We start from the raw sequence: 70843 nt of genomic DNA, 5'->3' as shown, positions 1-70843 counted from the left end.
TCACTGTAGACATAATAGTATGAACAGACTATATAATCCCTGCAGACATATGTCTGAGAACGTGACAGTTTTGGTACCAGAAAGCTGTTATGTTACTTTAGTAACAATATATAGATCGTATATGGGCCTCAAGATGGGCTTCGAATTGGGCCTAACCGAGATGGCTAGGTTCATGGACCGGAATAGTTCAACTGGACTTATCATTGTATAACTGTGTGGGGCCATATCATTTTTGGCACCTACAATTGTGCCCCACTCTCCAAGCATGAAAACTAATTCATCTTAGAGAGTAGTACGTGATGTATCCCTGCAATGAACCAGAAATGATGGAGTAAGTGTAATTAGGGATGAAATATATAGCACAGATTAACCGAGGTGTCGGGTATCCCAAATGCATCCTGATAAAGCGTATCCGGAAGAGGCGTGTGTAGCCAAGTACAACGATAACTGTTGATGCTAGTGAAATACAACTTCTTTTGTTCGAAGCTGTATGGTAGACAACCTCGTTTGTTTGAGGTTGAAATTGTATACATCCTCGTTTGTTTGAGGTTGTACGTAGCCAACATGGGCGTTAGCGTAAAAGCTATTTTGGAGTCACAGCTGTGGCCTGAGTTGGCGCTAGCATGATGACTGAAATGGAGCTGTTGCTGTGGCTTGAATTGGCGCTAGCATGTTAGCTCTTTGATGAAACCGAATGGTATTTGAAGGCGATTGTACACATTGTATAAGTGAAACTGTAGGTAAGCATAATGCCCAGTACCTGTAAAAGAATTCTCAATGGCAATTACATAAGTAACGGCATAATCAGTGAGATAAGAATGCTATAGAGACACAAATGATTCAACAATTTGTCTTTATCTAAAGAGGTGCATTCCAATTGATTAGTAGTTTTTTGTAACTAGCTTCAAAGGTCAAAAAAGGTATTCTCAAGAATAACGTGTAGACGCCATCTCACTAAAGTAACAATGAAAGTTAGGCAGGGATATTAACGAAAATACACCATGGCACGGGGCAGTGTGATATGACAGGTATTTAATGTACCTGACGTGCACAGTAAAATTTTGAATAACTACGGCTACCTTTCCTTGGGGAGCACGTTTCGGAGATCGCGTATCCTGATGATCGTAAGGGTATTTTAGGCAATCGTACAACTATGAAATTCAAGAATCGTCTTCTCAGTTTGTAAGAAACTAACTCTTAACCAAAATTCACAGAAATTGCTTGGATTCATTGAAGACGCAAGGAAAGGGAAAAATCAATCTACATTCGTATCTGTCAACAGAAGGTAACTCTCATTCTCTCTTACCTTGAGTCTGTATTTGGGTAGAATGGCTCAATCTAATGAGGAAGAAACCGAGAACGACGGAGTTTCTGGCAGTGGTAGGCCTCTCGCTGGTCAGAACATAAATGACCAGGAAATCAGTGTTAATTATTCGTGGTTTGAGTCGGGGAGTCAAGAATCTGGTGGTGACAGAGTCGAGACCAATAACCCTGTTGACCAAGGTGAAGAATCGGGAAGAAATGGTCATATCAAAGGACTTTTGATACCGAAAGAGTTGAACCCTAAATCAACCTTGGCAGCAAGTGATATGGATTTTTAGTGAAAGGAATATAGAATCCATTCATCCATTGAAATCAGACCTGGAGCCGACACAGAAGGGGTTGATCATCAAGTCCTTGGATGGACACCCTTTTACCTACTGTCATTCAATATAGGATTAAGATTCCCAATACCAAAATTACTTGCAGATGCTTGTAGAGTATGACAAATATGCCCAAGCCAATGGATGTCAAACAGTCTCAGAATTTTATTGAGTGTACAGTGTTTGGCTGAGAAAGAAAACATTGAATTCGGAATCGATGAATTAGCAGTGGTTTATTATGCCAAAGAAAGTGGTCCAGGGAGGTACTGCCTGGTACGACGGAGAAACAGAGAAGAGCTGATTCTTGATACCGTCTGTAATGACCACATTGTCCACTGGAAAGATAAACATATTTTTGCTAGGGGCGCCCTGGTATTCGGGCTTCACGGGGATTTGCATTCAAATTGGGTTAAAGCTAATAGTAAGTTTATTTCCTTTAATGTCTGTTAGTGACTGCTATTGAATCTTATGCACCATTTCCTTGCAGTGTCAAGAAATTTTCTAAGCAAGTGGAAAACCAGTCCAGAAGTGCTCAAAAGAGTGGATGATTTTTACAATCTTGGAGAACGTAAAAGATCAAGAAAGAACATCCACCCGCAATTTGAAGAGATCATCTCTCTGGAGATATATTAGTAAGTATACATGAATACGTACATAAACAGGTTATTTCTCACAGTTAACACATACCAGACACTTATTCTTTGATATCGTGTATGCAGGTGACGAGATGTTTGAGAAAGTTTTTGTCGACATCACCGATGCTGATGACCTATACGAAGCTTTAATGCAAGATGCTGAACGGAATCAGCATAATCAAGAAGCATCAGGAGGAGGTTTTGATGCAGCCAAACGTGCTGCAGATGCATCCAAGACAAAAAAGGTGGGAGAAAAAAGAAAAGTAAGTGAAGAGACGCCTGAAAGGAGGTCGAACCAAAAGGAGGACCCTACTGGTAAAGGAAAATTGAAAGTTATTGAAACCGGTGGGAAAACAAAAACTGAAGTGGCGGTTGCCAACATCGGAGATGGGACAGAGATTCCTAGAAAACTGCTCCACGACGCCATTGCCTCAGGACCTAGAGGTAAGGGTGGCGCTCCCATTGTTACCACCGCGGCTGCATCGACTGCCATCGTTCTGGATGACGATTCGGACGATGATGAAGGGGACACGATGCCCTTAGTCAGGAGGTTACCCAGAATCAGGACTGCCAGAGTAGACTCTGCTGAACCAGTGGACACACTAGCCACAGAAGAACGTGGGGAGTTTGATCCAGTAACCGATGATTACATTCAAATAGCCGAAGAAACAGAGGTGGCTAGAGGTGGAATGGTGGCAAGTGGATCCAAGGACTGAGCTGCCACCAATGGGCGATCAAGAAGAGGAGGACACTGCTCAGAGAAGGGAAGATATTCAGCCTAGGCTTAGGGTGGACGTTATAGGAAGTGAAATGGAGGAAATATCTATATGGGTTCCTAAATCGTTGTCTGTCTCCTCTGCCCCTGTGCTTCCACCTGTTGGCATCAGGAAATTTGCCTTCCCTGAGGATGCCAAGAAACTAGATGCTATGCATCTTCCAAGCCAGTTCAATTACTCAGTGGCTCATTGCTTCACTGTAAGTATCTAGATACGTCTCAGTATGATTTTAGTCAGAAATGTCTCATATGATTAACTTCACATTCGATGCTCTTTTGACAGGCTCTGCAGGGAGTACTGAGGTCCGGAGAAAATGTCATTGACAGTTTAAACAAAGAGAAAACTGAAAAGGTGAAGCTAGAGGGCATGGTGAAGATGCTGGAAAACAATCTGTCCAATGTCACCTCCGCACAAAAGGATCTGGAGCTTCAACTGGTAGTGGAGAGAAATATGAATTCTGAGAAATCTGCTCAAATTACAAGGTTGGAAGAAAAATTGAAAGAAGCAGATGACCAGCTGTTACATTCAGCTGAATCATTGAGTGTATTGGAGAAGAAAATTCATGACGATGCCTACAAAGCCAACCAATTTGAGTCAAGAATCACGCAAGCAACCAGAGATGCTCAGTACTTTAAGGACTGCTGGGAGGGAGTAACCAAGCAATTGGAGAGTACAGAAAACAAAGTAAAGACAATGGAATTCTAAATGCACCACCAGTCTAACCAGCTTGGTGAGGTCGCCAAAGAAAGGGACCTGCTAAAAGAGTCGTTGGCTACACAGACTATGAAAACAGCAGAAAAAATTGAGATGGCCAGAAAAATGGAAGAAAACTACATTGTCAAGGTAGGAGCCATGGGAGGTGTTGGCCAAGCCATGGAAAGGTTCAAATTGATAACCCAATACAAGAAAAATGAGCATCATAAATGGAATGTGGACTTGATGCTCAAGAAGGCTATGGTAGTACTTGAGAACTACCAGCCTAATCAAAGATGGGTTGTTGATGAAGAAGAACCTGGCATAGACAAAGAATCGACGCCTCCAGAAAGCAACATTCCTGCTGTAGAGCAACTGCCCATAGAGGCCACTGAACCGCCAACACTTGAAAGCTCTGAAGACCCTCCAGCTGGACTTCTACTCCTTGGGATTGAAGCTTCAGTTCCTGAGCCAGAAAATGCATATGAAACTATCCCACGTGCGGATCCTACCACTACCACGGAAGCCACAGAAATTGAAGTAACAACAGGAAATATTTGAATTGTTGGTTTTAACTTTCTGTTCTTTGTAATAATTGTCCAACACTTTAGTATTTTTAATTTGGCTTTTAATTTTGCTAACATAGCAACCCTTAGTACTTAGTATTAGTTGACTGAACTAACCCTATTCTGTCCCCCAGTTTTAGTTGGATTTTTAGAACGTAACTCTAAAAGTTCGATTGAAACTTCAACGGATTACGTGTAAAGATAGTAAATATGGCAAGATGGGACGTTTTGCCTCTATTATATCCAACTTAAAGAATATGGCAGGATAAAGGTCAGAATACAGTAACGAATCTTTGACTGATAATACTCTAAGAATGGAATAGCTATGCCAAGTGGCAAGAGGAAATTTTGGCAAGGACAACAAATGTCCCCAAACACTATTGGCGGACTTAACGAAGGAATAAATCCACAAGACTGTTGCGCTCTATATAAGAAACATAGAACGAACTAATATAGAAGGGCTTGGGTGATATTGGTACCGATGATCAGGCTACACTGTCAGTTTCGGCAAAGCCCATGTGGGTTGCCTAGTACTGACGGTGAGTCTGATCATCAGTGCTTAATATTACAGTCTAACAGAAATCTGTGTTTATGGTCAAGGAACACAAAGGGTGTTATTGTATTAGCAACGTTGGTCTGGCTTCATTCCCAGTCCTGGCACATCCTATGGTGGTAGCCTAGTACTGGGATTGAGTCAGTCCAACTAGGCTTCTATAATATCTGACAGTTGATCGTTCTGGCAACGCCAAGTTTTGGCGACGTTATGCAGTAAAGATTTACTTTTCATGAAATGTTTTCAGATTTTTAATACCGAATGAACCTTTGTCCCCCAGTAATAAATACACTAAAGGCATACACTGATTAGGATAATCTGGACTAGCATTTATTATCGTTTTAACTGCAGCAACTACAGTTCGAAGAACCTTTTACAGTTCTCTAGATTAATTGAATTCGAGAATTTTGGAGTTGTAAATACGTTTAGACTTCTTTGTCTACATTAAATGAATATATAGGGATTTTATCTGTTGTAAAGTTCATCTTGACTCTTTGGTTACCGTAAAAGAATTAATTGCAGAATTAATCTTGGGTGTTTTCGAGAAAATGAAAAGGTAAGGTAAACTACTATATAAAGGGTAATCCTGTTTTGACAAAGGAATTATCAGACACACTATAACCCCTTCTAACCTTTACAGAAATGGCCGCTTCCCAGAGCTCCGTCAACTCCCCCTCGGACTCCAATGAAGACAAGGAGGTGAGCTTCCTCCTGACTACCGAAACCCTACAAGTACATCATCGACCTGAAGGAGGCGATGAAAGAGATGGAAAAGGACATGAAGGACTACGTGGAGCATATCACAGAGCTGACCAAAGCTCTGCAAACTGCAGGCTGTGCCATGCTCCAACTGGAAGAGCTCACGGAAACGCGAGCTATGGAGCAGAACATAACCAAGCTTCAAGACTCGTTCCTTAATCTTTCTGTTTTGATTAAGGATGCGAGAAACAAAATGAATGAAAGCTTAAACATTTGGTCCTAAAGACCATATGTTTTTTATGTAATAAGTTTTTGTTTACTTTTTATTTATTAATAAAATTAATATTTCCTTCAATAATGTCTTAAATATTTCGCAAATATGGTGAACTGCAAAGATTGAAGTAATGAAATAACGAAAACTGATAAAACATAAAAACTTATCTATTTCGATGGCGTCTCCATGTTTTGGCGTCCGAACAAGCGACTGAATTTAGTCTTTCCGTACTTTACAATCCCTGCGCTCAAAAGAATAATCAAAGGTAGTCGATGGGACTCCCATCGACACTCCGATGCTTAAATTAGTTCACATAATTATACACATAATGAACTACAAAAGTTTAAATATTTAAAGATACTGAGGGAAAAAACTTAAACTATAAGTATAGTAGTATAAAGACAAAAGATCCAGTGTTTAGAAATGGTACAACTTTAGATGAACGGCGTTCCAAGGATGCAAGATTGCTTCTCCACTCATCCTGCGTAGTCTATAGGCGCCATTACCTAGTACCCTGTCAATCAAATATGGACCTTCCCAGTTTGGGCCCAGCTTCCCAGCGTTCAGTTCTCTGGTATTCTCAAAGACCTTTCTAAGCACATGATCTCCCTTTTGAAATGTTCGAGTTCGAACATTTTTGTTGAAGTACTTTGAAACTCTATCATGATAGGCAGTCGTTCGTGTGAGTGCTTGGTCTCTGAGTTCATCGATAGTATCCAGCCGATCATTCAACTCCTGCCAATTCCTTTGTTCATTTGTCCACTGAAATCTAGCAGACGGAAGTCCAGCTTCAACTGGTATAACAGCTGTAGACATAAAAATTTTACAGCCCAATTAAATAAAATAGTGGGCTTTAAATGGGCTCTAAATTAAAATAATTTATGTAGCCCAAAATCAAATTAAATTAGTTAAATGGATAAAGATCTAAGATAAATTCAAATAAAATCAAATTCAAATAAAATCAAAGAGATAATCATTGATTAAGTGATTTCTCTACAATACTCTTAATGTCAAGGGTTAAGGCCAAGGGTTCATCAAGTAAATTTCACTTCTCCCTTTGCCTATAAATACCAGGCTCATTTGGGGAGAAGAGAAAAGGAAGGAGAGAGAGGAGAAAAATTATCTCAAGACTCTCTCAAATTTCCTTCAACTTCAAGTTCTCTAAATCCGAAATTCTTAGAAGTCCTTCAAATTTCAAGTCCAAGTCAAGTCCCGTAAGTGAAAGTTCAAGTTCTCTAAATCTGGAATTCTTAGAATTCCTTTAAAGTTTCAAATCCAAGTCAAATCTCAAATTCAAGTCCAGTAAATCAAGTCCCAAATTCAAGTCCAACACTCAAAACCAACTGGATTTTATTACAAATCGTAGAATTTGTTTGAAGCACTCAACTAAAAATCAGAGGATTCCGTATTCGTGTGGAATACGTCAAAAGAAGAGATCATGTCCACTTTGATTTAAATATTTATAATTTGTACCAAGTTCTAAGTGTATTTTAATTTACACTGAGAAATTTGTTGTGTACAACAGCCTCAGACCCAAATGCAAGAGAGAAAGGAGTTTCCCCCGTAGGCGTCCATGAAGTTGTCCTATAAGACCACAATACTCCAGGTAATTCATCAGCCCAAGCGCCTTTTGCCTTCTCCAGATGCTTTTCCAGGGTTTTGATCAAGGTTTTATTGGAAGCTTCAGCTTGGCCGTTGCATTGTGGATGTCTTGGCGTTGCGAAATCTATCTTGATTCCCCAATTTGCACATAACTCCTGAAATTTATGACTTGCAAACTGTGGACCATTATCTGTCACAATCTCCATGGGCACTCCAAATCTCCATATAATATTCTTCCAGACGAACTTCTTCACATCCAGGTCTTTGATTAGTGAATAGGACTCAGCCTCACTCCACCTAGTGAAATAATCAGTCATTGCCAGAGAATACTGTCGTTGTCCTGATGCCTTAGGCAAGGGCCCAACTATATCCATTCCCCACTTCATGAATGGCCAAGGTGCCATAATAGGAGTAAGTCTCTCTGGGGGCATGTGTGGAATCTGAGCAAACCTTTGACATTTGTCACATCTCCTCACATAATCAATTGCGTCTGACCTCATCGTTGGCCAATAATACCCAGTAGTCAACGCCCGATGAGTCAAACTTCTTCCTCCAGAGTGGTTACCACATTCTCCTTCATGCAACTCTGCAAGTACATACTGGGCTTGCATTGAATCTACATACCGTAGTAGAGGACCTGAATAAGATCTTTTGTACAACTGCCCACCATACACTGTGTACCGCGCAGCTTTGGTGACCAGACGTCTTGACTCATTCTTCTCTGCTGGCAAAATACCATCAACTAGATACTGGATAAATGGAGTCATCCATGTCTGGCCTGAGTTAACTGGAAAGACTTCATTGTCATCCCGGTTCTTTGATTCTTTCTAACTGTTGATCGATGGCCACTTCAAATACACCAGAGGAATCATCTGTCCTTGGGTTGTCTGGATCGATGACACGAGATTAGCTAAAGCGTCTGCATATGAATTCTCCGCACGTGGAATTTGAGTGATAGAAAACTCCACGAACGCCAGCTGCAATTCCTTTACTAACTCCAAATAGCAAGCCATTATGGGATCCTTAGCCTGGTAAGAACCAAGAAACTGATTCACTATCAGCTGCGAATCCGAGTGAACCTTCAAACTTGTGACTCCAAGTTCTTTGGCCAACATCAGACCGATGATCAAAGCTTCATATTCCGCTTCATTATTGGTTGCATGAAAACCGCATCTGACTGCTCGTTGAATCACACTCCCTTCTGGGGAAATCAGCACAATTCCAATACCACTGCCTCTGACATTACTAGAGCCATCTACATATAGAGTCCACAGCTTTGGGGCTTGATCTACCATGCAAAGCAATTCTTTGTCTGCCTCTGGCTGTATTGATGGAGCAAAGTCAGCTACGAAATCTACCAAGACTTGTGACTTCATCACTGTTCTGGGTTGGTAGGTGATATCATACTCACTAAGTTCCACTGCCCACTTGATTATTCTGCCAGAAAGCTCAGGTCTATGTAGAATACTTCTCAAGGGAAAGTTGGTCACCACAACAACTGAATGACACTGAAAATATGGTCGCAACTACCTGGCTGCAACCACCAAGGCTAAAGCCAACTTTTCCAACAAACTATACCGGGTCTCAGCATCCAGTAAACTTTTACTCACGTAGTAAATTGGCAACTGCTTCTTTTCTTCTTCCCTGATCAAAACTGCACTTACTGCTATCGCAGAGACGGCCAAGTACATATATAACTGCTCCCCAGTGCTAGGCTTGGACAATAATGGAGGGGAGGTAAGATAAGCCTTCAACTGATTCAATGCCTCTTCACACTCAGGTGTCCATTCATAGCTAACAGATTTCCTCAAGGTAGAGAAAAAATGATAGCACTTGTCAGAGGACCTGGAAATAAAACGACTAAGGGTCGCCACTCTCCCATTAAGCCTCTGAATGTCTTTCAGCAGATTGGAGAAGGGATGTTGAGTATGGATCGAATCTGATCTGGATTAGCTTCAATTCCCCGCTTCATCACCATATACTCGAGAAATTTTCCAGACGCCACTCCAAAGGAGCATTTGGCAGGATTCAGCTTCATATTATACTTGATCAACAGATCGAAAGCCTGTTGAAGATGCTCGAGATATTGGTCAGCAACTAAGGATTTCACCAGCATATCATCAATATATACTTCCATGGTGTCCCCCAGATACTTCGAAAACATCTTATTCACCAGTCGCTGGTATGTGGCCCCGACATTCTTCAACCCAAAGGGCTTCACCTTATAGCAGTAGATTCCTCTCTCAGTTATGAAGGTCGTCTTCTCCTGATCTTCTGGATGCATTAAAATCTGATTGTACCCAAAAAAAGCATCCATGAAACTCAACAACTCGTGACCAGCTGTTGCATCAACCATCATATCTATGTGTGGCCGGGCAAGCTTTATTCAAATCCGTAAAGTCGATACAGACTCTCCACTTGCCATTCTTCTTTTTTACAAAGACAACGTTAGCTAACCAATCAGGGTACTGTACCTCCACTACAGACCCGTTGTCTAGCAGCTTCTGAACTTCTTCATTGATCACCAGATTTCGTTCAGGAGCGAACTTCCTCCGCTTCTGCTTGACAGGAGGATATTCTGGATTGACCCTGAGCTGATGCATCACTACCTCAGGATCTATCCCGGTCATATCTGCATGACTCCACGTAAAACAATCATGATGCCGTGATAAGAATTGGATTAATTCTTGTCGCAAATGAATGGGCAGCTGCGCTCCAATCAGGGCTTTATGATCTGGAAAGTCAGGATGGATCTCTACCTCGTCAAGCTTCTCCATCCCTGGCTCATCTGATTCCAGACCAGGTGCCTGGCTCTGTAGCTGCTATGAAGACTCATTTTTGCTCCTCATAGTGGTTTTATAACAACTCCTAGAAGAGTGTTGATCACCCAAGATTTCTTTAACACCACCATTGGTAGGGTAGCGTAAGACTTGGTGATAAGTTGAGGGTACGGCCCTTATGGCGTGCAACCAAGGGCGTCCGAGGATGGCGTTATAAGCAGAAGGCGAATCGACAATGGAAAACCGAGTCTGCTTGTTCAATCCTGGGGCATAAATTGGTAGCATGACTTCTCCTAGGGAATGGCTCACCTCACCATTGAACCCAATGAGTGTTGTCGACTTCCGTAATATCAAAATCTCATCCAGCCCCATTCCTTTGTAAGCATCCAAGAATAGTATGTTGGCCGAGCTTCTGTTGTCAATCAAAACTTGCTTCAGCTTAATATTTGCAACCTGAAGTGTCAGCACTAAGGCATCATGGTGCGGATGTAGAAGTTGAGAAGCTTCATCATCAGCAAAGACCATCACTTGGTTGGTGAAAGTTCCTACAGTCCGTGCCATTTTAGCAGCTGGATTAGCTGCTTCCTTCTCGTGTTTTTTGGCAGAGGTGTGGGACAGTCCACTTATCTCTGATCCCCCGGAGATCGCACAATAGGTTTGAGTAACTGGTGGTGGCGGTGGTAATGCTTCTGGGTCATCAACTTTCCTCTTTTCCCAGATAGCCCTACCGCGCTCAGAGAGTATCTCCCTGAGATTACCTTTTTTCAGCAGGTAATCCACTTCATACCTAAGGCCTTTGCAATAGCGAGTGGTGTGGCCGATATCTTGATGAAAATCACACCACTTTTTGGGGTCTTTCCACCCTTCAATCTCTTTCTTGGGCGACCACTTCACCTCACTGCCCATCTTCTTCAAGACCTGAACAGCTTCGACTTGGTGTATCCTAAGAGGATACTCTGGATAGTTTTTGGCATAATCTGATGCTCCGGTCTTGCGGGAGCGCCAATTACCGCTAGGTTCGCCAACGGTGGATGGCTCCTTCCTAGGACGTTTATCTTCATGCTTTTCTTCCTTAGGAGGATTAGATGGTTTTCTCCTCGCGTCCTCCTCCCACCGAATAAACACGGTGGCTTTGATTAGAGCTTCTTCATAACTCCTCACGTCGCACTTTGTAAGTTCTTCATAAAACTCCCCATCTGGGAGTAAACAACTTCGAAGTGCTTGAATGGCAGTCCCTGGATCACAATAAGGTATAGACACCTTCTCCTTATTAAACCGAGAGAGGAAATCATGAAGGGATTCCCCCACACGCTGTGGCAGTCGATATAAGTCATCGGAGCACTTATGAATCTTTCGATTGCTCGAGAACTGTACCATGAACGTCTCGATTAGCTTCTCGAAAAAAGCGATACTGCCATTGGGTAAATTTATGTACCAACGCAGAGCGGGACCAGTAAGAGTTGACCCGAATCCCTTGCACATACAGGTCTCATGTATCCCGTATGGTATGGCGATCGCGCCCATCTTTAGTTTGTAGTGGGCCACGTGGTCTTCTGGGTCGTCAGTCCCATTGTATAACTTCATACTTGGCACACTAAACTTGTGCGGCAAATCCATTTGATATATATTGTCAACAAACGGCGATCCCATATAGCAGTTAGCATTAATTTTGGCCAAAGTAGGAGGTGCTTTAGTCAATTTATCGATATCTCCTCTCAACTCGATAATCTGCTTGGCCATAACTGCCTGAGCAACAGAAGCTATCGTGGGTCCAGGGAAAGGAGCAGCAGGAAAACGCGGTGCCTGTGGAGGTCTGCTTCTCGGAGAGTTGGTCAAATCTACAGGAGCATCCCTATTGGCATTTTGCTGAATTTTTTCTGTAGCAGGATCTTTACTTCTTGAGGTAGAAGCATCGTATCCCCCGGGGGTGGTCCCGGGGATGAACTGAGTATTTAAAGGGTAAGGTAAAGAATCTCTGGGTGGTGTTTGTTCAAGGCGAGGAAAAGGTGGTCTGCTCACTATTGACTCCAACCGCGCATCCGTCTGCTCCTTGTTTCTCGAGATATCTTCTCTCATAGGTTGCATGAGCTCCAACAATTGCTTGTTGGTGGCCTCGTTGGTATCAGCCATGATTCGGACTTGTCGTGAATTTTTTGACTAAACACTTGCAAAAGTCCCCCTATCTGGCGCGCCAAATTGTAAGGGCAAATTTCTACAATCGTTGAATGGTCAACTTCTCTTCTTGTGGGGTCCGTTTACAGCTTCAAATCCTACAAATTTCACAACAAGGCAAACCGTGAAAGCTCCTCAACCGGTTTGGGGGGTGCCGGTCGTGGAGGCTCCGACGATCAAGTTAGTACTTGCCGGAGATGGAAGACCAGCTATGGTTTTAGTGTTTTGTCTGAGTATGTTGTTTTGTGAAGGGTTGGTAAAAATGTTCTTGTTCTTTCTTCTAGGTAGAAAATGTTTGATTCCCCCACCAATGGACGAGGAGGTCTGTATAGAAAAACGAAGATCAATCTCGAAAATTGTGTCTACCTTCCATTGGTTTCATTGGACCAACAGGTACAAAAGGAAATACATGAAAGGTCTACTATTCCGGCTGTGTCAGGGTTGATAGATAGATAAAAGGATAAAGTAGCAACATGAAATGATCAAAACAGGTGTCGATGATAGTGTGGGTAGAATTGTAAGCGGTATTTAATGAATAGATATTTATATGAAAGAAAGTCATACCTAAGGATGTGAGCCTGTCACATCTGTAAATATCGGCTGTAGACTAGATTGATAGGAGCTGGTTTACAGCACATCAGCTCATGAAGTGGCGCTCGTACGAGCCAGCGCCATAACAGTATCGGTGTCAACGTACGGTCGCCAACACATAACTGTCTTGAAACTCGGTTTCACTTTACTAAGGGAAAGTCACTGTAGACATAATAGTATGAACAGACTATATAATTCCTGCAGACAGATGTCAGAGAACGTGACAGTTTTGGTACCAGACAGCTGTTATGTTACTTTAGTAACGATATACAGATCGTATATGGGCCTCAAGATGGGCTTCGAATTGGGCCTAACCGAGATGGCTAGGTTCATGGAAGGGAATACTTCAACTGGACTTATCATTATATGACAGTGTGGGGCCATACCATTTTTCGCACCTACACTAGAGCAAGCAATTTTGTCACCAAATTGAATCAAGAATGAAAAGCAATGAAAGTAATTACTCCAATACGGAATTCATATACAATTTGGAACTAGGTGTGCGCAAACTCATTTCGGGCAGATTTCAAGCACATGTTTAAATATGACTCTAATGCACTCAATTTCATTCAATTCTTATTCTAGATGAACATTAGACATATATGAGTGTAGAGTTCCAGCACTTAGCATATTAGCACTTAAGGTCATTAACTTGGCACATATAAACATTTAGACACAAGCATTTAAGACATGATGTATGATCATGAACCAAAGTAAGTATGCACAATTAAGATTAAACAATCAACATGTAGTTTGGAAAACAACCATTCAATCATGTTTTCTAATATGTTCAAGTCAAGCATACTTACACACATTTTGCATACTATCATATACAATCATAAAAAATACAATGTTGACCTAGACATTAAGTCTTGGTCCAACAGTAAAGCCTTCATTGAAGGATGCATTCTTGGATTTTAAATACATACATGCAAATAAGGCCTCCATCGAAGGATGCAGATAATTTTGGTAGTATGAAATGCTTAAGCTCAAACCTGCTCCTCCATAGGGGTGTCCAACGAGTCGAGTTCCAGGTTATCAGACTGTTTTTTACCCGACCCGGTATTTTTTGATAAGAGAGTGATCCGTCCGATAACCTGATGAAGTAACTTTGTTAAGGAGTCACCAGATTATAAGATTTTTCGAACCAAATTCCTGGTTACTCGATACCCTTAACAAGCCCAATCCAATGCTTAGGGCAAATGCAATGGGAATGAATTTGCTGGGCCAACATTTTTGTTGACCCGGTCCCACCTCTATTACACAAAAAGTCAAGTCAAACACGTATTCTAATACAGCCACATCAGCAAAACATAAATTTCTATACACTTTTTCTTCCCACACACTTTCTCTTTCCATCCAACCCAACAACATTCCATTCCTCCATATTATCCACAACAAAACTACACCAAAACATCAAATATCAATACATCCACATCAGCAAAACACTTATCCCAATACAGCCACATCAGCAAAACCCATTTTACAATACAGCCACATTAGCAAAAGACAACATCTTTGTTGGCCCAATACCACTTCACCATTGCATTTGCCCTTATATGCCCACCTGATTGTGCCCTTACATTGTGCTTCTCTATGATACTTTTACGATATGGGATATCTATACATCTCTCCAAGACCATTTACTATAAACCTACTTCATTGGCCCACCATTACAAGCACATTTTTCATCACCAATCAATCATCTATTTCTATTGTTTATCTCAAAGTCAAAAAGCAATGTGGAAGAAAAGCGGACACATGTCCCTTCTTCTCCTCCTACTCTCACTTCCTCTTTTATCTCTCTCTCTCTTTCTTGTTAACAATGTCATTGGAATTCGTGACAAGGTATCTCTCTCACTTCCTCCTTTATCTCTCTCTTTCTTGTTAACAATGCCATTGGAATTTGTGACAATGTCTCTCTCTCCAGCGCACAATAGAGATGGAGTTTTTTTTCCAAAGTAACACCCTAACAGAAAGTATTTCCCAACATAACAGTGAGATACAATTATTTCCTAATATAGCATTACACGTCATTGAAGTTGGCGTGTTTCTTGTATTTTTTTTACAATCACGTCATCATAGATGATGTGATCTATTTGTGAGCATTCACGCCATCATGGATGACACGATCGTAAAAAAAAATACAAGAAACACGCCAACTTCAATGGCGTGTAGTGTTATATTGGAAAATAATTTCATCCTATTGTTATGTTGGGAAATACTTTTATATCAAGGTGTTACTTTGGAAAAAAAAAACTCATAGAGATGTGGGATAAACATGTTGGGATTTTGAGTATCCCACATCGTAAAAATGAGAAGACAAGCAAAATGAAAACTGCTTTAAAACTACAAAGAATCTAGTGAGCCTATTCAAATTAATTAGAGTGTGTTTAGTTTGTTTTCTATTTTCTTGTTTCCATTTTCTTTTTCTATTTTTCATTTTCAGTTTTCCATTTCTATTTTCTAAAATAGAAAACTTGTTTTGTTTCTAATTTTGTTTTCATTTTCAGATTTTTTTAGTTCAAAAGAAATATGGACCGTGAACTCAAAAGAGGTTCAATAGATGGGCTTGATGACCAGGCCTTGGTTCTTTGTTTTAGGGCTCCTATACTCAAGTCTCTTCTACTGTTGCCTACTTGCCTCCAACCGGCCAAACTTTTCATCATCTGTCAACATTGGAGCACCGAATTGTCTCTATCCTGGAAGTGTGCTAGCTCACCTAGCTCAGTAAGAGCATCCACAATGGGATATTTTGGAGTACTTGAGATGATACTTTGTTGATAAGTTAAGTGCTAGATGTTCACAATGGGTATAATAGAGTGTATTTCAAGTACTTGAAATGTTACTTTTTTTATAAGTATAGCGCTACATGCACACAATGGGTTAAAAATGACACTTGAAAATCAACCCGCTAAATAGCCTAGCAATTTTGGTCCCAATTGTTTCCAATCCTATGCGACAATCCACATCAGCATGCCACCTAAGCTTTTTTGTCTATATACACAATCTCATCTCTCTCTTTCTTCTCTCTCTCTCTCTCTCTCTCTCTCTCTCTCTCTCTCTCTCTTCTCCTGCTCTCTCCTTTCTCCCTCCCACTCTCACGATACAACACTGTCACTCACCGGAGCTCCTCCGTCCGGCCACCAATCGGAGTCGTCGACTCACCGAACGGGAGCATCTAGCCACAATCTGTCATTTTCCGACCCTTCACACCACCTATCGTCGCTCATATCGTCGGAAAAAGGCATCTAAAGGAGGAGGTCATCACGAAACAAATCGCATCGATCCGCCCACCTCCGCCGACATCTCTGGCAACCAACCACATATTTGGACTCCACAAGTCGAGGCACACCTTACTCACCCATCTTCCAGCCAGTTTGCTGTCGGAATCCGGCAACCCAATGGAACATACATTGTTTAAAAACAATGTAATCAGTCGATCTGTGCATCCATCCACCTCCAACAATATCTCCGGCCACCTCCACCTCCAGCAACAATGTAATTTGTTTTCTAACTTACTTTTTTACATATTTTGAAAGTTATACTGTATTGAAAATAATGTAACAATGTGTTTGACATTCATTGGAATGAATATTATTCACTGGTTTGTAGACTATTTTTTCGCCAACTTATATATGACAAACACTGAAAATTACATTGTTTTGATAAATTTGACAATTTACATTGTTCTGAAAATTTGACAATTTACATTGTTATAGAAATTTGAGAATTTACATTGTATATTTGCCTATTCTATAAATGACATTGTTTGGAAAACAATGTAAACGCAGGTCTGTGTGAAAAAAAAACAATGTTATAACATGTTTGTATAAGAAAAAACAATGTAACCGTGAGTTTATATGATCAAAAAACAGTGTGCAAAAAAACATGAGATAAAAGATGAAAGTGTGGGAGAATGTGGAGGGAGTATTTAATTTTCAAATTTTGAACAAAAGATGAATGGAGGGAGAAGAGAGAAATTTAAATCTCAAATGTGTCAATCCACCATGTCAACATGCTTGCCATGTCATCAAGCTTAGGTGGTAATGCCACATGGGATTGGGAAAATTTGGGACCAAAAGTATTGGGACAAATAACCTTTTCCATTGAAAATTTAGTTATGGAAAAATGATATTTGAGAGTTTGAGTATGTATATAGTTGAGGAATAGTGAAGAGAGAGATGATGAAAAGGAAGAGAGAGGTGATGAAAAGGAAGAAAGAGATGATAGAGAAACTGAATATAGAGTGTTGGAATGTATGGAGTGTTGATGAATAGTATTTATTATGGAACCCACTCACCCAATTAAATTGTGCCACATAGGAGAGAGGAGAAGAGAGAGAATGATTTTAAAGTGTTGGATATTTATTTTCCTACTGTGGATGCTCTACGACCCCTCTCTCTCTTATGTTCTTTTTCTCTGTTCCAATTTTATTAGTTTTTATCATGGATTTCATAAACTTCCTTCTTGTTGCCTATTTCAATCTGTGTATACTCATATTGGCGAAGTGAAAGATAAGAAGAATGTTTGTGCAGAACTGATTTGAATCTTCAGATGGAAGAAGAGTGAAAAGGGGAGATAGAGATATTAGATGAAAGGGGACACAACGACAGAGGAATAGGATGCCGAAAGACTGACGGAGTATCCCGTATTTTATTTCTACCGTGTTTTTGAGTTTTCTAAAAAAAAAGATGACTTTTTATTGTTTTCTATTTTCTAGTCATTTTCATTTTATGTGTTTTCTAAAATGATGTATTTTCATAGATGTTTTCTATTTTTCAGAAAATGAAAACAGAAAACAATTGGAAAATAGCTAAACCAAACGCACTCTTAATTTTTTGAGTGATTTTCAATCGATAACCTGTTAATCTAAAAATTAGTAACCCGACCCTATTTATTTGTTATTGGGTCGGGTCTGGCCCGGACCGATAAGAAATATCACAGGTCTGCCCAATAAGCTCTGGGTTGATTTGGGTCACAGAGTCGGGTAGGGTCGGGTCTGGTCTGGAGGCCAAGTGGACACCCCCTATTCCTCCAATAGCACCGGAGATCTATGCTTGCTTTCACTATCCTATGCTAATTGGGAAAGATAACTTTTATTTACACACCTCAAAAGTGTTAAGTTTACATCATTTTTAAAATTTTTATTTACATTTATATCCCTGTATGAAATTTCTAAAATATCCTTCAATGAAAATAAATCAACGCAACCATTATAATTTTGTTCACAATAATTAACACGATTGCCCAATTTTGTTATTAATAATCAACAACACCATCCTGATTTTTATAACAAAAAAATCACATGATTTGACTTTTTTAAAAAAAAAATGGATATTGTTCATTGATTACATCAATTATCCAATTTGACACAAAAATACAAATCAATAGCAAATGATAAGATTCAATTGAGCGAATTCATTTATGTTGAATGATTTGTATTTGTATCTCGTTCGCTGATTACGTCATTCATGTTGAATGATTTGAATCAACAGCATTAGCCCCAATTCTTAGGAGGATCATTTGGGGAAGAACACTCCATCTTTGAATAAATCAAAGTCTTAGTTATCGAAACATGGGTTGAGTTTGGATGTGAATGAAGGAATTCATTCTAAAATTAGAAACATTCGTCTCATGAGATGTGTAAGGTCCTTTTATTTCTTCTTTATATGTCGTCAATTTCAACTCTTCATCCATGATCGATCCTCAGATACTTTTCATATGAGTACTGCAAGGCTGTCGCCGATGAATACATTGAATGTGAAATCATGGTAAAAACCCTTCTCTTTATCAAATTAAAATCTCTAATTTTATTGACAGTCACGTCACTTATTATGAATTGGTGCAGATTATTGCAATTGATTTGATTCTTCAGAAGCCAAAAGCCTATGGGCTTTTACTGTATAATAATGTGCTCAGACAACAACAAATTCTTATTTCACATTTTACAAAAGAAGGGTATTTTAGACTAGTCATTAAATTTTGGGTGTAAAGTGTAAACTTAAAAGATTGAAGTAGGCAGTGTAAACTGGTGTACAAATAAAATTTCTCAATGGAAAATTAACTCAATAACTGTCTTAATTCAGAAAATAGAATTTATGTTACAACAAATGCAACGAGCACTGAATTGTCAGTATATCCATTATTGGATTCAATTAACCTAGGTCGACATTTGTTTGAATTTAAACCATTTTGGGTTTCAGCATCAGATAATACAACCCATAAAAATTTACTACACCTGAATAATTTGACCGTCTTTTGATAATTTGATACATCCTTTCACTACATTATGCAAACACGCATAACAAAATCATCACCATTATAGGCTAGTAGATCTCATTCCTCATCTTTAATCATCAGGGTGGTCACCCTGATGATCCTCTACGCAGACACATATTCCTATTGTTTGAGGGCATGCCACCACCAACCAACATGCATGGCTAAGTTACTGTGTCTGAAGGTCTTGGGTCATAGCTCATGAGATGCTATGCCCTAAAGTTTTGGGCCATCGGAGTTAGTTTTCCAGAAGAAAAAGGAAATTTGGGCTGGGAGATCATGAAGAAAGTTGGGACTACTTAACACAGCTTTAGTAAGAAGAATTGGCTTTGTTGCTGCGCAAATGAGCATTTGGTAAAGAAACAGAAAGCTTTAAACAACCACCTCCTTTTGACTATCAATGTTCACAGAAGAAATAAAACTTTCCATAAGAGAGAAACCAACCTCAAGATCACAAGATATTAGTAGAAAAATTGGGGAGTTGTTAGTCCAAAAATAATATATAATCACATCCATCTACCACCTGACTTTGCAGTGGACATATCGCGACAGCATAGTTTAAGTAAAATGGTTCAGAAAGAAATTCAAAATTCCATTATCCACCCTATGCTTTTGTATTCAAGCAGCTTGGAATGAAAACAGTATACACCGATGACAACTATGGTTTACCCCAAAAGGAAGCATTGATTCGAATCAAAAGTCATCTTTGCATTCCTCAAGATTTCAATGCCACGAAGGCACGAAGGTGAAGCACAGAGCATCCAATCTTCCTTTATAATCCTGCAGAGAGGATGTCAAAACAATTATTCAGATGCATTGATATCTAATCTCTTCAAGGAATGGAGCCATCAAATCTCTAAACCACTCACTCTCAAAAGCAACAAAAGGAAAGAAAAGAAAGAGAGTTCAACCCACCTACAAATGGGTAACACATGCAGTTTCATACTTCAACTTGATAATACTCATCAATGGTTCTTTTCATCCCATCCAGCTGCAACATCACATACTCTAATTTTTTGCAACAGATTTCATTGGATATTCTTGACCTGTAATCACACTTTTCAAAAGGACGGTACTCGCATGCACTTTTGATTTCTTCCCTTAATGTCACTTGAATATCCTATAGAAATCAATACAACGAAAAAAATGGACAATTAGTTAATTTGGATTAAACTTCAGTGACAGCAAATCATGAACAAAAATGATGCATTTCTCAAAGAAAAAACAATGAATTAAGTTCAACAGTATTGAGTTAGAATTGGCTAGACCATAAAATGCAAATTTCCTCGGCAAATTGATCAAACCACACAATTGCTCAGAAGAACAGAAAACACAAATACATACAAAAATTTGAATACATGAACAAAAAGATCTAATCCATCTTTCCTGAACTTGAAGGAGAACCTGCAGTGCAGTATATGCACTGAAAAAAATTCAATTACGTTTTCCTTTTAATCTTTAAATTCAAACACAATGCTTTATACGGGTAAATCCATCAACATAAAACGAACGAACGTTGCGACATCTATAGCAAAATGAATTATGCTCGATGAGGATAAATGAAATTGCCTTGATCAACTGCATGAACTCGCGACAATCGTTGTTGATAAATTCCTTTCTGGGACCAGTAGGGCTGGCCAGTTCGTCCATGACCCCTCCGGCCAGCTCCAAAACCCTCACGACTCTCTGCACCAGAAGAAGAAAAGTTCGAATTCTTCCTTTACAAAGTGATTACAAAATAAATTCGGAAAAAAAGTGGTTAAGCTTTTACCTTTTCGACATTTTGAAGCCGCTGCAACGACGTGTTTTGAGTCTGCGAATCCAAGGAGAGGCTCTACGAAACCACAGCTCTCGCTCTCCGTCTCCCGCTTGAAGGAGCTAATAAGGCACACACATGATGATGTTTAAAACGACGCAGTTTCAACAAGCGAAAACTGCGATGCCAACGACGTCGTAGTGATCGAACGTAATGCTTACGTGGCCGACTAACATGTCGGTCAATTTAAAAATTAAAACACCAATTCGTCAAAGTAACGCGTTGCTTTGAACCGGCAGTTCTTCACTGAACTTCTTCTCCATTTGTTGTTGGTGCATAGTCGTCGAGAGATTGAGGAGATTCAATGGCAACTTCGAAGCTCCAAGCTCTGTGGAACCATCCAGCCGGCCCTAAAACTAGTAAAATTTGGCTTTTTTTCATATCCACCGATTGGGTTGATTTATATATTGATTTTCTATTCGTTCGCTTACATTTCTGGCGATTGGATTGAGTCGATGTTTCTTCTCGCGTTTTTGGGTTATGAGTGTCCCAGCTATGAAATCAGTTGCTTTTAGATCTAGTCTCTGATACTATTATTTAGATCTTCAGAAAAAAAGTGAAGTAGAAGAGCCCTGATTCAAAATGAACAAATTCAATCTTGAAAATGATCTTTCTGATTCTCGAAGAATGAGGGGCAAAGGAGAAAGACCTCTTGTTTGTGGTTGGATCCACATACGTATGTTAAAAAGAATAATCTTCTCCGAGAATACTCAAAAAATAAAAGTGTTCAATTGGAAGATGAAAACATCCAGAAAATAACAAAAATCTATCTTCAGATTTTGGATTATGTGCGCTGTATGTTCTCAGAGCGCCAACGAGAATTTTGCATTAATTATCAGCTGAATATAAGCTAACAGATTGAGAGTACGAGAAAATATACTATTTCTTTGAGTGAGGATGGTTCCAGAGTTAATTCATACTTGTAGAATGAGCTGAATGCCTGAATTACACTATAAATGAAAAAAAAAAATTGTTTTTGCTGAGTGAAATGGTTTATCCTTATCTGTTTCGTTTGCTAGGGTCTGCAATAGGTCACAATTTTTTTTATCTTTTAGATTACCCATTTCAAGGCTATGAAAAATTCTCCTTTGCTAATTTGTTGTGTGGAATTGTTTTGGCCCATCATCATTATTATCAAAGCCTTTGTAAAAAACAATTTTGAGGCTGATTACATGAATCCATCACAACCAATCCTCTAAAGTCAATATTTTGGCTGATGTTTAAACTACAAGAAGAGTTTTCCTTGCATTGGTGACTCAGCTGTTTTATCAATGCAGTCCACTTTTGGGCGCCAACTTTCAAATGGGGGATCACCATTGCTAATATTGCTGACTTCTACAAACCACCTGAGAAAATTTCGTATCCCCAGCAAATAGGTATGGACTTATTGTTTGTATAATTTTACACTTTTTTAGTCTTACTCTTACATGTATATACACCCATTCAGTTCTAAAACTAGTTTTAGCATGTATCATAGTGATAAATAACAGATCTTTTATTCTAGCCTTAACCCTAATACGATAAAAAGACATAACTACCCCCTATTTTTCCTTTTAAAGACCTGAAGGTCCTTATCATTTAGAATCTAATATATGGTTCTTTGTTGCACATTCCATTGCCTCCAGCTGTCACCTGCACCGGAGTTATCTGGTCCCGATACAGCACAGTAATCACTCCTGTGAGTTTTATTATTGATTAAATGGCTTGAGTCGGAGCATGACACACATGAGATGCAGTAGCTTTGACATTGGATTGTTTGCACTGCATCGTTTATCTTGTTGTTATCATATATTTTATGGTCCATATAAGCATATCTTTGACGGTGAATACGTTCTTTCTTGGATCTTGTAAGTTGGATACTGCAAACTTTTGCATACGCTGCCAATCCTCCATTGGAAAGTGTGTGTCTCTGAGTGAGAGGGTGCGGGTAACATATAGGGCATGGTCGGGAGAGGAGAAGGGTAATATTGGACCACCAGGGATTTGTTTATATGACGAAGTTCATCAAAGGGTAGATGAAACACTTGAAGTTTTGTTTGCTTGGTCGATAACCTTTAGTATTGTTCTCTGTGCTAGGAAATTAAATTGAGAAATTTTCTGGAGATATTAAACTAGCTTGACCCAGTTTTTCAATTGAAATGATGCTTCTGCAATGATTTTTGATTTGCCACATTCTAGTATTCTTCTGCACACCTTGATCAAAGTGCACATGCTTGCCCTCCTAGAAGCACAAGGAGGCTTTGTTAGGCTCCCCCTCCAAAAAGGTTATCTATAAGTTTGTTAAGACTAAATTGGGAGGCATGTCCTTCCCAATTCTACCATTACCTCCAATCTTCTGACATTGACAGTATGAAGACACAGACAAGATTTCACTATGCTTGGTTAAATATTTGTTTCCACTCTTTCCTTTGTTGGGGCCTTGATTCATGGTTTCTTGATGCATCACTCTAGTGTCCATAATCTTGTAATAATGTTCTGAAATTTTTCACTTTTGCTGCAATCCATTTCTCTGTTTATAAGTGTCTTCAGAAAATACTTAAAAAAGGGTGTCTTCAGAAAAAATGATTATAATTATTTTTTATCCTTGATTCTAAATTGCAGAAGAATTGGAATCTCTTTAGTGTAAATGTTGCAATGGCTGGGACAGGCATGTACCAACTTGCCCGCAAATTGAAGTAAGTTGATTTGTGTTTGCAAATTTTTTTATTTCCATAGGGAAATGGGACAAATGTTCATGTTCACTTCCTTCGTAATAGGATGGACAGGATATCATTTCTTTCTTGTTCTACTTGTTAAGACAATGATTAACTTGATATGGTATGCCAAATTGCTAACTGGGATTTTCAAAGGTGGTAATAAGAGTAAACAATTTTGATGATTTATTATATTTCATGAAACATAGACTTGTAAAGTGTTGTTAGGTAGTTTATAAGAATTATCCCTGGTTTATCCGGCTGTGAAAGTTTTTCCTGTTTACTTGCATGAATTTTATTGTCCCTGAACAAAGCATTGCTGTAAGGTGTGTTCTTAACACTCTTTATAATTTTTAGGCATGACTACTCTTCTGAGGCAGAAACGGCTGTTGCCAAAGAATAATGAAGATCTGTCTTGCCCTTCACTGTCCAAGGGTGATGGATCTACGTTAGTGCGTTACACCTCCCTGCCTCAAACTGGAGTATTCAACTTCAATTGTAATTGATGCTTTTGTTATTGTAAGGCTTTCGATAGCTAAGTTGCCCTACATGATGACGAAATTTGTAAGAGGATTGTGATTGTGCTTGTGCTTGTAAAGCCAATTTGAAGATTCAAATTCTCCTTTGATTAATAATTTGTGTTCTTCATCCCCCAATCCCTTGAATGGGGAATGTGCTATCGTCCTCCTTGACTGACATTTTATTGCGCAGAACGATGAGAAATTTGTTTTCTCACGTACAATCTTGGCAACTTATATGAGACCACCTTCTACTTGATCTTTAGTTAGGTTTTGGTTTGTGACAAGATTGCGGTTTCCGTGATGTCTGCTTTTATATTTTAGCTTTTATGTTTTACAATGTATGCCATTCAACAGGTTTTGTGAATTTGCCAGAAATTTTGACAGCTTAGATCCACCTTCAAACTAAGTTTTAAGTGGAACTAGAAACATTTGTACAAATAGGTAAAAAAAAAAAAAGTAACAAACTTTCGTGCAAAAAAATAAATAACTTTCATGCATAAGACTCACTTGCAGTGGGTGGATAAGGGGACAGGCAAATAGATCTTACGAGAGACTGTTTCTACTTTGGGAAGCACTATTAGAACCCCCCTACTTTAAACCTCATACCCTAGATCCCCTTTTATCAAGTCATGCTAACATATATATATATATATATATATATATATATATAACTTTTCAATTATATCTATCTATCAATTGTATATGGGTATCCATTGTATATTCTCTGTCCTAATATATTCTCTGTATAGTACAGAGAATATATTTTGTCTGTACATGTGTACACATATGTCTATAAATTGAGAAGAGTTCGTAGAGTATTTTAAGAAGCTGCAAGAGATAGCAGTAGTGTGTGAGAGAAAAACGAGAGAGAGTCTTAAAGTAGTCTGTTTTTGAGATAAAAAGAGAGTGAACCTATTGTGGATATGGATTACTTTAGTGATATTTTCGACAACCACTTGCCAAGTTGTTCAAGTGAACAGGTAAATACATATACTGATGTAAATTATATTGTTGTTTTTTTTATAAATACTCAGTGGAAATTATATTGTTCGTAGGGTGATTTTATCTCAGCCGAAATAAAGCAAGAAGACGAACATGCGGACGAAATGGTCGATAATATCAAAGTTAACGATAGATGTGAATTTGAAATTGATATGGTATAATGTTTTAATCAATCAAAATATGAGCTCTGTTGTTATGTTGAATGAATATTCGTAAATTTTTAATAAGAACTAATACATTATCATGAAAAGATTTGATATAGAGAATTGCAATATGAGATGAAGAAGATAATACTTCATTGAAAAACAACGAAAGCTTTACAGAGCAATATATAAGCCACCAACAAATTGACCTAAAATAAGGAATAAAATAATCACTAGGTCTAAGCTATACAGTAAAAGGCGCTAAGAATCCCCGCCCAAACCAGTGTTGTTCTCCTTAGAAGAAACGGCTGCATTTTCATGTCGTAACATCCCCCCACAAGCTGGACGGTATGCATCAATGACGTTCAGCTTGCGCAACAAATATTGAAGCTGGCGAACAGTAATTGGCTTGGTGAGAAGGTCACTTGGTTGTTCAGCTGTAGAGAGATAAAGAAGTTTGAGAAGACCAAGCTGAACTTTTTCACGGACAAAATGACAATCAATTTCAATGTGTTTAGTCCGCTCATGGAATACAGGATTAGTGCCAATGTGAATGGCAGCCTTGCTATCACAATATAATGAAATCGGTCGATGGTGCTTGACATCAAAATCAATGAGTAGTGCAGACAGCCACACCAATTCACTACAAGTATTAGCCATTGAACGATATTCAGCCTCAGCGGAAGATCGAGAAACAATATGCTTTTTCTTGGACTTCCACGAAATAAGAGAATCACCCAATGTGATGCAAAAACCACTTACAGAGCGGCGTGAATCTGGACAGCTCCCCCAATCTGAGTCACAAAATGCCCAAATTGTTGAAGAAGGAATGGAAGGAAAATAGAGACCTTGGCCAGGAGAACTCTTTAAGTATCACAGAACACGATGAGCACAGAGAAGGTGTTGATCTGTAGGGGACTGAAGAAATTGACTCAAGCTGTGAATGATAAAACTTATATCAGGTCTTGATAAAGTGAGATATAGAAGACGACCAATTAATCGACGAAAAAGAGAAGGATCATCTAGAACACGACCATCACTGCGAGACAAGTGAGTGTTCAACTCAGTAGGCGATGAAAGTGGTTTTGCATCAAGAAAACCAGAATCACAGAGGAGGTCCAGAGTATATTTTCGTTGACTGAGAGCAATCCCCTTCCTGGAACGACTGATCTCAAAAAAATACTCATGGAACCTAAATCCTTCAATTTAAAGCAAGATTTGAGATAAGCCTTAACAGATGCAATCAACTGGTTGTTAGTCCCACCAATTACCATATCATCAACATAGAGCAACAATGCAATGAAATCACCTCCTTTATGCAGAGTGAACAAAGAATAATCTGATTTGGATTGCTTGAACCCACAGCGAAGAAGGATGGAACAAAACTTATCATTCTATTGGCGCGAGGCCTGTTTAAGGCCATAGATCGATTTCTTCAGTTTGCAGACCAGGTTTGGATTCGACAGCGGATATCCGGGAGGGGGTTTCATGTAAACTTCTTCATGGAGATCCCCATTTAGAAAAGCATTTTGCACATCTAGCTGGTGCAAAGACCAATTATACATGGAAGCCAAAGCAAGAAACACCCTTACAGTAACCATCTTCACAACAGGAGAAAAAGTTTCAGTGTAGTCAAATCCTAGTTTTTGAGTAAAACCTTGTGCCACTAGACGTGCTTTGTGGCGTTCAATCTGTCCCTCCTGGTTATATTTGATCTTATACACCCATTTAGAACCAATGGTGCGACGACCAACTGGGAGAGAAGTTAATTCCCAAGTATTATTGTCCTCTAAGGCCTGCAATTCTGATTTCATTGTTGTACACCATGCCTCTGTTTGAAAAGCCTCAGCAAAACTCACAGGTTCATGATTAGCAGCAATGGCACAAAGGAAAGATTGATGAGAAGATGAGAAATTTGCATAATTCAGAAACTTACTAATCGGATATGAGACCAAGGAGTCAGTCTTTTGAACAACATTGGAGGAGGGCATGCAACCTGCATTATGATATTGATAATCTGCCAAGTACCTTGGGGGTTGAGTGACACGATGAGATCGACGAAGAGGTATAGAATGGGATGTAGACTCAGAGATATTGGAAGTGTCATGTAATAAGGAGTCTGGTACAGATGTGTCTAAAAGAGTAGGTTGATGACCACTGGGTGGCAAAATTAGATCTCTACTAGAAGAGTCAAGAGTGATTGAAGTAGGAATGTGGTCTTCAAAAGGCAGCGGAAGTGCAACTGGTTTATCAGAATTTGCAGGCATTGTATGAGAAATGGAATCAGTTCCAGAAGTATCAGGAACTATGGTGGATGATGCTTGGAAAGGAAATTTGGTCTCAAAAAATTCCACATCACGAGAGATAAGAACCTCATGAGTAAGTAAATCAAAAACACGATATCCTTTGATGCCAAAAGGATATCCTAAGAATATGCAAGTACGAGCTCGGGGCTGAAGTTTAGAGCGAGCATGAGATGGAATTGCCACATAACAAAGACATCCAAAAACATGAAGATCATTGTAGTTAGGAACTTTATGGACGAGAATTTGATATGGGCTGTATTTGTCTAACTTGCGAGTGGGTAAACGATTGATTAGGTGAACTGCTATAAGAACACAGAAGCTCTAGAATGTTTCAGGTAAGTGAGCATGAAAGCGTAAAGCTCTGGCTATATTTAGGATGTGTTGATGTTTCCGTTCAACAACCCCATTCTGTTAAGGGGTATAAACACATGTGGTTTGATGTAAAATACCATTTAAAGCAAAAAATTCTTTCATGTTGAATTCAAGCCCATTGTCAGAACGAATGGTCTTAACATGTGAGTTGAAGTGAGTTTCAACATATTTGCAGAATTGAGAAATAAAAGTTCGGGTTTCCCCTTTTGAATGTAAGAGATATATCCAAATAGCTCGACTAAAATCATCAACAATGGTTAAAAAATATTTATACCCATCAACAGAAATGGTGGAATGAGGACCCCATATGTCAACATGAATGAGTTCAAAAACACAGCTAGTTTGAGATACACTAAGGCCAAAAGGTTTTCGCTTCATTTTAGCGAGTGGACAGACAGAACAGTGATCAAAATATTCCTGCAAAGATGGTGGCAAAAGGGTACGGATCGATGCAGAAGGATGGCCCAACCTATGGTGCCATAACATAGAACTACTGGATGAAGTCTTGTTGCCCAAAACAGAATTAACGGTCACTGGCTGAGATTGCCAAGAGTATAATCCATTATGCATGTTCCCCATTCCAATCTTCCTCAAAGTGACTGAGTCCTGTAAAAAACAAGAAAAGGAATCAAAAGTCACTGAATATTTATGATCGGCAGTAAGTTTACTGACAGAAATCAAATTAATTCTAAAAGATGGTACACAAAGCACCTGCTGAAGAGTTATAGAATTTGGTAGGTTAACAGACCCTATGTGAGTGACCATATGTTGTTCACCATTTGGTAGAGTAACAAAGCGATTAGTGAGAGGAAAAGAAAAATGGAGAAATTTAGTGGAACAAACAATATGATCACTTGCACTACTATCTACTAACCAAGAGACAAGAGGAGGATTACTAATGATAGAGGCATTTCGAATGGCATTACCTACAACAGCGGAAGTAGTGGACAAAGATGAAGACATATTGGAAGTACTACCTGAAGTAGCTTCAGAGTAGTTGAGTGAATTTGTACTTTGCTGGGAACCTGAAGTAGAATTCATTTTGAGAAATGCCATTAATTGATTGCATAACTCTGGTGACATTTGCATAGGAGAATGATTATTTCTTGGTTGAGGCTCAAGTTCAGCTTGATTAGCATAATGAACCTTGTCATTTTCGTGGCTTGTTGCCAAAACGAGACTGTTGTCGAGGTTGTCCTGGAGGGTAACCGTGCAACTTGTAGCATTTATCAATGTTGTGTCCCTGCTTATGACAGTAGTTACAACTCAAAGGTTTCTTACCCCCTTGAGGAGTAGCTGAACTCCCTTGTCCGATGTCAACCGGAGTGGATTGCGTAACAGCCATTGCAGAGATGTCATTGGAAGAAAAAGAATGTGGTTTGTGCATCAATTGCCTTTCAAAATGAAGAACCATGGAAAGAGCTCGTGCAGCACTTAAAAGTGGATCAATGGATAACATTTGGTTACGTACAGTGGAATAACACTCATTTAAGCCCATTAAGAAAGCCATGGTGTATTCCTTCTGTTGATAGCGTTGTAGTTGTGCCCTGGCACCACAACTACAATAAGGAATAGTGTTATAGTAAGTCAACTCATAACAGAACCCCTTTTGCTTGGTGTAGTATTCCGTAACATTCATAGTTCCTTGACGAGTCTCTCCCAAAGCTTGACGAAGTTCATACACCCGTGTGTCATCTGAAGCGGCATATCTCCCTTTCAAATCCAACCAGAGGTCACGGGCAGTCGTAGAGCTAGATAAACTGTTGGAAATCTCCGGTGAAACATAGTTGAGCAACCAAGTTACGATTATGCTATTACAGCGTCGCCACGAAGTGAAACGTAAATCAGCAGAAACTGGTGTCGGATATGTACCATCGACCAGACTACATTTATTTCTACCCTCCAAGGCAGTAAGCATAGTGCGACTCCACACATGACAGTTACTTTCCCCAGTGAGCACTAATGAAATAAGCTTGTTAACAGCATAATCAGTAGTGTTGAGAGTAAATGGATCATCCATAGGATTTGAAGAAGCCGATTGGGCAACAAGGGTTCCTGTAGGAACACTAGTAACATCTACAGTAACACCAGCAATCTCCTCGGTGACAGTGAAATCGGTAGACATGATGATGAAAAAAGAAAATTTGATAATCAGAGAGTAAGCTCCGATACCATGAAAAGATTTGATACAGAGAATTGCAATATGAGATGAAGAAGATAATACTTCATTGAAAAACAACGAAAGCTTTACAGAGCAATATATAAGCCACCAACAAATTGACCGAAAATAAAGAATAAAATAATCACTAGGTCTAAGCTATACAGTAAAAGGCGCTAGGAATCCCCGCCCAAACCAGTGTTGTTCTCCTTAGAAGAAACGGCTGCATTTTCATGTTGTAACATATCAGGTGTTCAAATCGCGACAATCGATGATCGAGTGGGTTCAACAAACCGGACACAAATTGGGATATATCATCATCATTTATAGATCAGATATTGGTGGGTTCGGTAAAAAACACAGATTACAATTCAAATGTGATCGTGGTGGCAATTACCAGAGCAAGAAACCCTCAACGAAACAGATCGGTACCAAAAAAATAGAATGTCCGTTCAAATTGAGAGGGAGGAAAATGAAGCTAGACGATGATTGGATGTTGGAGGTGGTGTGTGCGGAGCATAATCATGATCCTGCATTATATATGGAGGGACATCCATACCCCGGTCGGCTTTCTGAATCTGAAATTCAAATTATGGTTGACATGTCTGCATAAAATGCCAAGTCACGGGACATATTGACGGAGTTGAAAAAGCGAGATCCGAACAACGTGAGCACCATCAGAACCATATATACTGCACGCAAGAAGCACAGGACCTCTGAGAGATCGGGTCAATCACAAATGCAAGTTGTGTTCTCATTCCTCAACGACCAAGAATACTTTTTCGATTATCGAGCAAACCATGCAACCAATGAGCTCGAAGATTTGTTCTTCGCACATCCTGGCTCGCTAGATCGATTGCGTGCATTCCTACACGTATGGTTGATGGATGCGACATATTAGACCAACAGGTATGGGTTGCCTCTCCTTGAAACTGTTGGTGTTACCTCAACTAGTCAGACTTTTTACATAGCGTTCGCATATTTACACTCAGAAAAAGAACCCAGTTATACTTGGGCTTTGGAATGTTTGCGATCTGCAATGCATGGATGCACTAGCCCACGAGTTATCGTTACGGATAGAGAGTTGGGGCTGATGAAAGCCTGTGCTCAGGTATTTCCCGAGGTTTCGAAACTACTCTGTAGATGGCATATCTATCAAAGTATTTTAACCAAGTGCAAGCCATCAATGCAAATGAAAACGCGTACATGAGTAATATGGCACGCCTTCAAGTAGTCTTACAGAAGTTCCTGGCAGTGATGAAATATCTGAAAGATGTGTGGCTGACACCATATAAAGAGACGCTTGTATCTGCCTGGACAGACAGATATCTGCATTTCGGGAACCACATAACTAATAGGGTCAAGAGTCAGCATGCCAAGCTGAAAAGATATTTGTGCTCGTCACAGTCAGACTTGGAGAGATCCATGTCATGGATTCATCAGGTTATCTTGTCTCAGGACATAGCTATCAAAGCTAGCATTGAGAGAAGTCGAACCATCATCCAACACCGATTCAATATACCGTAACTTCGGGATTTATGTGGTTTTGTTTCAATCGAGGCGTTGAATTTGATGTTGATTGAGTTTGAGCGATCAAAAGATATTGGACAGATTGCTTACAAATGCGGATGTCACCTTCGTAGGAGCTATGGACTACCGTGTGCTCACGAACAAGTCATGTACGTGAGCGAAGGTCATACTGTACCGCTTGATGCCATTGATAAATTTTGGAGAAAGCTTGACCTAATGCAATGTCAGTCGATTGAAGAGGATGACATTGACTGTAACGCTGATGTACAAATGTTCACAGAACATTTCAAGCAGCAGCCAAGACATGTAAAATTCAGTTGGCTAAGGAAATTGAGGGAAATATCCAGACCTTCATCAACTTCTCTTCGTGAACCGGCTGTGAAGACCAACACTAGAGGGCTTCCGTCCACAAAGAAAAAGGTAGCCACCAACACTCGTAACAATCCAACAGCATATGTCATTGATGGGAGTGATTTTGTTCAGACTCGGGAGCCTCACAGACACAGTTCCATATTCGGACGCCCCAAATCGAAGATTTTTTAGTATGATTTTTTCCAATCTTATGAACCAGAGAGACACAATTGCTCCTCAATTTACAATACTAAGTCTCTCCCTACACAGAAAAGTTCGATGTTAAGAAAGGAAAACTATTCTTTATGATCCTATATTGATCAGTTTCCAGCTATACTGCATCCTTACATTAGGGACGTACAAGATGTAAAAGCTGATGGAAATTGCGGCTTTCGATCGATAGCTGTGTGTCTTGGTCATGGGGAAGATGAATGGCCCAATGTTCGGTATAACCTGATGGCAGAGTTGGATGCATTTTGAAAACAATATGTTGAAATACTTGGCAGTGAAGAGAGGGCATACAGTGTTAAACACTCACTGAACTTTTTTCAAGATGATGTTGCAGCACCATTTGAGCACTGGATGACAATGCCAGACATGGGTCTATTGATTGCTTCTGTATACAATGTGATAGTGCATGTTCTCCATCATGTAGAGAGTTGGACATATCTACCACTACGTACAGCTCCTGCATACAATGTGATAGGGCACGTAAATGGTGATCACTACGTCAAAGTTGGTTCGACAAGGAATTATCCAATGCCTCCCATCACACCTGAATGGGTTCACTATAGGCATACTTGTGCAGCTGCATGGGCGGCTCTGTATGTACATGCACTCATGTGGATTCATCAAATCTTCATCCAAAACTTTTATTCATGTGCTTGAATAAATTATTGTCTATGTCTTACAAAATTATGAAATTAATATAAAAAAATATAATTTCTCTTTTCTTTACACAAAAATTAAAAAGAAAAATAATATATAAAAAAAACCAAACAGAAAATCTTAAATTAATAAATGTATATATATATATATATATTCTCTGCCCTATATGTATATGTATATGTATATATCTAGTGTGTGTATGTATGTGAGATGAGACATGATGAGACATGACATATACTAAAAAAAAGAAAAAAAAAGAAAAGGGTCTTTCTAAATAAACCCACCCTACTTGCTATTTAAACCCACCTACACATATAAACATTGATTTGACCCATCAAAAAGTTTTGTTGATACTCGATTTTTGTGCATGTCAACTTTAATGTAGTTTTTTGGATTATTTGACATGACTAGTGTTAAATACTTGTCAAGAGAATCTAATGTGATTTTAAATTTTTATTTATGTTTTCTTTTCTTATATTTTTTCATTTGCTCTTTCTTGCTTATCTCACTTTTAATGATTCCATTTTCCTTTTTCTACACTATAATTGTACATTTTATAAGCAAGTTGAGGATAATATGTTACTGATATTATGATATTGATATTCCAATTATATTTTTTTTATTTTTAGATAATTTAAATCAGAGAGTGTAGAGGATTAAATTATATATAGTTTTATTCATTTAGTTGGTAATTAGGTATCCTTTATTTTTTGTCAACAAAGTTAATGCAATTTTTAGATTTTTCCCTTGTACAGTAAAATTAAATAACACAAAAGTTTTGAATATTTAAAACAAATTTATTCAAATATATTAACACATATTACAATTTTAATCTTCCAACACAATGGTTTCAGAATGAAACCTATGACACATTTGAACTTTGAAGCAATCAAGAGACCCATGTCGGGCATAGTCATCCAATGCTCAATCGATGCTCCTCTATCTAATGCAAAGAAGTTCAGTGAGTTTAAACACGAGTCCACTGGTCATCACTGCCAAATATTACAACATACTGTGTCCTGAATATGTGCAACTCTTCTATTAAGGTATACCGGATAGTTGCACAGGCATCTTCGTGAAGACCAAGACAGACAGCTATCGCCCGAAAGCCGCAATTTCCATCAGGTTTTACGTCTTGTACATACATAATGTAAGGATGAAGATGTGTGACTCTTACGTATCTATCATAGGTGCTAGAGTGGATCTAAATGAGGACCCTTACACACTGTCACACGTATATAGTATATACACTGATACACATGGGTTAAATGAGGGCCCCACACTTTATGCATTGTACACACACATAACATATACACTTTCACTCGTACATAGTATATACACACATAATATATACACTTTCACACGTATATAGTATATACATTACACACTGATACACAAAAATGAGGGACCCACTATAAAGTTTTGTTGAGACTTAATATATACACTTTCACACGTATATAGTACAGACATTATACACTGATACACATAAATGAGGGACCCACTAAAAAGTTTTGTTGAGACTTCATGTTTGTTTAATCATAGGTGATAGAGTGGATTTGCTAGGGTGAGTTTCTTTAGCAACACCCAAAAGAAAAAGAGGAGATATGACATGACAACCTAGGGGATGGGGTCTAAAATGGGGGGTTTATTTATCCAATTCCTTCTACTTTCTAGTAACGTATTTGTACTAACCTTTTATTCTTTATGACTTAACGTCTTCTGGTGGTTTTCCCCTAATCCAAGGCCTACCAATTCAAGATTTTGAAGTTTGAACACACGCCATTTATGTCTCAGTATCCAATATGAACAGAAAGAACAACCTCGCCCTTCTCCTGAAAGACAAGTTATGAAATTGTCTAGCAGTAATTACGAGTCTAAACTTACTCATTTCATCATTCATTAATGGCTGCGCTCAACAATCAAAGAGGTATCTGTCTATTCTATCAATAAAATAGGTGTTCGAGCATATGTAACCATGACAAGGGTCAGAAAGATAAAGCATATGTAACCATAACAAGAGTCAAAAAGATAAATCAGAGAACATTTCAATTTGTGAACCATCAAAGTAAATTCTCAAGAGGTACCTCAACAAATTCAAGTCAAAAGGGGAAAAAGAATGCGATTGTCCAGTAACCAAAAAGGAGAAATTGCTATTGAGAGATGTCACATTTGGCTCAGGAAGGAATTGCCAAATGAAGACTGGAACTACATGCAGAAGCTGCTCAAATTGACTTACCCCCTTATGGGTAGGGGCTTGATAGTTTTTATCCAAGGACAATTAAATAGCCGCTCTTCTTCTCTTCTCAAGTGTCAGATATAAGCCAAAAAATTGTGCACTCAAGTCCCAACACTGCTAGGTGTTAAACTCTTTCCCGTTGCTCATTTTTATTCTGATCAGATTTTGAGTCAGAGTCATTGTCATGGGCAGATAGGCCCAAACTCAAATCCAAAGTACTTTCATTCAGATCTTGCCGTACGATTTGATTATTGCCTGGAGACTGAAACAAGGTAAAAACCAAATTAGTATATAGAAGCTGATAGTATTACATCAGAGAATATGGCATAGAAAAATAAGAAAGAAAGTCTAATGTTGTTAAAGGATTGTAACTCTCTCCATTAGTGCATAATTGCTTGCATTGCTGAACATTCTGTATGAATGGACTTAACTTAATCAAGATAGAACACTGCAAAACATCAGAATTGTAGAGCTATGCACCTGGTTCTCTTCCATGGGAATGTCATTTATGTCAGGTTTTTCATCAAAACCATTATTCTTGGGAGTTGACTCCACATCAATTAGGCCGCCATCACTTGGTTTGGTTTCAGTATCAACTTTTTCAGCTGCCTCATTTTCCTCTGCTTCCTTCCTTTCTTCCTCCAGCAAGACAATCTGGAAAGAATTGTAAATCATCATTCATTTACTAAACTCATAAAAGTCCAAAATAAAAAGAAGAACAACCAAAGAAGTAGAAAAATACAACCAAGTCTTTGCTTACCACATTACAAAGTCATAAGCATCACCAAGTGAGCGTCTGAATGTGGCATGTCGATACCTTAAAGCCACAGACTATTCGAACTCAGGAGAGAAAAAATTGATTTAACAAGTCAAGTTCAGCTACCCTAGGCTACCTTGTCTCCTACGTTATACTTTTACCGCTCTAACTAATCATGGGATAACATACAACATACATAGATGTCCATTTCCAACACTCCCAACCATAAGCTAACATGCCAACTCAGGATTAGGCCATGAAAACTAGAGCACTTCTAATTTCCTAAATAATCCCGTTACAATAGCCACTCCACTGGATCATCTCACAGCCATAAAAGCGACACAAAATCATTAATATCCACATAACATTGGCTATATAAAAGAGAAATAAGATTCATAAAAAAAAAAAAAAGAAGAAGAAGAAGGCAAAGTGATAATAACCACCAAAATAAACGCGTCTCCATAATCCATACTATATTTTTCCCCTATATGAATTAAGAAACTAAGCACAAAGAGACACAAGAAATTCATTACATAGCATAAATATTTTAGAGATGGCAATAAATTCGACAGTTTACGTACTGCAATCAACCCAAAAGAGGACTGCTTGCAAGACAGGTTCATGGTATGGAAAATGTTTATTTTAAAATATATTAGTGAATTAACATACACAAAGCTTAGTTGTTGTTAAGTCTCAATCTTTACTCAAATGCTGGATCACAAACCCACCACTTAGTTGTTACCTATAGGATTGGGGGAACATTTTACTGCAGAACTGATTTCACTACAGATCAGCTCAAAAAACTTATCCAATATCGTTGACGAAAATATCATCCCTTGAGTAACAAAATCCGTAACGTAACTTGCTCAAAGCGAAAATTAGATAAATTCTCTCAGAAATGATGAACCTTCATACTCTAAAAAGCCATCATTCTCCCACACGATGACTGTAAATAGATTCAATTCAATCTTAGAGTAAAAACTTTCACACAATATCATATCATTCATAATATAAGATCAATTATAGATCTGAACCAAAGGATTAAGAGTTACCAGTTAGAATGGTCAACTCCCTCATCAATCACTTCAAGGCACCTGTTATTCTTCTTGGCATTCAGGTAGTCATACAACATGAATAACTATGCTGGTACATTAAACCTAATTATTGAATTCCTAAGTCTTATACAGCAGAAATGTGAATCATCGAATAATTTTTGAATGTCTCTCAAAAGTTTCTATCTTCTTCCAAACTATATCCTACCTTAATAGCTTACTGACAACCCAATTATCACAATAATTCAGTCCAAGTTATTCAAATAAGCTGTCAATCTTCAAATTAAGTCATTACAGAAGACCCAATTCATCACATCACAACTATTTATCAAAACTAGATTCACACAATAACCTCCAAAAAATCCAAAAAAAAAACTCTTCCAAGAAAACATAAACTCTACATATCAGACACGATCCAAAAGAAAGATCCCAAAACAATTGAAGAGTCAAAAATTGGCATGTAGAATACCGGAATGTACTTGAATTTACGGCGAGGTGGATCCTCTGGCGCCGCAGCAACCTCGGCCTCATCCTTGTCAGAAATCATGTCGTTATTACCGTTGTTTTCTTTTTGTATCAAGGGGGTCCACTTGTAAAGCAAGAGATGCGAGCTGTTATTACGGTTTGTAGTTGAAGCTGTTGTACCGTTGGAGGTGCTGTTGCGGAGGTGGTGGTGGTGATTCTGAGGGTGACTGTTGTTGTTGTTGGTTGTGGCGGAAGGCGAGACGTGGACCCATCTCTTCTTCCACTTCCTTACTGGCCCATTGAACACCGTCGCAGGCCCGTAACGAGTCGAGGATCGCCCGAATCGCGCTCCCACCCCCTCCATGGACTCAGTCTCTCTGGATCGACACCGGATCGGGTAATTTTATGAATCGCACTAAAAATTTAAAAATATTATTTTTCTTAGTTAGGTGGGTGTTTGGTTTTTACACGTCTTTCTGGATTGCGTGCGTAAGGGCACCGGATTACTATTTTGCAGACGAATCAGGGCCGCATAAACGGGGTGAGCAGACCCCGCTGCAGCACATTTGAGGGTTAATTTTTTTAAAAAAAAAAAATTCATACATTTGTAGTATCCGTGTAACGAATCTAATGATATATTTTTTATTCAAAACAAAAATCAAATTCATCGCGATTGAAATATCAAATCAAATATTTTGAGTTTATATCCGATGGTCTAAAATTGTTACGTATTTTTTTGTTTTCAATTTGATTTTTGTTTCGAATAAAAAATATATTATTGGATTCGTCAGACCGCATACTATACATCTATGACTTTTCAAAATAAAAATAAAAAATCTTCAACCCAAAATGATATTACAGAGGTATCTGTTTTCTAAAACCAATGATTTACTTCAATGATTGGTTTTGTTTCCATCAAACAGTGATTTACTTCATTAACAACTGAAGCCAAAAAGAGAGTTACAATGGATGCAAATATGGGTGGCAGCGATCCTGGAAGGAGGCGTTGTGAAGAGAGTGTTTAGAGAAAGAGAATGTAGAATAGTGATTAAGCTGGAGATAGCGTAACCTCTAAGTAAATTCGGGCTGACCTCCTTTCTCCTAAGAGAAGGAAGAGTGTAGATAGATAATGATGATGACATCACATGAAGGGGGTCAGATCTCAAGGATGATTTTGTGGTGGTATGATTGAAGAGGCATGTGTCGAAAAGAGTGGCTGATAAGATTGGTAACAAAAGGAATGTCACCAATTGCGACTCGTCCTCTATGATGGGATGGATGCAAGTTCTAAAGTTGCATGGAGTAGCAAACCTTATAGGCTTGATGCCGAAGAAAGGTTTGTGATTGGTCGATCCCTGAGGTCAACTCTGGTAATTACGGTTAAGGCAAATGATGAGGGCGAGATGAAAAGGCAGTTTGGGCGACAACATGTCTGAATAGAGAATGATATGGATAGAGTGTCCAGTCATGTACGTGATATGAATAGTAAGAGTAGGGTATATAATTGTCATTCTTGTGACAATGGGCCTAGTTTTGGATAGTCCAAGGTGATCATGTTGACCTGAAGATAAAGTGTGGGTTTTGGGCCTTATTAGTCAAAGAGTTGGCCACCAGAACTAGTTTTTCCTTTTAGTTCAACCTCCAACAAATTTGATTTCCACCTAACCAAAAATATTGTTCAAACAACACAGTTGTTTGATTCAATCTATGCTGGTAGCATAAACACAATTAAAATATTGTGAAAAATTACGTAGAAGGGTTTACCCTAAGCTGAATAATTAAAAAGATAAATAATAATTATTTAAATAATAATTAAATAATTAAATTCCTAACTAATAATTTTTTATTCTTGGATTTCTCTTCAATTGAGTTTATAGCCACCGCCTTCGATATTTATCGTCGTCCACCTTAAACCCCACTATCAATTTCAACAATCCCAGATAACCAAACCCATTTAACTGATCTTCATGTCTCCTTGTGCAAATCTAAATAGTACATAGACGTAATCCGTTCCATAACTCCAAAATCATGCAATTCAAGTAATTGGATGCAGGTCGCGACAGACCTCGGTCACTTGCTCGATTACAACCACCATTTCTTGGATAGGGTTTAATGACGAACAGAAGTGAAGGAAAGAAGATTCAAAAATTAGACACGGGAGATTGAGATAAGCAGACCGAGATTGGTGGTTGATTTCACAGCTTTTGACGCTTCTCCTGAATCTCGCTTGCTTGAAGCCTTTACTCCGACGGTGGCCAGGCTGGGGTAATGATGTTGATAAGGAGAAGGTCACTCTGTCGTGAAAGTGATAGTTGTATATGTTAGACCTCATATATACAATATGCACCATTTTGTAAATGTCTTTTCCTTAGCATTGGAACGACCTCGTTTCATTAAGTTTATGACCGTTGTATTTGTTTTTTTTTCAAACCAACATGACCGTTGGTGATTGGTCTGCTTATGTACTCTGTTTTTTCTTCTCTTTAGTTTACGTTGCTTGAATGAATATTACTGAGATTTGCTTTCTCTCCCAACTCTCTTCTTCTTCTCTCTGCCTATTCTGTTTCTCATAAGCTTCTTGCTCATTATATTTCATGGTATCGGAGCCAATCATGGCACAAAATTCTTTTGGGGTTCTGGGAAATCCAAACTTGAACTCTGCTTCCATTCTTGGGAGTTTTCAAAATACATATCCACCCATGAATCAGTCTCAAAATCCTTTCAGGAACCCATATTATTTGACACATTCAGACTTCGCTTCCACGTTGATTGCTCTGACCTTAACAGGCAACAACTATCACTTGTGGCGAAATCAAATGGAAACGGCCCTCAAGGCTCGAAACAAGATGGTGTTTGCTGATGACACGCTGAAGATACCAGAGGAGAGTGATCCCGTTCATCAAGACTGGACTCAATGTGACAGTCTTGTCAAGAACTGGATTACAAACTGTTTATCTCCTGACATACTTGCTAGTGTCTCAGCTTCAAGGACTGCACATGAAGTCTGGACAGACTTGAAGAATCGTTATTCATCAGCAAATCCAACAAGAGACTTTGAATTAGTTCGGGCTATTTCTAACATCAAACAAGGTAAATCAACTGTCAATGAGTATTATTCCAGGATTAAAGCACTATGGGATGAACTTTATCAGTACAAAGCGATTCCATTATGCAAATGTGGAAAATGTCAGTGTGGTATCAGCAAAATCTCTCAGGAAGAGCAAAACAAGCAGAAACTGATGCAATTTCTGATGGGCTTAAACAATTGTTTTGAGCATGTTACCAACCAAATCCTCTTGATGGACCCCTTGCCTGAAGTTGATAAAGCTTTTGCTCAAGTTAGCCAGCTGGAAAGAAAGTCTACGGTCCATCAAGAAGGGAATATGCAGCCTTCAGCTCAAAAGGAACTTACTTTGCAGGAGACCTTGACAATGTTAGTACAAGGATCCAACAAGTCATCAGCTTCACACAACAATGCGAAGGATTTCAGACCTGGAAAGAGATCACAAACTGAAAGGGAGAAATTGTTTTGCAAGTATTGTAAGAAGACAAACCACAATGTGGATAAGTGTTTTAAACTGGTTGGATATCCACCAGATTATGAGTTCCAGAACAAGAGACAGAAACAAGGAAATCCCAACTTCCCAGAGAAAAGAAATATTAATCAAGTGGAGACTACACTTCAAACCAACTCAGGGAATGGTATGCAACTTTCTGGAGATCAGTGTCAGCAATTACTTGCACTCTTGCAATCAAACATGGTTGGATCTTCATCAAATAATCACACTGCTTCTGTCTCAGCAGTGGAAGGTAACGTGGTTTTAAAATACAATTGGATTATTGATACTGGTGCTTCGGATCATGTTATCTGCTTGCATGAATACTTTCATACATATAGAAAATTGCATAACTCATATGTCACTCTTCCAAATGGTAGAAAGCATGAAATTGATATGATAGGAGATGTCATATTAGGCAATGGTTTAATACTGACAGGTGTTTTGCACGTTAAGGATTTTAATTTCAATCTGATATCTGCTAGCAAATTGGTAAAGAACAAATCATATGAACTGATTTTTGATGAAAATTCATGCAAACTGCAGGACACAGTCACATTCAAGAAGAGTGGGATGGGAATAATGCATAATGAACTCTACTACTTACTTGAAGAATTAAAACCACAAAAGAGAGCTTATGGAAGGATCAATTCAATACACAAGGATCTGCCATGGCACAAGAGATTAGGCCATCCGTCTAATAGGATCATTGAAATGTTAGGAGATAATTTTGTGGACAAATGTAATAGTTGTTCTGTTTGCATTTTGGCAAAGATTAAGAGAGCTTCTTTCTCCCTTAGTCAAACTAAGAGCATGAAACCTTTTGATCTAATTCATGTTGATATTTGGGGTCCTAATGGGATTGTATCTGTTGATGGTTTTAAATATTTTATGACAATAGTAGATGATTTCTCAAGGATTACTTGGGTTGTTTTGATGAAAGCCAAATCTGAAGTAAGAAATTACATTGAGAATTTTAACAATTATGTACAGAATCAATTCCACACTAAGATTAAGATCATAAGGTCAGATAATGGTTTAGAGTTTAACATGGTTGATTATTTTAACAAGGAAGGCATTATACATCAAAGGACTTGTCCATACACTCCTCAACAAAATGGAGTTGTTGAAAGAAAACATCAACATATACTTAATGTTAGTAGAGCTCTAAAACTGCAGGCTGCTATACCAGAAAAATATTGGAGTTATTGTGTGCTTACTGCAGTATATTTGATCAATAGGTTACCTTCTAGAATTTTGGACAAAAGAAGCCCTTATAGTATTCTATATGACCAAGAACCTACCTATGACACATTAAGAGTTTTTGGTTGCCTTTGTTATGCAAAGATCTTAAGACAACAAGAGTCAAAATTTGAAGGAAGAGCTCATAGATGCATTTTCTTAGGCTATCCTCCAAATGTCAAGGGTTATAGGTTATTGAATTTAGACACTTATGAGATTTTTGTATCCAGGGATGTAGTTTTCCATGAAAATGAATACCCTTTTAAAGGAATTATATTAGATGAACAGATTGATGGAAATCAATCTCAAAATGATTGCACTAATATGATACAAGATAATTTGGCAGATCATGAAGTTGTGAACAACACTAAAAGAATAAAACGAACTCCTGCTTATTTGAATGATTATGAATGCAATACTATTCATGCTAAGGTTCCCATTTATAATACGCATACTGCTTCTGCATGCCATGATCATGACACAGAAAATTTTGAACCTATTAATTCCATTCCTTATGAGCATTTTCTAGCTGCTATTAGCTCTCATAAAGAACCCAAGAACTATGTAGAAGCATCAAAATCTCCTCACTGGAATGAGGCCATGAACAGTGAATTATCAGCTTTAAATGAAAACAACACATGGACCTTGGTTAATCTGCCAAAAGATAGGAAGGCCATAGGATCAAAGTGGGTGTACAAAATTAAGTATAACTCTGATGGATCCATAGAGAGATATAAAGCAAGGTTAGTTGCCCAAGGTTTTAGCCAAACCTTAGGTTTTGATTATCAACAAACCTTTGCTCCTGTTATTAAAATGGTTACTGTAAGAATTTTTTTAGCCATAGCTTCCTCTAATAGATGGATTGTTCACCATCTTGATGTCCATAATGCTTTTTTAAATGGTGACCTTGTTGAGGAAGTTTACATGAAACTGCCCCCAGGGTATCAGAGTGAGAACACTGATCTTGTTTGTAGACTTAACAAATCTTTGTATGGTCTCAAACAAGCATCAAGACAATGGAATATAAAATGCAAAGAAGCCTTAATTAAGTTTGGGTTTCTGCAATCTAAATGTGATTATTCCTTGTTTATTTATACCAGAAATGGTTCTAAAGTTCTGTTATTACTATATGTTGATGACATGTGTATTGGAAGTGATAATCTTAATCTAATAGAAGAAGTGAAATCTTACATAGGAAAATGCTTCAAGATCAAAGATTTAGGAAGTCTAAAATATTTTCTAGGGATTGAAATAAACACTACCAGGACTGGTATGACTTTATGTCAAAAGAAATACATCATGGATTTATTGTTTGATACTAACTTTCAAGAGTGCAGTTCAATAGACTCTCCAATGGACACAAATTCTAAACTTTCTGCTGAGCAAGGGACGTCTTTGGATGATCCAATGACTTATCGAAGATTGGTTGGAAGGTTAATGTACTTGACATTAACCAGACCAGATATATGCTACACAGTGCATACATTGAGTCGCTTCATGAATTCTCCAACAGACCAGCACCTCAAGGCAGCTCACAGGCTTCTCAGATATTTAAAGGGCACTCTGAACCAGGCATTATTTTATCCTTCTGTCCCAACTCATCGTGTCAAAGCTTATTGTGATTCTGACTGGGCAGCATGTCCTGACTCAAGGAGGTCAACCACAGGTTATTCTATTCTTCTGGGAGATTCTTTGGTGGCATGGAGATCCAAGAAACAACAAACAGTGTCTAGGTCTTCAGCTGAAGCTGAATATCGATCTATGGCTTCTGTCACCAGTGAAATTGTTTGGATGAATGCTTTGCTACATGAGATGAAGAATGATATACTCAAACCTGTTTTTTTATTCTGTGATAGCAGAGCTGCCATTCACATAGCCACAAACCCTGTTTTCCACGAGAGAACCAAGCATATAGAAATTGATTGTCACTTTGTTAGGGAGAAGGTGGAGAAACAATTGATTCATCTACAGCACATTAAAACTCTTCATCAGCCTGCAGACCTATTCACTAAACCAATGGCAGTAGTGCAATTGAAGTATCTTTTGTCCAAGCTCAACATTGTGGTAGACCATGTTGAGCTTGCAAGGGGGTGTTAGACCTCATATATACAATATGCACCATTTTGTAAATGTCTTTTCCTTAGCATTGGAACGACCTCGTTTCATTAAGTTTATGACCGTTGTATTTGTTTTTTTTCAAACCAACATGACCGTTGGTGATTGGTCTGCTTATGTACTCTGTTTTTTCTTCTCTTTAGTTTACGTTGCTTGAATGAATATTACTGAGATTTGCTTTCTCTCCCAACTCTCTTCTTCTTCTCTCTGCCTATTCTGTTTCTCATAAGCTTCTTGCTCATTATATTTCAGTATATACTGACCTAGGGTGAGAGTTGCATCACTGCAACGATAGTCTAGTGACTGACCTGAGGTCCTGAAGGAAAGAAGAGGATGAGAGAAGTGAAGAGAAGAAGAGGAAGAATAAGGGGTAATCTCGTTAATTCATTAATAAGGTGCGGATATATTGGGAAACAAAATTGAAATCGTCCAAAATTGGTCCATATAAGTACCATTTTGGAATGCTACTTTTGTGGTCCTATGATTGTTTTAAAATTGCTTGCCACAAAATAATTGTTTGATAAGCAAGTAGCATATATGCTACTTCAAATTGCTTACCAAACGCAACATATAGAGGCTAAGCAATACATAAATAATTTTTTATTTTCATTTTTGTAGGCGTGAGAATCTATAACAATGTCTTGTCGTTTGAGTTCAGCAACAACTTACAAAAATCAAGGGAGATTATCAAGTGAAAGCTTGACGTCGGTGTGGTGTCGGTTGAAAAAGCTTTGACAAACAAATAAGTGAAGTGGCTGAGGATTTTTTTATGCACGAAAATGTAATTCTAGAGAAAGAAAAATTAACACCTCTAGGAAAAGAGATCCCTTACTAGGTGGCAGGATCTTGGTATTGAAAGGTCGAAGGTCTGTATTGAATGGTCAGTCGCCCAAGCCATGGTCCTGTTGAACCATTTTTCACGAAACAATGCTGGATTAAAAATCATATATGCGCTAACCGATTGATCGTCTAAGGGGAATGATCGAGCAGCCATGTTTCTGGAAATTGAGGCAGAGTTGCCATGATGCTGACCGATCGAATGGCCTTCAGGAGTGTTCGATCGACCGAACATGCCTTTGGTTTTTCATTGGGGATTACTTGATGGTTGCCTAATCGATCAACTAAGGGCCCGATCAATCACTTCTCACTTCAATGCATAGTTTTGCCATTTTACTACACTTCGCTATTGAATCCTAAAATCCAAACATTTGCAATAACTTAAACATTATTATAGTTTAATCGCACTCAATGAGACACAAACCAATGCAAAATGGTGCAAAAACGCACGTAAATTCTCTACCCGTCAATAAGCTCTAGAGATGATCTTGGGATAGTGAATTTAGCAAAGAAACTTCAATCCATCCACGATCTATTCGAATAATACAAAAGAAAAGAAAAGATAAACATACAAATGATAGAAAAAATGTAAGACAACAAGTGCAAGTACGGGACGAGTTCGTCAAAATCCACCTTGCTCGATATCCTTATATTATTAATTATGTATAAATTATTTATAATACTTATAGTTTATTTATAAATATTATGTATAAATTATTTATAATACTTATAGTTTATTTATATATATTATGTATAAATTATTTATAATACTTATAGTTTATTTATATATATTACTTATAATTTTTTTTAACTTTGATTTTCAATAACAAAAGCACGTTTAACAAATTCATAGTCTCACAAATTTTTTTTCTCACTCTCAAATCTCTTACTCGCGAATTGGGCTGTCCAAGAATGCTAATGTATTATTTTTTTGTCTAAATATTTCACTCCTGAATTAATTATTTTCAAACAATAGTTGATGAATATTTCATATTTATAGGTAGTATGCTCAGTAGCTTAGAACTATATTTGATATTTTTTGTATGATGGATGTTTCACATTTATGTGTGGTATGTCTTGAACCTTATTTGATCCTTTTCTTTTGGATGACTGTCAGTTGAAAATTTTATTTATGAGATTCATACATTCAGGTTTTGATTTCGATTTATTCATTTTTACACTTATTAGAGTTGCCACTATTATAAATGTTTTTACATTTACTAGTTTTGTCAGTATTACAATTGACGGGACGAGGAAAGGAGCGGAGATGGGGTGAATTAAAATACCTAACGGATATTTTAGCGGGGATGAATAAACGGTTTATTTAATGGAGACAGGGACGAGCAAATTTGGGACATCCCAGCCCACTTTACATCTATACTAGTTGTCACTTTGGCCTGGGCATGTGTCGATTTTACTAGCCATTACTTGCCAACCGACTGATTATCGACCACTCGATAAACAACAATCAATCAACCCACGGAGTTGGGCTGACAAATTTCACTCTACCCATGTTGAGGTTGGTCGATTGATGGTTGTCAGGATATTCAAAAGTCGATAATTGTCGATCAACCGACTATTATAAAGTTTGACATCAGCATATATTGTAGATAATAAAAGTGGTAATAAATGATAGCAGATATGGTGATTGAAATGATAATAGTTGTTTGGTTGTACTTTTGCTGGTAACATATATGGTGTTAAAATTGTTGTGTAAATTACATGCAAGAATATTATACATTTAAGTTGTAACAGATGCAAGTAAATTGTAAAATAAATAACAAACAATTTGTAAAATTAATTAAAAAATTAAAATACATATATCATCATCAATTGCTTTTCGAATAATTTTTATTTAAAGAATTATTAAATAATTCAATTATTTACTAATCAAAACTAAAAATGTGGGTAAAAAATATAGAGAGAATGAGGGTATTATAATCACACCAATGTGAAGTGAGGGTTAAAAAATAAAATTATAGGAAATTGTCTCCAAATTGTCCAATATTGGACCATTTGAAAATGCACAATATATTGTCCAAAAAGTATCTCGATTTTTGAGACAAAAAATTAATGTGTTGAACCCACAAATTACAAAGTTTCAGCCCAATCTCTCAATTTCTCTCACTATAAGATTGAAACAACTACAAACTTGAAGCCCTAAAACTCTCTCGAGTCTCAAACTCTTCTCATTCTCACTCACTCATTCTCTCCATCTGTCACTCTCTCAGTCTCACTCAACTCAGTCTCTCGATCTGTCACTCTTTGGAAGAGGCGAAGAGCGATTATTGGCGCATAGGAACAGCTATGGACTACGGTGTTGCCGGTCGCAACTTGCAATTCCAGGTCATCTCTCGGCATTCTAGAGTCTGGTTACCATCTTCGCTGGATGTGTTTCTCTGTTTTAGGCATTTGGTTTGGTTGCTTTACGATGGATTATGATTGGGATTTTGTTTGCTTTATATGTTTTGTTTTGAAAAAAGATGCTTACCAGAGTTGGATTTGCTTGTTTGATTTTATTGTGTTTTGTGAAAGTCCATTGTTATCGTCTATCCGACTCAATGAGCAATAAACTTTGTCGGTGGTTAATCATTACCCGACCTATAAAATTGGACCGGTAATAGTTTTCAATTTAAAACAAAGTAGGTTGATCGGTCGGGTGGATTAAATTATCGGTCGATAATCTACCGACTGAACTCATGCCCAGCCCTAATTTCACTTAAGGCTTTGACCATTAAAAAAACACACTAAAATTGCATTGGCGCTGAATTTGGGCACAGCCAGAACATAATTCCAAGTCTAAAAAAGCCGAAGTAGAGGCCTGCGACAGTTAAGACTGGGCTTTGTACGTTTGTGAGAGGCAAAATTCAAATCAATACCTTAAAAGCTGAAACGCACTTTATGGTCCCAAAATATAGGCCTCAGTTGGACCCAAGTACATCTGAATTTTAATTTTTAGGGGTCTGCTCAGAAAACTTTACATAGGTCCCCTCAAAACATTTCAAAGAAAGAACTGAAAAAGTAAATGACACTCTTTGTACACGCAACTTTGTACCAGCAATCCAGCAATCCCACAACTACCTGCCATTGCCACTGCCATTGAAAGCAGCAGTCAAGTGACCAAATCTCATCCCATCCTTCCTACCATAATCATCTCTGCAATTGTAAGCCTTCACTGGGGAAGCCTCGAACCCAAGAATTGTTCTTCTGGCAACATCTTGGTCTCCAACTTTAGTTGGGGATTCATTAGTTGTTCTCTTGTAATGACTAAACCACTTAGCTTGAACAAACCCATTTCTCCTCCATGGAGGAATGTCCATCGACACACTCTTCATGGACTCTCTTATACCATTGCACATCACGCTTGTGACCTTCTTCAGTTCCTCTGGTTTCCCAACAAATATCTTTGGGAAAAGATTGAGCAATGAGAGGTAACCGTTTGTCGGACGAGCGATCTCAAATTCTCCAGCAAGATGTACTTCAATAATGTAGCGAGTACCGTTGATGTTCAAATCAACGTATTCGTAACACCCAGCTGGATGCCTCCCAAATCTCTCCCACCACGACTTACAGAGACCTGGAATTGATTAATCAACATTGATAAGCAAATGTAACTCCATAAACTATTCACATAACTAAATTTAAGTTTTCACTTATATTCAAAATCAATTAATTCCTGAAACGTTATAAATTAATGAATTGAAGATTAAAATAAAATTATATATGAACATAGTATACTCACCGGCATCAAAGCCTCTGTCACGTAAATGAGACATCAACCTACGCTTCAAATCCTGAACCGTCCGATCCCCAATAACCCCCAATGCAAGTTCTGTCTCCGCAAAAATCTTGTGCTTCGCATCGTCATCGTCATTGGAGAACAAGCTCTTCAACTTGTCCCTGGTCTCAGAATCCAACCACGAACACTCCGTCTCTTCTTCATGTTCGATCTCAGGCACGTCTTCGTTGTCTCTTTCAATGAAGCAATTCACAAGATCCGATAAGTCGTATGGAGTAGTCTCCGGAGAGTGGTCGCTCCCACTACTATCACACGGAGACTGTCTCGCCCGAGACGCCTCGTTAAATGCCGCAGCCACCCTCTCAAACCTCACCGGAATCTTTACCATTGTCACCGTGTATACGTGAAGAAAGACAAATTATACGTTTTATGTAGACTTAAAGAGAGAGAGAGAGGGGTCTGGTTGTGAGGTGGAGATGGTGAAATGGTGTGGAGGAGATGTTGAAATAATGGCGTGGGGTTTATTTATACGTTGAAGATGCTATCATTACTTATACGGATTAATTTCAATGAATCTTTTCTTTTTGGCGTCCATATTCAATATATTGAGTGTCACTAGTACAAGTTTTGACATCTTCTTGATCAGTTCCATTTTTTTTGGTCATTTCAATAAAAGTCCAATTTGTTAGTAAGACTATAAAAGAGTAAAATGGGCCCATTATCATTATTTTTATGTCGTCATGTGAACCCCATTTGATCACTGACTGGAGTTTCCATGTGTGAACGATTGGTGCGTTTAACCACCGGAAAAAGTGTGCCCGTAGTGATTTTAGCTGTAGTTAGTTGTAGTTATAGCTGTAATTCTGCACAAATAATTTTTTTTTCTTTGAATTTTTTTTTGTGCTTTTAGGATTTAGGGTTTAGAATATGATTTAAGATTTAGGGTTTAAATTATGAATTTAGGGATTTACAGGGCATTTGATTCATAATTATGTGAGATGAGCATGAGGTGAGTGTGGGCGAGTGTGGGGTGAGTATGAGATAAGTGTGAAGTGAGTGTGAATTGAGCATGGTCATGTTTAGCTTAAAATAAAGAGTGAGTGTGAGTGTGAGAATAGTACAATTTTCATATTACCATTTTTTCTTTTTTTAAAAAAATAATATTTTATAATAAGGGTAAAAGAGTCTTTTATACATCAAATAAAGAATAGTCATTCTCCCTTTGTGGAGAATAGTCATTCTCATCATTTTAGTGAGCTTGGTTATTCTCCACAAAGGGAGAATAGAGGGTGGAATGAGTTTGAGATTCTACCTTTCAAAACTCAACCAAACAAAAGAATATATAAACTCACACTCATCTCACCCTGATTCCTCTCTCAAAACACCAACCAAACACCCCGTTAGTGATTAGGATTTAAGGTTTATGATTATTATTTTTTCCAAAATCATCTACATTATAAGATTATGATGATCCAAAATACTAGATAAAAAAAACTAAAAAAATAATTATTTGGGGTATTTGGGGTAAGAGCAAATGCAATGGGTTATGTTTAATGGCCAAACAAAAATCAATACTAAGTCTCACCTCTATTACATAAAAAGTCGAGTCAAACACGTCTCCTTATACAGCCGCATCAACAAAATATAAATTCCTATACATTATCCTTTCCCACCCAACATGGAGGCCAACAATATTCTATGTCTCCATATTGTCCACAACAAAACTACAATTAAATACAAAATCTCAATACAGCCACATCAGCAAAACAAGTCTCTCAGTACAGTCTACCATTGTGATTGCTTTACAGTTAATAATAGTTGTAGTAACTACGCCACATCAGCAAAACACGTCTCCCAATACAGTCACATCAACAAAACACGTATTCCAATACAGCCACATCAAGAAAACACAAAATCTTATACATTTTTATTGGCCCAACAAAATTTTACCATTGTGATTGCTTTACAGTTAATAATAGTTGTAGTAACTACAGTCCCCTATCCCGTTTCAAGAAAACACAAAATCTCATACATTTTTATTGGTCCAGCAAAATTTTACTATTGTGATTGCTCTACAGTTAATAATAGTTGTAGTAACTACAGTCCCTTATCCCGTTTCGCTAGAGACTGACCGTGGCACATAGAACTAGAATTAATGGGTCTGTTTGGGATTGCTTTGTATTTTAGTGTTGTGAGGTCAGGTGAAGTGCTGTAAGGTAAAAAGTTATGGTGCTGTGAGGTGAATTTTGCTGACAAAAAAGTGTTTGGCGTGTCAACAAAAAAATTGTGGTGTGGTGAGGTGAGTTGGTATGCAGTTTAGTGTTTGGATAAACTAAACTGCGGTGTGGTGGGTTGAGATAATCATATAATTTATCTCAATAATTTGTAACAAATGATTTTATTTGCTTAGTTTAACTAATCAATATTCCTAAATAATGATTCATTCTTTTTAACAATAGAGTATTAAACTTGTTTTAATATCACTAATAGGTATTATTATACATTAATAGCATCATATAATATGTGTTCGATATATATTACACTACAATCCGAATAGTTTTGCAGCAATCATATCAAGTAAAACGGCCATCTCAAAATCTTCATTGAAATTTGAAGGCTCCCCAATGTCTATCCCATTACCAATGATGTCGTCGTTTGCAATCACGACAGATTCGTTACCAAATGTCATAAAATCGTCATCTTCAATTCTATGTCAACATATGAAGTTGTGTAATGCCATGCATGCAACCACAATCTTCACTTGATCCTCATATTTATATGATGACATCCTTGATAGAATCAATCATTTCTTCTTTAATACACTGAAAGAATGCTCAATTACACATCGTAGAGAAGAATGAGCATTGTTGAATGCTTCCCGAGGGCCTGAGGGGTGGACCATTGCGAAAGACCTCTAGATGGTATCTCTACCCTTTATAGGGTGAAAGGTATCCCTTCTGATTTGGATATCCGGCATCAACCAAGTAATATTTCCCTCCATTATCATAAATTTTCGTCAACGGTTTAGGGTATGTATGTATGATTAAATAGTTACCTGGAGGGGGTGAGGGAAATTGCTATGATCATTTTCAATTATATTATTGAATACTCGGGAATCATGGGCTGACCCTTCCCATCCTGCACACACAAATCTGAACAACGTATCAAAATCACATATTGCCATGACATTCTGAGTTGTAATTACTTTCTGCCCTATATATGGGACACGTGCATCATATGGAACCACTGCCGGTATATGTGTGTTAGCAATAGCCCCAATGCAATCCTTGAAAAATGGAAAAAAACCTATCATTATCTACGATTTTATGCGGAGTTGTGCTAAAATCCAGATCTCTCGGCCTTATAATATCTGGTGACCTTTTTTTCAGGCTTTCCAAAACTTTGTGAATTGGTGAGAGATAGTTTCACCTAACTTTAGAGATAGTTTAACCCCCTGTGCAACAATATATATGAAAATGGCAACCATTTCTCTCAACCCAATTTCACGTGATGCCACCAAACCATATTTTGTGGACAATTCATTGCACAAATCAATGAATACGTGTGCTTCCATCGTCAATATGGAGAGAGATTTGATTCTATTCCCTCTAAGTAAATCTGATATGTACTTATGCCCTATGCAAGGGGAAGTCTAACATGGTTCCCGTGGTGATGTATATTCAAGTTCGTTAACTGCTACCACTGCTCCTAAGATGGCAGCATCGACTATAAAATCATATTCGTCCCAATTATCAGAATTATCCGTTTCCCTATCAATATAGAAATTTAATGCATCACATAATGTCAGTACTGCAACTTAATGTCAATACATAAACTTAAATGCATCACATAATGTCAAAACAGAAACTTAAGAGTACGACTCATTACTCAACAACAAACATAAAACCTAGCAAATTTAAACTAGTTCAGAAGGCAATACATCCAATACATAACTAAAACAACATTGCATAAGGGTAATTTAATTAGATATTAAACATCTTCAAATGCATTCATCCCGAATGTATGCCAGAAGATCCTGCACTAGTCTACTCATCAAACTTCGTTTGCAACCATTCCAACTGTCAATTCCTTCTTTTTATCCCCATAAACCAAGTTCGATTGTCCTTCTTCTCAAACACCTTCAATGCAAACCTCAGAAGTAGTCCACCATTCGCAGTCTCAAGAAACTCTTCTAGAATTTCCATCACATCATCAATATCCCCATTATTGTTAACAGAATTCATTGAAGTTCGACTATTTACTGCAGTAACCAATTGACCCAAAGACTTGTTGATCTCCTCTCAAATATCACTTGCCTTCCTCTTTTGTCTACCGCGATTAGAGGGACTGATGGACCTCCTCCCAGCATGAGGTAGTGGGTTGGGAGAACTAAGGATATCAACAGTAACATCTGCATTTGCATTATACTCAAGATCAGTAGAATCCTCATCTTGTGAGAGCAAGAGATCCTCAATTCCCCTGCTTCATTGATCTATGGGATGTGAGTTATCATGCACTTCTTCAGGTAATATAGTGGCAAATGGATTGAAAGCATACAATCCAGTTGCTTCTTGATCGCTAAACAAAAACTGTAATTCCTCTTTATTATCAATTCCCTGATTGCGGAATTTTACACATTTCCTATCTTCCTGTTACAAACATTGATCAAGAATATAGTTAATAATAATACATGAGCCTAGTAGTCTTAGCATAAATTAAAAAATCATTTGAGTCCAGTTTTAGTTCACTGCAGAGACTAAATGATTTCAAGTACATAAGTTTACCTTGATTTTTCTTTCCCACCATTCATTTTCTGCAAGAACCGTTTGATGGATAGGATCCCATCCAAGCCCAGTCTCTTCGAGCACCAACTTTCTCCCACAAGCGCCATTCTTTCCTTAGGTTATCCCATTTGTTTTTTAGCTAGGTTTGATCATATGATCTACCTGTTTTTTCCTTGAAAGCAACAATGATACTCTTCCAACCCTTGCGCGAGAAGTGAGTGTTAGGCCTATCACATGCCTTTTGGCGATCGATGCATATGTCGATAAAAGCCTTTGTCAATGGACCATCCCAATTTGCCTTGTCTGCTTGTGATGATTCCTCAATAGCAGGAGTATTTTGTTGACTCATTCTTAGATATTTCCATCACTGAGCATATATAATGCAAACAAAATGTAGTATGGACATTTTAGAAAAAATGTATAGCACATATAATAGAACAAATGTATAACACATATCTTACGGCAACTATATTAGGCAGATTAGTTCAGTAGTTAGTTCTTGAATAATCATAACAAAAATGTTCATATCTTCAATAATTTCACAAGAACCAGATCTAAATCCAATTTCACAATAAGCATATCGAAATCCCTAATACCACTACAAAGACTCAGAATTAAATTCACAGCAATCCCACTTAAATTCCTAATACAACTACAAAGAAGATTCTCAAAGTAGAAAAATCGTGAAAGGGGGAGTCAATTACCTCAAATTTCAGCTATGTAACGATGCACCTTTGAATCAAATGGAAGCTTTCTTCAAATCTGAGAAGTATTGGTGAACAATATCAATATTTGGTGAACAATACAGGTTGAAGGAACAGCTTACAGCAGCAGAGCAAAAGAAGACCTAACCTCAGTCAGAGATATATCAATGTTCCCCAAAATAGCAGAGAGACCCGAAACGAGCATCCATGATTTAAGATAAGTAAGTCAGGATCGTCTTTGTTGCTTAACTAAAGTATAGCTGCTGGTATAGCAACAACGATGTGGAAGAAGAAGTGAAACTCGGCGAAGTGGCGCATATGGGTGAGAGATGTGTGATTTAGGTTTAACTGGTGTAAGAATATTCTTGTAATTAAGTGAATTATGTGAGGATAGGCGGGTAAAAAGCCCCGTGTTTTTTTTTGAAACACAGTTTCAACTAAACTGCTTCTCGCATGAAAGCAGGATCCATCCGCTTTCACGCTGGACTGACCATGTTGGGGTGAAACCCCACCGTGACGCACTCCCAAATAGCAAAACACTGAATGCGGCCGACAACATTGAGACGCGTCTGGTTTTTCTGGTCTCCACTGGAGTGCCAAACGAACCATCAGAGTACTGTGTAGCTTATCCCAGTTGGACGTGGAAAATCGAAGCAGATCTTTATTTTCCTTTTTCAGGTAGAGGACTCATGATTTGTGTTAAAGAGTGACCATGTTCAATGAAACTTAAGTTTGTCCGGATAATTGTATCTATTATTACACAATTTGTGACACTGCGAGTGTTCTTGCTACTTGCTAACTCTGTTTTAGGAACATATCATAAAAATATGGTATTATGCTTGTATAGTATAATTCTTATACAATACATTGTTTGGTTTATTGTTATACAAAATGATAGTATAAGAGATGTGATAATATGTAACTAGCCCCAATTAAAATAATTAAAGAGGGTTTTTTTTGTCATTTGACGTATTATCTTTTATCTTAAACGCTCCGTATAAAATTGAAATGTGTTAGAGGTGTTTTAATATTATACGGTCTGCACCATATAAGAACCTCATTTTGTATAAAGTTATCCCAAATTTCTTAATAACACCACAAACACCTTATAATTTAATTAAAGGATAATTTTATACTATACGACGTCTTATCCTCTGCTCCAAACGGACCCTAAGTGAATAATTGCATTTGGATAAAATATAGGACAATATACATATCCGCTTAATAAATAAACTGCAATAAAATTTTGATAATGATGGTGCAAAGCTTCCCTAATTACCGTTTCTTTATTTAGGAAAAAAATAACATCAAACTTGGGCATGTATGATATCAGCAGTCATGCTTTTGTTGTTTGGTAACCTCTGAGAGAGATCTTTACCATTACTTATTTTCTGTTTTTCTTAGAAAAATGATTGACACCAAATAGTGTATCACTTACTTCAAGAGCAATGTAATCGGCAAGTAAAAAATTTCAGTGAGACCGGAGTCGAATTGACGTAGAACAGTCCGCAGAAGAGTTCCTTCAGAAGTTGGAACGTGTTCAGAGGAAGCCAAATCGAAATCGGAATTGAAGTTGCTGTTTTTAAGGATTAAAGATTCAGTTTTCAACTTTGATCGTCCATAACTTTTGATTCCCTTGTGTGTTTCCTTACTATAATATCTTTCCGAGGACTGATTTTGAAGACCTAAAGTTGAGATTTGGAAGGAGATCAAAAAGGCATCTTTTTGTAATCCAACGGAGCTAATTAAATTTCCTGCACGTTTTATGTTTCCAATTTTCCAATTCTAGTTTAATTAGGAGTTCAATTAGGGTTTGATTGTTTTTTCAGTCTATAAATAGTCTCATAAATATTTGTAATTGATACATTCAGTTTTATTAATAAAATTCCTTGAGGTTTTCTCAATTGTTCTTGGTGGATTCCAAGTTTCTTGATTTCGTCATGAATGAATTCAAGTGTTCCAGCTTCCGCACTGCATCACGAATACACAAGGAAACGAATGTAGATTTGGTGGATAAATGCAAACAACTAACTATAGAACTAAACACAAAAAATAATGAATAATATGCAAGAAGAGTAAATGGACCAAATGACTCGTAGCATGAAAAGGGTTTGTAACCAACTAAAGCAAGTTTTATGAAAATAAGTATTTAGAAACTCTAATCTCTAATCCGTTCCGGTGGATGGTCAATTCTCATGCTCAAGGTATTATTGAAAACACACACAATAATGCACAATGAAATTGTGTGATATAACCAATCATGCATATGCAATGAAAATTGGACATTAAGACTTCAATTCAAATATGGAGGCCATCAAACTCATTGATTTACGATGAAAGTTTAGGGGTAGTAACCTAATCTATGGATTAATATTCCCCCTTGGGGGGCTCGACTTTGCTAACAGAATAACACCCTAGTTCCACACTCAGACAAATTTACCATAACTCTACCACATTCATTACAATAGTTATGCAATAACCAATAATCAATACACACAATTAATGACTATACAATTAGCTCAAGCAATTGGGGAAATCATGTAGTAGGTGTTCAAGACTTTCATACAAGTATGCTAAATTGAATTCCTAGATTCACGATGAATGCTTAACACACAACATACCAAGTATTATGGATTAGTGTACCCCTTCGGGGCCTAGCCTAGTCGTCAAACTAGATTCACACTCAAAATCTCAAAATCACGAAATCACAACAATAGCATGACCCAACACATAACTATCACAAAACTACAAAAGAGAAATTGAAACTACGATTCTATATGCGTACCTTGAGCAATCGACAATCACATCCATCCTTCGGGACTAGAGACTAGATAAACGAACTACCTACTCAGGATATCGATGAGAAACATCTAATTTTATTGATTAAAATCAGAGTTTATACCAAATCAAGAGAAAACACAAAGAAATCCACAGAGAAGTTTGAGAGAAAACCTAAACTCGAGAGAATAAAAATTATGAGAGAAACCCTTGGATTAGGGTTTTATTGTCTTTCCTACATCTAATATTACCTATATACCCTTACAAAGTTGTCCCCATTGGTTACAATTGAAAATTTTCAAAAAGCCCATGAAAAATCTGTTCTAAAATTGCAAGTCCGTGACACATGTTTGGACAGCCCATGAGGGTGTTCGGACAAGCCTTTACTTGAGCCAACATTGGAATGCCTTTTCTGTCCTGACAAGACAATTAGGTGTTCGGACAAATCTCTCTTCCGCAAGAGCGCTTTATTCTGTGGGAGCGCTCCATAGCGTTGGAGCGTACTGAAAATCTACTTCTAGTCTAGAAATACGTTTATTGCACCCGGGAGCTTTGGGAGGCACGGGAGCAGACTTTGAAGGTAGCCATCTAGACGGCCTAAATAGGATATTCAGACAACATGTTTGATAGTTGCATAAATTGCTCCAAAAATAGTCAATTTGCCCCTGTTTCCTACAGAACCAATGGGAAACACTTGTAGGAGTAAAATTGAATGAAAACACACATAAACACATATACTACGCACTAAAAACATCATAATTAAAGGACATTGACACCTCAATTTAGTGGTATAATCACAACCTTCCAACTTAAATGTTGTTAGTCCCTAGCAATACAAATACATCCTAAACAAATAAAATGTAACTAATAAAATCCTAATTCACTTTCTTAGGCATCATGGTTGCATTTAGCGCATGCAACAAGTCTTTAAATTCCTATATCACCCTAATGGACGAGTTGAAGTCTCGTAAGGGTTTATCAGAGCAATACCCACAAACATTTGCCTAGGGATCCACATTTACTTTGAAAACACAACTAAAAATTCTTCAGTTCAAATAATCAAGAGACAAAGCTAATCTCTCAATTCTCCAATAGTCAACACTTGCAAAATCATTAGACGAGTAATCTTAACCCTCTCAAAGATGATCAATCACCTTTTATACTAAGAAAATATAAGTGTAATCAAGCAAGACTATTTAAAAAATTCACCCTTTAGGATTAGAGACCAAATAGAACTAGTCACTCGTGAAATTGATGGTAAATATCTAATTTGTCTTCTAAATTAGTGTTTACATTAAATCAAAAAGTGGAACTAAGAAAAACAAAGAAATCTAGAAAGAGAAATTAACATAAACTACCCTACTCCTATGGAGGCTTAAGAGAATGTGAGAATGAATGAGGGGGAAAATTACAGGTTAAAATATCTATCTACCCTTACAAAGTTTATTTCCATTGGTTACAAACATTGAATGCCCCTGAAAATCGTGAATTTTTTTTTTCCAGAAGTACAGGTCACGGCAGCTATCCGAACATCTGGGGTGGGGGAAGCCCGGGACCTGCTGTAATTTTGCCCCACTGTAATATCCTTTTTTGGCATTAAAAATTTTTATTTTTATTTTTAAAAATCATAAAGATGTAGTGTTCATCGCAACGAACACAACGATATATTTTTTGTTAGAAACAAAAATCAAATTCAACATGAAAAAGACACGACAATTCTAGACCATCAGATATAAACTCAAAATATTCGATGTTTTGATCACAATGAATTTGATTTTTGTTTCAAACAAAAAATATACCGTTGAATTCGTTATGAAAAATACTATATATTTATGATTTTTAAAAATAACAATAAAATTTTTTACTGCCCATAAAACGCATTACAGCAGGACCTGCTGTAATTTTGTTACAGCGGGTCTCGGGCAATCCTGGGGTGGGTGTTAAGACAAAAAAAACATATGTTTGCATTTTATGTCTTGGTGTCCGTACACCGCCTTGAAACATTCCCCTGAAATTTTTTATGCCCAGACAATTACTTTACTGATGTACTTCACATGCAACTCCAAGTACTCTTAAGTTATCCGATTTTTGATGCCCATACAATTACTTCACTGATGTACTTCACATGCAACTCCAAGGACTCCTAATTATGTCCAATTCCTACAAAATTAATAAGAAACACTTGTAAATGAATAACTAAACTAAAACACATGTAATAACATTAACTAAATATTAAAACATCCTATTAAAGAATATTAAAACCTCAATTTAGAGGTCTAATCACTTTATTGTGACTGTAAAAGGGGAAGATCAAGAGCTTCAAGTTGACTCCTTATCCGAACCCTACTTTGCAAGGCTGGCCCAAACCCAAAACAATTAATACAAACAATTAAAGCTAGGGGGCTTTCGGGACCAGCCGACCCAAGGCATCAATATTACTAAAAAAAGACTTATTATACTTAAAAATTATTTAATATACTCGGCTCAGCCTGTATGTAAGTTCAGAAAGGGTTAAAATCTGTCTGAGTGTTCAAATTGTATCAAAAAAAATCTTTGAGTAACCAACTTGGAACGTTTGATTTTTGGGTGACCAAAGTGAAACTTTGAGTATCTTTCGGTGGCCAAAAGTTGAGTTAACCCCTTTTTCATCTATCCATACTCCGCTCAATTATACATCAATTTTAAAATTTAAATATTTAACTAATCCTTCTTGTTACCTCCAAAGTTTTGAAAATCGAACAGGTCATTCAATTGGAAAATTCTTCAATTCAAGGTTCAATGGTTCGACTGAGGTTCAAGCCAAATTTGAACAGTATTCAACTTAATAAATTATTGGATAATTCTTGAGAGCTCCAAAAAGCGACCCCCATTTAATGTGGAGTGTTGGATGTAAAGTGGGTCCTACATGTGTGTTTTTAATCAATGGTTATTTTAATGCCACATAGATTTGGGGGACTTTTGGGGGTGATATTTTGGGGGTCTCTAGCATTGTCCTAAATTATTATACATATTAAAAATATTTCATATTTATAATACTCACAATAATATAAAAAAATACATTAATAAATAAAACATTTAGAAGTTTAAACACATGTATGTATATATATATACACACACTTTAGTCTATATCTACATTATAATACGTAAAGGAATTTTTATGAAATATCATATATTTAATGAAAGTGTTGTCTCAGACACAAAACTACCCATAACTTAGTTGCATATGGTATTAGTATATGATTGAGAGGTTATGGGTTCTAATTCTACCTTGATGCAAAACTTTAAAATATCTTTTAATTTAAACAAATGGTTTGAACTGGTTCAAAATCGGTCGATTTTGACCGATTAAACTGGAAAACCGGTCGATTCAACTCAAAAATACCAGTTTGTGAGATCACCGATTCTGGAAGATCAACCAGTCAGACTAGTGCCCGGTCACTGATTGGACCGATCTAGTCCTGACAACCTTAGTTACCACTAACACGTTTTATTAGGTTGTAAATAAATCAAATTTTCTACTGATAAATAATACGTGTATACTTGAGTGACAATTAAGTGAAATTTTGATTTATTATACTATTATTATTATTTATAAATAAATTAAACTATTTAAAAAATGTGTGGTTTAATTCAACCAGTTGAACCTTAAAAAAATTTAGCGCTAGTCATTGCACATGTTGGTTTTAATAACACTTAACATAGTCCAACCCAATCCAATTGGCCAATTCCCCTCCTCTTTTCTCCCTCACGCATACTCGTACAACATAGCCACATCGCATAGGACCAGATTTTATATTTATGTTTTTACTTAAATTTTAATGTAAATTTATTGATCATTTTTTATATAAAAATTGTGTGAGTATTGTTTCACTTTGTAAATTTTTTTTTCAATAAGACACCACTATACCATGCCTCTTTGGATACCAACATGATTAGGGTCTGTCCTACTATTTTGAATTCTAGATTGAGAGATTTCTTGTTGGAAGCAATAATTGTTTATCGAAAGCTGAAATTAGATTCAATGATGGGTGTTGCCATTTAGACCCCTATTTTTGCTATTTATACCCCATTGATTAGATAGTTCTCGGTATTGGAGCTTTGTTGGTGGTGGTTGTCTCATCTATGTGTGTATCAACTCGAAATAAAGTAAATGTAGAGTCAATCATGGATACAGACAAGACTAGAGAATGATAGACAGTGATTAAGAGAGAGAGAATTATCACTTAAATCATTGTTTAATTTATACATATACATATATATATATATATGCTGTGATGGGAAAACGTGAGAAACTTATCAACCTCTAAGAAAAGGTGATCCCTCCTAAACCCTTATTAAAACACATTTATTAAAAATGTTAGCAAAGTGTTGTCTTTTTAACCTCGTTTCCCAAAAAATACAATGTAGAGCTAGGCTTTTGACGTTTTACAATCGATTGCATCGTTATTGCTCAAGAGTACGAGAAGGGGGTCACCCCTTGCCTCATTCGTTCTTCTAGCAACAAATGGCCCCCAAATGTCCAGATTGGGAGGGGGACTCAACTATCAATTATTCGTCACGCTACATAAAGTCTTTAATGCCTTGATTGACTGAATCAAACACCGAACTTCACTCTCATAGTCTTTGTAGTTGTATCACTACTCCTCTTGTAAGTGATATTTACTTTCTAGCTTGAAGACTGGTGAACCATCCGAGTTAATTTAAAGCCGCTGATCCACCTTCATACCCAAAACCCAAACCCAAAAGCTCTATCCAGTGCCCACTCTCCACCTCCAGATCCAGAGACTTACCAAATCGTGTACTCCGTTAGTCGACGCCCGTAGTGTCACCATCGACACTCTTGCTCAGCACTGTTTGTCGTCACAGTCAACTCAGACTATTAGCTCTGTTCGATCGAGGTCCAAGGGAGAGGAAGGTGAGGACTGAGGAGGAGATAATAACCAAATATGGTAGAGATAAATATAAGAGTCGGAGAGATGAGGTGAGAGAGAGTTAGGGAAGAGATTAGGTCAGAGAGAAAAAAATGGTGAGTTAGAGATGAGATAAAAGGTGAGAGAGAAAAAAAGGTGAGAGCCGTGAGGTGTGCTTCTAGTGTGCTTTTAGTCATTGTCTTTTTTCTATATATATATTTTTTTTTCACAATCAAAAATATATTTGGACCTATTGTTATTAGATATTTAAGTCCATATTCAAACATATATTTTTGTCTTTGGTACAGATGTTGTAGGGTACGGGGACTATCTTATTGCGGTATTGCCCACATTTCATGGCATCAAGTGAGCTTTGTCACTTCTGTGAGTGGATTTCTATACTATTGGATGAGTCACACATAGTCTATATAACCAGTCGAGCCTCCCCTTTGACTTATAATCACCATTCTCCCATTCAAGGTTGAGAAAAAATGGATCATTTGAAAATATGGGGTGAAGAGTTAAGATTGTCAAGTGGTTCTACTGATAAGGTAAATATATCAATTTCATTTTTTTAATAATTATTTTGATTAATTACATATATTAAAGTTGAATTTGTATTGTTAGTAAGATGATATTGATAACAATGAAATAAAACAAGAAGAAGAATCTGATCTTGTAGATGAAGGTGAAGAAGACATTGAAGTGGATGTTACAAATGAATTTTTCACCGATATGGTATGCTAAATAACTAAATTAATACATGTCTATATTTTGTTACAAATGAAATTATCATAAGAGTACAAAAGTAAATATTGAATAAATTAATTGTTAACATATATATAATTTTTGGAATATATAAATATCAATTGATTTATTATTATGTTAATTGTTAATTGTTTTAGATAATAAATTAATTGTTAATTGTTTTAAATAATAAATTAATTAATTGCTCGTTTGAATCGAGTCACGTGTTAATACATTGAACATGGAACACGAAGAAACATAAAAGAAGAATATATAATACATAGTTTTTCTTATTTATGATGTGTATTACGTACTTACATATATGATACATGCTATATTTTGTTGATTTCTAACAAAATTAATACATTCTCAGGTATTCAATTCACGTCAATCGTTAATTGAATGGGTGCAGAATACTGGACGTAATTTGGGTTTTCTTATTGTTACTAAAAGGTCAGAGATTGGTGGATTCGGGAGGAGACACAAATTATTGTTACAATGTGATCGTGGTGGCATCTACAATAATAATAAAATCTCCACAAGGTTAACTGGCACAAAAAAACGAGATTGTCCATTCAGAGTGAAAGGGATGAAATTGAAGACAGATGATGATTGGATTGTAAGAGTAGTGTGTGGAGTGCATAACCATTCTGCGGCATTATATATGGAGGGTCATTCATATTTCGGTAAACTTTCTACTGCTGAAAAAGAAATATTGGTAGATATGTCAAAGAATTTGGTGAAGTCACAGAACATCTTGTACATATTAAAGAACAGAGATCCGAACAACGTGTCCACCATTAAAACTATATACAATGCACGCCAAAAGTTTTGAACCGCAGAGAAAGCTGGTAAATCCCAAATGCAACAACTCATGTCATTCCTACACCAATATGAGCACGTTTTCTTTACTCGAAGTAATGATGAGACGAATCAGCTTGAAGAATTATTCTTTGCACATCCAGGCTCGTTAGAACTATTGCGTGCATTCCCGCATGTGTTACTGATGGATGCTACATATAAAACTAATAGGTTCAAAATGCCTCTATTTGAGATTGTGGGCGTGACTTCAACGAATATGACATTTTGCATAGGATTTGTTTTCTTGCAATCAGAAAAGGAGGACAATTATACTTGGGCACTGAATTGTTTGCGGTCAACAATGGATGAATGAACTTTTCCAAGAGTTATTGTCACTAATAGAGATTTGGCATTGATGAGGTCGTGTGCCTAAGTATTTCCCGAGTCGATGAAACTGCTTTGTAAATGGCACATCGATAGAGCTGTTATAGCTCACTGTAAAAAATCATTTCCAGACAATGCATCTTGGGATGCATTCTACTCCATGTGGCACATATTACTAGAATCAGAAACTGAAGATGCGGATGCGTATCATTACAATTTATCTGCTTTTGAGGTAAATTTACAAAGCTACTCCAAGGTCGTGAATTATATTAAAGATGTATGGTTGATGTCATATAAGGAGATGTTCATATCTGCCTTGACAAACACATATATGCATTTCGGCAACCTGACCACTAACAGAGCTGAGAGTCAGCATTCGAAGTTGAAACGATACTTCGACACATCACAATCAGACTTGGAGTCATCGGTGTCGTCTATTCATCAACTTATCCAAGGTCAGTTGACAGCAATAAAAGCTAGTTTGGAGAAGAGCAAAAATATTGTCCTACATCGATTCAAAAGATGTATGTTCCGAGAATTACGGGGTTTTGTCTCAGTGGATGTGTTGAATCTGATTTGGTTGGAATTTGAACGATCTAAAGTTGTTGGAGAAGACATCAACTCTTGTAGATGTAAACTTCGTACGAGTAATGGATTGTCATGTGCGCACGAGCTTGCAATATACACGAATGAAGATCGTCCTATACCACTTGCTTGCATTGATAAGTTTTGGCCAAAACTTGACTTATTGCCAAGTGTCTCGCATGTCAATGATGATATCGATTGTAGTGTTGAGCTACAAATGTTCACAGAACAATTTAAGCATCAATCAAGGTCTGGTAAAGTCAGTCTACTAAGGAAGTTGAAGGAGATAATTAATCCATCAATAACTGCTCTTCTTCAACCAGTTGTTAAGACAAATATTCGTGGACGCCCCTCCTCAAAGAAGAAAGTAGAGAAATCAACTCATTGTAATCAGAACGCATTCGATTTTGTTCAATACGATTTGAATCATTTTCAAGGTCCAGGTAGACACAGTTGTTCATCAGTTCGCCCCTCCTCAAAAAAGAAAGTAGACAGATCTACTAGTGGTGATGCGTTTGCATTCGAGTTCGTTCAGCAAGATTTTTGTTATTCTCATGAACCAGGTAGACACAGTTGTTCATCTCTTTACAACACCCCACCACTTCCTACGCAAAGGATTTCAAGATCGAGGTCAACTGCCTATGAGCATGTATATCTTAATCAGTTCCCACCTATATTGCATCCTTACATTATGTTCGTAAAAGATGTAAGAGCTGATGGAAATTGTGGCTTCCGAGCTATTGCTGGATTACTTGGTTTTGGAGAGGATGCATGGGTAAACGTCCGGCATAACTTTATTGACGAGTTGAGAACATTTTGGGCAGAGTATGTTGATCTATTTGGTGGTTATGAACGGACATGTTCCATTTACAACTCACTTGACTTTTGGGAATCCGATAGACCAGCACCAATTCAAAACCGGATTACAATGCCAGACATGGGTCATTTGATTGCTTCAAGGTACAATGTCATATTACATCTCCTTAGTTCTGAACAGTGCTTGACATTTTTACCACTGCAATCAATGCCTCCCTCGCCGCATGAACATGTTACTATCACTATCGGGTTCGTTAATAGTAATCACTCTGTCCAGATTGCCTTAACAGAGGGTTACCCGATGCCTCCCATTATGATTCAATGGTTTACATATAGGTATGATTGCGCAGCTGCATGGATTACACCGTATACGAAACAACTTGCATCATACATTCAATGTAGACGTTCTACATTTCCTTCTAAAACCATTGTATTATAATATACATAATTGTAAGAGTATTGAAATGTTATTTGTTTGTATTTTAGTTAAATATTTGGCAAATATAATTAGCCTATAAGTGATAAAGAAAATTCTTATACTGAAAAAATACATTAATAATTATAAAAATTTCAAACCTTTTTAATGAACGGTGTATATGCTCTCAATTTTTAGTCAACATTCAAGACCCAAAAAAAGAGAAAAAGTGAATGAAAGAAGTTGCTTGTGTCATCTTTGTTATGATTCTCTATATTATCTTACATCTAGATATGACCTATACATGATAGGGGTGAAAAAAGTAAAAGAAGTGGGTTAATATAGTCCCGCCGTTCAATGATATGGGATAGAATCAATACAACCTTTGATGGGTGCCCGGGACCTGCTGTAATTTTATTACAGCAGGTCCCGCTGTAATACCCTTTATGGGTAGTAAAAAATTTTATTTTTATTTTTAAAAATCATAAATATATAGTATTTTTCATAACGAATCCAACGGTATATTTTTTGTTTAAAACAAAAATCAAATGCATCGTGATCAAAAACATCAAATATTTTGAGTTTATATCCGATGGTCTAGAATTGTCGTGTCTTTTTCATGTTGAATTTGATTTTTGTTTCTAACAAAAAATATATCGTTGTGCTCGTTGCGATAAACACTACATATTTATAATTTTTAAAAATAAAAAAAAATAAAAATTTTAATGTTAAAAACAGATATATTACTGTAGGACCTACTGTAATAAAATTACAGCAGTCCGGGCTTCCAACCTTTGATGGACTCGAAAAGCCAACCTTTATTGATGTTGAGCATTGGTTATCTTGAGTGACGCACTTATTTTAATTGATGTTGAGCATCGGTTATTTGGTTATTTTAAGTGATACGTTAAACACCCCATTTTATCTCAGTTGTGACGGTGAAACTTAGCTCACTTCATTGGATTAAAATACAATCCATCCCAGGCGGACCCCATAGCTTAAAAGCTGACACAGGCTTTATTGTCCAAAAATGTGGCCGCAGTTGGGCCCAAGAATATTTAAAAAAACTAAAAATAAGTAAATGGCACTCTTTGACTCTTTGTGCACGCAACTTTTTACAAGCAATCCTAGCCATCCTACAACTACCTGCCATTGGCACAGCCATTTAAAGCAGCAGTCAAGTGACCAAATCTCATCCCATCCTTCCTACCATAATCATCTCTGCAATTGTAAGCCTTCACTGGGAAAGCCTCGAACCCAAGAATTGTTCTTCTTGCAACAACCTCTCGGTCATGATCTCCACATTTAGTTGGGGTTTCATTAGTTGTTCTCTTGTAATGACCAAACCACTTAGCTTGAACAAACCCATTTCTCCTCCATGGAGGAATGTCCATCGACACACTCTTCATGGACTCTCTTATACCACTGCATATCACCCTTGTTACCTTCTTCAGCTCCTCTGGTTTCCTCACAAATATCTTTGGTAAAAGATTGAGTAATGAGAGGTAACCGTTTGTCGGACGAGCTATCTCAAGTTATCCAGCAAGATTTACTCCAATAATGTAACGAGTACCGTTGATGTTTACATCAACATATTCGTAACACCCAGCCGGATGCCTCCCGAATCTCTCCCACCGCGACTTGCAGAGTCCCGGAATTGATTAATCAACATTGATAAGCAAATGTAACTCTGTAAAACTTAGAATGACTGATGACAATTATGAGTGAGGAAAAGAAAGACAAGTGCAGAATCTGCATTTCATTGAAGAAAGAACTTTTACAGTACTGTATATCAAAAGTTTTTTTTTAAAGAAGGAGAAACTAAAGACAACATATATACACCTATCTTACTAAACTAAAGTGACGTGTCCAGTTTCTAGTCATACAAGAAAATAAGACAAATACAAAAAGGAATTAATTACAATAGATTATTCAATTCTCAATCAGGGTCTTCTTTGTGTTGCCGCAAATATTACGTGATAGAAATGGCCGAGTAGGGAGACCTGGTAATACTCCCCCGCAGGTTGAACGGTGGGGATCAAAGACGTTCAAACTGGAGAGTAAGTGTTGAAATTGTGATCGAGCAAGAGCTTTGGTCAAGAGGTCACTGAGTTGCTGAGAGGTAGATAGATGAAGAGTTTGAAGAAATCCACTCTGAACTCGATCTCGAACTAAATGGCAATCTAACTCAATGTGCTTTGTACGTTCATGAAAAACTGGGTTAGATGCAATATGAAGAGCAGCTTGATTGTCACAATAGAGTGTGACAGGTTGAGAGTGATGAATCCCAAAATCTTGCAAGAGGGAATGAATCCAAATAAGCTCACAACAAGTGGACGCCATAGAGCGATATTCGGCCTCAGCAGAGGACCGTGAAATCGTAGTTTGTTTCTTGGATTTCCAGGAAACAAGAGAAGATCCAAAAAACACACAGTAACCAGTGACTGAACGACGAGAATCAGGACACCCAGCCCAATCAGAATCACAGTATGCGCGCAGCTGAAAATCACAGGAGACAGGAAAATATAAACTGTGATTGGGTGTTCCTTTGAGATACCGCAAAATACGATGAACAGCTTGAAGGTGAACATCAGTGGGAGCCTGCATGTATTGACTAAGAACTTGCACGGCATAAGATATGTCAGGGCGAGTCAGGGTAAGGTAAATCAACTTTCCAATTAAACTGCGATAAGAAGAAGGATCTGCCAAAATTGTGCCAGAGTACAAAGAAAACTTGACATTTTGCTCCATTGGGGTTGCAGCAGGGCGTGCACCAAGAAAACCAGAATCAGTGAGAATATCCAAGGTATATTTGCGTTGGCAAAGAAGCATGCCGGCAGAGGATCTGGCCACTTCGAGACCTAGAAAGAATTTAAGGGCACTTAGGTCCTTAAGATGGAAGCGTTGATGGAGAAAAGCTTTGACAGATTGTATAGTAGCTAGATCATTGCCTCCCAAAATGATATCATCCACATAAACAAGTAACCCCGTGAAGTGTGTGGCCGTCCTCAAGGTAAAGAAAGAATAATCATTCTTAGACTGGTGGAAACCATATTCAAGTAATACAGCAGTGAACTTGGCAAACCACTGGCGAGAGGCTTGCTTGAGACCGTAAAGGGATTTATGCAATTTGCACACAAGATTGGGATCAATGGAGGAGCCCGGAGGTGCTCTCATATAAACAGTCTCATTCAAATCCCCATGTAGGAAAGCGTTCTGGACATCCAATTGGCATAAAGTCCAATTATGGGCAGTCGCTAATGAAAGAAACATACGGATGGTGACAATCTTAACAACAGGCGAGAAAGTATCAGTATAATCCAGGCCAGCTTGTTGGGTGAATCCTTGGGCGACCAAGCGTGCTTTGTGTCGTTCGAGTGTCCCATCAGCATTATATTTCAACTTGTAAACCCAACGACAACCAATAGTTCGTTGACCTGGTGGTAAAGAAGTGACTGTCCAAGTTTGATTTTCCTGTAAGGCTTGTATTTCTGCTGCCATCGCCTTGACCCAAGCTGGAGAACGAGAAGCCTCTGCATAGGTTTGAGGCTCACTAGTAGACAACAGTGTCATAGTATAATGTAAATGGGAAGGTGAGAAAGACTTGTTAGAAAAAACAGAATTTATATCATGAGCAGTGGAGTTACCATCGGATGCTGAGGAAGACGTGCTTGGGGACTGAGACTTGGCATTATGATATATGTAATCTTTGAGATATGCAGGTGGACGCGTGGCACGATGGGATTGGCGAACAGAACCACCCTCAATGGGTTGGAGATGGGATTTTGTGATGACAAGATCTGGTTGATGCATGATTTGAGGCGGAAGGTGAGTAGGGGGCATGGAGCTTTGGGTTGAAGTGTCAGAAGAAAAGGTTGGACAAGATGGTGTAGGTATGGAAACAGAGCCTAAGGGTAAGCTAGGAGGAGAAAGTGTGGAAGAGTGTGTATTATGAAAAGAATGGTTGTCTAATGGTGCACGCAAGTCAGAAGAGGGTAGAAAAGTGGGGTCTTGAGACAAGTGAGAGTTGTCAAAATCAATAGAGGTGTCAACATTAATGGAGTCGTCTGACTTGGAGGATTGGAATGGAAAAATCTCTTCATGAAAGATCACATGCCTAGAGATTTGTACCATGTGGGTATCAAGATCAAGGGTCCTAAAACCTTTAACACCAAAAGAAAAACCTAGGAACAAGTGAGGTTTTGCACGAAAATCAAGTTTGCCCCTTTGAGACTTTGGAGTAGACACGTAACAAAGGCATCCAAAAGGTTTTAAAAAAGAAAAAGTGGGTGAGGTTTGAAAAATGATTTCAAAAGGGATTTTACCATGTAAAACCTTGGTGGGTAAGCGATTGATTAGGAAAATGGCATGTTGAACAGAATAACTCCAGTAGGTTTTTGGAAGTTTTGACTGAAAAAGAAGTGCACGGGCGACATTGAGAATATGTTGATGTTTACGTTCAACTACTCCATTTTGTTGTGGAGTGTAAGGACAACTTTTTTGATGAATGATCCCCTTTTCAGAATAAAATTGTGAAAGATGCAATTCTGGCGCATTGTCTGACCGGATAGCTTTGATTTTTGTATGAAATTGTGTTTCAACCAGATGAAAGAAAGATTTAATATGTATACTAGCCTCTGATTTGGCCTTCATGAGGTACAACCAAGTTGCCCTTGAATGATCATCCACTAGGGTGAGAAAGTATTTGTAATTGTCTACAGAAGTGATAGAGGTGGGACCCCATACATCAAGATGTATTAAGTCAAAAGAACTTTTACACCTAGACATACTAACTGGAAAAGGCAAGTGTCGCTGTTTTGCCAAAGGACAAATAGAACAAAAATCTGAGAATGGATGTATAGCATTGTTATACTTG

The 70843-nt window shown here is 37.6% G+C and overlaps 9 protein-coding genes across 9 annotated transcripts; 3 read left to right on the top strand and 6 right to left on the bottom strand.

The window, feature by feature from the left end:
* Positions 1-10263: 10263 nt before the first annotated feature.
* On the bottom strand, positions 10264-12351 carry LOC119987921. Its single transcript, XM_038832827.1, has one exon. It carries the CDS (start codon positions 12349-12351, stop codon positions 10264-10266), a length of 2088 nt encoding a protein of 695 aa, XP_038688755.1.
* A 7334-nt stretch (positions 12352-19685) lies between these two features.
* On the bottom strand, positions 19686-21357 carry LOC119987920 (mediator of RNA polymerase II transcription subunit 11-like). Its single transcript, XM_038832826.1, has 6 exons — positions 21299-21357; positions 21158-21248; positions 21035-21097; positions 20833-20949; positions 20179-20383; positions 19686-20043 (listed from the first exon to the last, which is right to left on the bottom strand). The coding sequence occupies exons 1-5, from the start codon at positions 21355-21357 to the stop codon at positions 20204-20206; spliced, it is 510 nt and encodes a 169-aa protein (XP_038688754.1). The 3' UTR covers positions 19686-20043; positions 20179-20203.
* Positions 21291-24514, top strand: LOC119988098 (mitochondrial pyruvate carrier 4). The gene is made up of 5 exons (XM_038833013.1): positions 21291-21438; positions 22357-22455; positions 22705-22757; positions 23681-23754; positions 24130-24514. Exons 1-5 carry the CDS (start codon positions 21384-21386, stop codon positions 24173-24175), a joined length of 327 nt encoding a protein of 108 aa, XP_038688941.1. The 5' UTR covers positions 21291-21383; the 3' UTR covers positions 24176-24514.
* A 4752-nt stretch (positions 24515-29266) lies between these two features.
* LOC119987919 lies at positions 29267-30241 on the bottom strand. Its single transcript, XM_038832825.1, has one exon. The coding sequence runs from the start codon at positions 30239-30241 to the stop codon at positions 29267-29269; it is 975 nt and encodes a 324-aa protein (XP_038688753.1).
* A 4783-nt stretch (positions 30242-35024) lies between these two features.
* Positions 35025-37993, bottom strand: LOC119988153 (uncharacterized protein DDB_G0285917-like). Its single transcript, XM_038833093.1, has 3 exons — positions 37558-37993; positions 35760-35933; positions 35025-35541 (listed from the first exon to the last, which is right to left on the bottom strand). Exons 1-3 carry the CDS (start codon positions 37915-37917, stop codon positions 35404-35406), a joined length of 672 nt encoding a protein of 223 aa, XP_038689021.1. The 5' UTR covers positions 37918-37993; the 3' UTR covers positions 35025-35403.
* Positions 37994-48170: 10177 nt separating this feature from the next.
* On the bottom strand, positions 48171-49513 carry LOC119987657. Its single transcript, XM_038832573.1, has 2 exons — positions 49047-49513; positions 48171-48881 (listed from the first exon to the last, which is right to left on the bottom strand). The coding sequence occupies exons 1-2, from the start codon at positions 49429-49431 to the stop codon at positions 48382-48384; spliced, it is 885 nt and encodes a 294-aa protein (XP_038688501.1). The 5' UTR covers positions 49432-49513; the 3' UTR covers positions 48171-48381.
* A 2072-nt stretch (positions 49514-51585) lies between these two features.
* On the bottom strand, positions 51586-54176 carry LOC119987918. The gene is made up of 9 exons (XM_038832824.1): positions 53990-54176; positions 53828-53940; positions 53601-53692; positions 53356-53522; positions 53196-53304; positions 52744-52813; positions 52249-52329; positions 52153-52181; positions 51586-51751 (listed from the first exon to the last, which is right to left on the bottom strand). The coding sequence occupies exons 1-9, from the start codon at positions 54174-54176 to the stop codon at positions 51586-51588; spliced, it is 1014 nt and encodes a 337-aa protein (XP_038688752.1).
* Positions 54177-62710: 8534 nt separating this feature from the next.
* Positions 62711-64140, top strand: LOC119987917. Its single transcript, XM_038832823.1, has 5 exons — positions 62711-62756; positions 62851-62957; positions 63340-63419; positions 63546-63725; positions 63885-64140. Exons 1-5 carry the CDS (start codon positions 62711-62713, stop codon positions 64138-64140), a joined length of 669 nt encoding a protein of 222 aa, XP_038688751.1.
* Positions 64141-64215: 75 nt separating this feature from the next.
* On the top strand, positions 64216-66916 carry LOC119987916. The gene is made up of 3 exons (XM_038832821.1): positions 64216-65511; positions 65734-65918; positions 66898-66916. The coding sequence occupies exons 1-3, from the start codon at positions 64216-64218 to the stop codon at positions 66914-66916; spliced, it is 1500 nt and encodes a 499-aa protein (XP_038688749.1).
* The last annotated feature ends 3927 nt before the right edge of the window (positions 66917-70843 follow it).

The sequence above is a fragment of the Tripterygium wilfordii genome, chromosome 21 (assembly GCF_013401445.1).
Source record: "Tripterygium wilfordii isolate XIE 37 chromosome 21, ASM1340144v1, whole genome shotgun sequence".
Taxonomy (NCBI): Eukaryota; Viridiplantae; Streptophyta; class Magnoliopsida; order Celastrales; family Celastraceae; genus Tripterygium; species Tripterygium wilfordii.
The sequence above is the reverse complement of the archived record's forward strand: the minus strand, read 5'-3'. Positions and strand labels throughout refer to the sequence as shown.

What these genes read in the sequence shown, in the direction of transcription:
- LOC119987918 (XM_038832824.1), bottom strand. Translation starts at nt 54,176, where the DNA reads ATGAGTCAACAAAATACTCCTGCTATTGAGGAATCATCACAAGCAGAC. An exon ending in GGTGGGAAAGAAAAATCAAG is followed by an intron (nt 53,693 to 53,827) that starts GTAAACTTATGT and finishes TGTTTGTAACAG; the next exon opens with GAAGATAGGAAATGTGTAAA. An exon ending in GATCAAGAAGCAACTGGATT is followed by an intron (nt 53,523 to 53,600) that starts GTATGCTTTCAA and finishes TCAATGAAGCAG; the next exon opens with GGGAATTGAGGATCTCTTGC.
- LOC119987919 (XM_038832825.1), bottom strand. Translation starts at nt 30,241, where the DNA reads ATGTCTACCGATTTCACTGTCACCGAGGAGATTGCTGGTGTTACTGTA.
- LOC119987920 (XM_038832826.1), bottom strand. Translation starts at nt 21,357, where the DNA reads ATGCACCAACAACAAATGGAGAAGAAGTTCAGTGAAGAACTGCCGGTT. An exon ending in CTGCCGGTTCAAAGCAACGC is followed by an intron (nt 21,249 to 21,298) that starts GTTACTTTGACG and finishes CCGACATGTTAG; the next exon opens with TCGGCCACGTAAGCATTACG. An exon ending in AGTTCATGCAGTTGATCAAG is followed by an intron (nt 20,384 to 20,832) that starts GCAATTTCATTT and finishes TGATTTCTATAG; the next exon opens with GATATTCAAGTGACATTAAG.
- LOC119988098 (XM_038833013.1), top strand. Translation starts at nt 21,384, where the DNA reads ATGGCAACTTCGAAGCTCCAAGCTCTGTGGAACCATCCAGCCGGCCCT. An exon ending in TCCAGCCGGCCCTAAAACTA is followed by an intron (nt 21,439 to 22,356) that starts GTAAAATTTGGC and finishes TTATCAATGCAG; the next exon opens with TCCACTTTTGGGCGCCAACT. An exon ending in CAACTTGCCCGCAAATTGAA is followed by an intron (nt 23,755 to 24,129) that starts GTAAGTTGATTT and finishes TATAATTTTTAG; the next exon opens with GCATGACTACTCTTCTGAGG.
- LOC119988153 (XM_038833093.1), bottom strand. Translation starts at nt 37,917, where the DNA reads ATGGAGGGGGTGGGAGCGCGATTCGGGCGATCCTCGACTCGTTACGGG. An exon ending in GTAAATTCAAGTACATTCCG is followed by an intron (nt 35,934 to 37,557) that starts GTATTCTACATG and finishes AATTCTTTCCAG; the next exon opens with ATTGTCTTGCTGGAGGAAGA. An exon ending in TTCCCATGGAAGAGAACCAG is followed by an intron (nt 35,542 to 35,759) that starts GTGCATAGCTCT and finishes ACCTTGTTTCAG; the next exon opens with TCTCCAGGCAATAATCAAAT.
- LOC119987916 (XM_038832821.1), top strand. Translation starts at nt 64,216, where the DNA reads ATGAAACTGCTTTGTAAATGGCACATCGATAGAGCTGTTATAGCTCAC. An exon ending in GTTTTGGAGAGGATGCATGG is followed by an intron (nt 65,512 to 65,733) that starts GTAAACGTCCGG and finishes AGTTCTGAACAG; the next exon opens with TGCTTGACATTTTTACCACT.
- LOC119987921 (XM_038832827.1), bottom strand. Translation starts at nt 12,351, where the DNA reads ATGGCTGATACCAACGAGGCCACCAACAAGCAATTGTTGGAGCTCATG.
- LOC119987917 (XM_038832823.1), top strand. Translation starts at nt 62,711, where the DNA reads ATGGATCATTTGAAAATATGGGGTGAAGAGTTAAGATTGTCAAGTG. An exon ending in AGAGTTAAGATTGTCAAGTG is followed by an intron (nt 62,757 to 62,850) that starts GTTCTACTGATA and finishes ATTGTTAGTAAG; the next exon opens with ATGATATTGATAACAATGAA. An exon ending in TTTCTTATTGTTACTAAAAG is followed by an intron (nt 63,420 to 63,545) that starts GTCAGAGATTGG and finishes TTGTCCATTCAG; the next exon opens with AGTGAAAGGGATGAAATTGA.
- LOC119987657 (XM_038832573.1), bottom strand. Translation starts at nt 49,431, where the DNA reads ATGGTAAAGATTCCGGTGAGGTTTGAGAGGGTGGCTGCGGCATTTAAC. An exon ending in TGACAGAGGCTTTGATGCCG is followed by an intron (nt 48,882 to 49,046) that starts GTGAGTATACTA and finishes AATCAATTCCAG; the next exon opens with GTCTCTGTAAGTCGTGGTGG.